This window comes from Callorhinus ursinus, unplaced genomic scaffold (assembly GCF_003265705.2).
Source record: "Callorhinus ursinus isolate GAN/ISIS: 27379988/994484 unplaced genomic scaffold, GSC_fseal_2.0 scaffold1, whole genome shotgun sequence".
NCBI classification, from domain to species: domain Eukaryota; kingdom Metazoa; phylum Chordata; class Mammalia; order Carnivora; family Otariidae; genus Callorhinus; species Callorhinus ursinus.
The window spans coordinates 49,638,734-49,710,822 of record NW_027397063.1 but is presented as its reverse complement, the minus strand read 5'-3'; the positions used below and the strand labels follow the sequence as shown (position 1 = coordinate 49,710,822).

Below are 72,089 nucleotides of genomic sequence, written 5' to 3'. Positions count from 1 at the left end.
ACAGAAGAACCAAACACTGAGAAAACAGAAAATTTTAGAAAAGATGTAAGATCTTAAAAATATATTCCGTACTCTTTAGGAATTTTGAGAGGCCATCACATCTGTGAAAGGAGCAAGGCTGCTATAAAGAAGAGAAAAATATTTGCATATAGCACCTAGGAGTCTTTTGCATTTTTCCCTCTGGGTAAACACCCCTACTTTTTCTACCTTGGGGTTTTTCAACCCTATCACTGACATTTTAGATCATATAATTCCATACATTGTAGGATTTTAGAAGTGTCCCTGACCTCTACTCACTAGATGCCAGTAGGAAGGCCCCATCCCAGCTGACAACTAGAAGTGTCTCTAGACATCCTCAAATACCATTTGCTTTGCCCCTGCATCATGACAACCGCCACTCTATTCCAAGAGAAAGGCAATGGCATTTAAAAAGAGAAAATCCCAAAGAGAAGAGCCAGTTGTTCATTTCACCAAGCAATCTTTTTTTGGATGAGCTTGCAAACCCGAATTTTGGAGAGGCTAGTTTTGTTTTAAGTTGTGTCCCTAGGTTATGTGGTTTCAATATAGACAATAAGACTCTTCCTAATAGTGATGACAAGAATGCACGTTTAGTGGCTGTCAGGGACTAAACTAGCATTTTGCTTGGATTGTCTTATTTTATGCTTAGAACACCAACCAGACAATAAACTGGATATTATTAATAGCTTTTCACATAGAGGGAAACAGGCACAGAACTGTTAAGAAACATGTCTAAGTTCAGGCAGATAGTAAGTGCTAGAACTCCATTGAAAGACCAGGTGATCTGACTCCAAGTATGTGCATACGTCCTGCATTACCTTCCTAAAAGAGTAATTTTAGTAGTAAGACTATGTGCCCCTGGAAAGCTGAAGGCTGAAGTGAGATTGAGATAGTTGGTTCTCTCTTTGCCCCTCCAACCACATCAGTACTCCATTGCCTAACCTACTCATGTCTTGGGCAGTCCTTTCTATGAATGGACAGAAACGCAGAGGGAAAGCCTAGAGCAGTGTCCATCCTTATTCCACCGCTGGACCATTTTCCCTCTAAGAAGAGTAGCCAGACTTAGATCATCAAAAGCCTATCCAGTGGCAGTGAAAGCCATGGGAAGAGGGCAGCTTATAGTCACACAAACATAGAACCAAAGTGTAGTGTGGCCAAGGAGCTTCCATTTCTGAGCTTTGGCTTCTTCACCTACACTTTAGAAATCATAAAGACTAAACCCTGCAGAGTTATGATGTGTAGAAAGCATCAAGCAGAGTGTCTGGCACATGGTAGGTGTTCAATTTAATGGTAGTTATTCTAGTGGCTGAAAGGACTTTCCTTGATTATTTACCTCTGAAATTGGACTCATGGTTCTCTGTACTCTTACTTTGAACCCCTGTCTTCAAGTTTGATTCTTTTTGTTGTTTGCTGCTGCCTTCCTCATCTGGCCTACATTCTACATGCCTGGCCTAGTCACTCACCTCTTATGCTCAACCTACCTCTGGGGCCTTTGTGTCTCAGGTCTTCCTGTTCCCATGTGAGCTCTGGATTCAGATTGCACTAAATTTTTAGTTTTGGTTAGGTGTCAGGCTCCCCAAACCTGTCTTAAGGCTGCATGTAAGCTGGAGCAAGTAGAATTCAAAGGAACAGGAAAGAGAAGGTATAAGGAATGCTTACTAAAAGAGATGAAGAAAAAATAGCTATAGAATTAGAGAGTCACAGAACGGAAGCAGAAAAACCACAATGCAGAAACAACAAAAGTTGAATAATTTGGTATGAAAAAAGCCAAAGGTCTTTTCCCTCTGACATCTATGTGGTTTCTGTTCTTAGTGCTCATGTCTTAGTGAGACCTACATAGGTCAGAGAACTTGCACTGAATAAGAACTCAGCTCAGAAGGAATCCTTTGAAGCCTGTTGAGTTGCTGCTGCCAAAGAACAAACTGCTTGCCTCCTGTGGGCAGGAACCTATAAAGCCTTGGAGACATGTGTTCGCAAAACAAATGCTGGCTTTTCGTGGGTTTGAAAGCTGCCAGCAACACATTCTTCCCTCTTTTGTACTAGGCTTCTTGCCAATACCAATAAGCAATTTGGGTTCTTAAAAACAAAAACAAAAAACCACTGGTTTCAGGTTGATCTTGCAATCTTCAACCACCACCTGCAGAACTGAAAACATACTTCCATAGGATACTTCCTCTCCCTCCTCATGAAGGCTTTGAAACCTAAAGCTAGAATGTCCTTTGTGATGGAAAATCCCTGGTAAGAAGAAGTTAGGACATGTGCATTAAAAAGGTTGACTAGGATAAAGGAAATTTTAGACCCAGGATTAACAGATGACTGGTGATCAACATACTGCCAGCCCCCCACGTGTCTGGATGCAGACCATTTATTGTATTTACCTGAAACAAAACCAAACCTGTTTAATTTGTGATAAATTTTCACAGAAACGAGAAGAAAAGACTCTGGGTTTTATTGGTGCTTATAAAGCAGGTTTCCCCCTCAAGTCCAAGAGTGTAAAGAAACAGGGCTTCTCAGTCCTTTCTGTTCCCATCATGCTTGTGAGCAAAGAAAACTCTGGAGGGAGAGGGAGAAGGGAATCAGGGGGAAAGAGTGAAGGCAATAAACACATAAGCCTAAGTGTCTGCTTGTTGAGCACGATCTTTTACATCCTACCTGGAATGAGTCACAAGAGAGTTCCAGGCAAAACTTGAGAGAAGCCTTTATGTTTCAACTTTGGTGAGTTCAGCTTACTGGAACTCCTAACACAGCTGGCCCTCAGAGAAAGAAGCACACAGAATTCGCACGCCCTGGACTTGGCCCTTCACCTGTCTCATGCCCATCCTGGTTCCTGGTTGTGACCTTCCTAAATGTCTGGCTACTCTTGGCTCCTATTTTCCAGTTGAGCTCTTACTTTCAGCGTTCATCTTGACCAGCCCTGTTACCACATCCTTCACCTACTCATAATACTCTTGCCTCTGGCTCTGGAAGTTCCCTTGTGTTGTGAGAGTCAGGGGTTGAGGATCAGGGATTGGTGAGTGGACAAAGCAGGGAAACACTCATAGCTTTATTCATTCAACAGATATATATTATCTACCCTGTGCCAAGAGCTAAGACTTCTGTGGTCCATGAGGTAGTCACCAGCTAAGCTTTAAGGATCTTGCTCTTTTATGTGCTTGGGTTCCATGTAATACCACATGCGGGTAACATCTACTGATATTAATGATCCATGCCAAGCACTGTGCAAAGACCTTCATCCTACAAAATACCAACAGAAGCACTATAAGGAGTAAACTTGTCAATTCTGTTTTGTAAGTTGAGCCACCAGAGGTTGATTAAATTGCCTAGGTTCATAAAGCTAGTAATGTGTGAAGCTAGGATTTTATCCAAGCTCTAACTCCTGCCCCACTACCCTTAATTTCTGTGCTGCACTCTGCTAGTTTGGAATCACAGATCCTTGCACATTGCCACACTTAAATGTTTGTGGAATTGGGCCGTTTGTTCAGGGAAGTGTTACAGGGTAACCTTGTGAGTGAGGAGAAGGTGGTGACATAGGTGATGATAATGTAATCGATTGTGCATAACTTGAAATCCTGGCTTTGGGATTTACTGTGAGAGGTGACTAATTACCTTCTTTTTTAGTTCTTTTCCAAAGACTGCATAGCTCTGGGATATGATGAAGTTTCACATTCAGGGCTGAACATCTTTTTTTTTTTTTTAATTTTATTTATTTATTTGAGAGAGAGAATGAGGTAGAGAGAGAGCATGAGAGGGGAAAGGGTCAGAGGGAGAAGCAGACTTCCTGCTGAGCAGGGAGCCCGATGTGGGACTCGATCCCGGGACTCCAGGATCATGACCTGAGCCGAAGGCAGTCGCTTAACCAACTGAGCCACCCAGGCGCCAAGGGCTGAACATCTTAATGAGAATTCTTTTATGTCTTTTTTCCCCCTCTGGAGCTAATAAGCATCCTAAGAGAAGGGGATTTTTAAGAGTGTTTAGAATGCTTTGACAGCCAGTGAGTCTTCCATCACCATTTGAACCCCAAGGCTGTCCCTAGGACTCTTAGATCAGTGTTTTACTTAAAACCAACCAGACTCTTGTGGGACCTTATATTTGGCAAGGGATCTATCTCAGATCATAACATATCCCCTGGCCATTACTCAGCATTTCTGGGAAACTCTTCACCCATCTGAGTTTGCAATAATCTCCTTGTTTGGTGTAATTGCCAATCAAAACAATATCGCCATCCCTGGTCCAGCATGTTTTCCCTAGCGTGGTGAAGTCAGCTCCCACTGATGTCACACAGGGCTTTTAGAGAACTGCAATCATAGTCATCCACACTATACTGGGAACTATAACAGGAAACCTACCTTCATCCATGTGGGGAATTCTCTACTGTCAAGGGAAAGATATATCACAGTAAAGTAAGGACCCAAGTGATTGGTTTCAAAGACACAGCTGTTTTATTGTCCAGGTCTGCAAAAATAAGCATGGTCTCTTCTGGGACAGTGCCCTTGTAATTCAGCTATTGTCTAAACTACAAAGCCCTAGACATTTTGTTTGGTTAGTGGCTCAGCAGTGACACAGTTGCTATCAACCCGTAGGCAGACACAGCTCTGTCTAGTTGGCAAGATAAAGCCCATCTTCACTGGGAAACATGGGATAGTTCTAACATTGTTTGAGCCAGGAAAACTCTGTAAGGGAAGGAAAATATTAATTTCAGACCTCTAAGGTACTTTCTTTCTTGAGCAGACCCAAGGGTAGACAAAGAGAGGCACCTTAGTGACAGCAACCATTTGTTCCAAGTCTGAGAACCATCTGCTTTTTCTCATCCATAAAGAATCAGGTGGCTGTATCCGATGAAGTCCAGGTGGTAAAAGGATTAAAAATTCTCCAAGGAAATAAATTCTAAGTCTAACAATCTTTTAAATAATCTATCCAAGGAATTTTATATCTTACTAATGAGTTCTCCCTTTTGAAAATTAGCATAATAATCACTGATATTTACATAGTGCTTATTTTGGGCCAGACCCTAGTAGAAGTGCTTTTGAAAAAAACTATATATTATATCTTTGAATTCTCACAGCAACTCTATAGAGTGTGTCCTATTTTTACTCTTATTTTTTTAAGATGAGGCAACTAAGGCATAGAGAGGATCAGTAACTTGCCCGAGTTCTCACAGCGAGTCAGGGCAAAGTCAGGAGTTGAATTCAGGCAGTTTAGCTCAGAGGCTTAAGATACTCCAAACGCTTTCATCAGAAAAAAAAAAAAGAGAGAGAGAGAGAGAATTTAAAGGCAGATAAAGTAGTATCTGTCATTTCTTCTCTTTGATTTAGGTGGCCAAGTTTCATGTCTCAGTGACTAAAACTAATCCACAGTGTTCCAACCAGCAATAATACTCCATAGCTCTGGAATCCACGTCTCTATCCCTTGATAGTTACTACTCCTTCCTTGACCTGATAGCCTTCTCCGTGTGCCAGCTGGTATCTGTGGGCTGGTTCTATTTGAAAGGATGCTGGGGAGTGTGACATATGTCCACTCATAAGAAAGCCACTCCGAGTGGAGCCCTCAGTCGGGGTTTCTCGATGGCTTGGAGCAAATCACTTTCCTTTTAGAGCTGTTACAGGAACCCACACATCTACTCTGGTTAGACGGTCTGTCATTTTCCACAACTCAGCACGAGACTGCCAAACTTCTACTCAAAGGTGACATTTTATGAAACACCAGATGTTCTTTGGTGTCTGACGAAAGCTAAGTGTAAAAAGAGCCATGGATCCATAAGAATAGAATAATAATCTCCCCAGGAAAATCTTCTATCTCTGAGATTGCTGACTAATAATGGAGTTGACCAGGGGCGCCTGGGTGGCTCAGTCAGTTAAGCATCTGTCTTCGGCTCAGGTCATGATCCCAGGGTCCTGGGATCAAGCCCCGCATTGGGCTCCCTGCTCAGTGCAGAGTCTGCTTCTCCCTCCCGCTCTCCTGCTCCCCCTGCTGTGCTCTCTCTCAAAAAAATAAATAAAATCTTAAAAAAAAAATAATGGGAGTTGACCAGTTCAACTAGATGATAGCGTTGCAGAGTGAAGAAAATAGGCTATAATGGGAAGAGATGCTAGCTAGCTGAGTTCATCCAGGTTACAAAACAAATCTTTGTCATTCATTTGTTTATTTTTTCTTCCATTTTATGACTCCTTTTCCTACTGTTCTAATAGTTTCTGTTTTATATTCATTATTTAATATTTTGCATCACAGATTCATGGTGATTGTCTCTAGTTCTAGGATCTTTGAGTCTAAGAGCTTGGACATTGACCCCCTGGGCCAATAATCTTGTTTAGTGAATGAAAGGGCTGAGACCAAATCACGTTAATGGACTTTTCAAGGGTAGTGAATGAGATGGTTGGAGATGATGCCTCACAGCCGTGGTGGTAGTGAGAGCTCAGCTTCCTCCAATCAAAATTGGTGGTGGGGCAGAGACAGAGGAGAATGGCAGCTATTTGACCCTGACTTTATCCCTTCTCCAATCCCTGTGGTAGATTACCCTGTTATGAACACCAGGAGCCATACCGATGACTTTAGAAGTACAAGGGTGAGACAGGGTGGTACATGGGTCTATTTGTTACAGAGCGACTACCTCCCAATGCCATCTGCCTCCCTATGGTGTTCAGTCCTTCACTTCAGGTCATTTTTCACCTAATGCTTTTGGCTGCTGGGATACCTACACTATGTTCTCTGCAGAGACAAGAGAAGATTTAGGGGCTTACAATTATAAAACCTTCATAGTCTTGATCACAGGCACAACAGATTATTACTCTTTTCCTTATCATTTTTGTGAAGAATGGCCTATTTTTTATTCAGAAGCAGTTAAGGGATCTAAATGACATCTATAATTGCATATATTCTGTAATTTTCTTGTTCTATGTACGATACAGCCACAATGTGTGCATGGGTATATTTGTTTATTTGTATTTATATAACTGAATCTAGGACAGTCGTTTCTGAATCTGGGAAGAAAGTCGGGTGAGCCTGATTTTTAGGTCTCAGAGTTTGAACTAATGTTAGACTGAATTGAAAGCTTATCCCAACAGTTGAATTTAGTGATAAGCAACAGTCTCTATGTAGTTGTAGAGATTTGTGTTTCTTTAAAGTCCTATTCCACCTAATCAACTCTCTCTGATGCATAGCTTGTACTTAGATATTAATTCCCCTAACCTGATATTTAATATGAAGTTCACTTTTAAGGAAACATTCAATTTTATGTTCTTTGTTCATGAACTCAGGGAAGTACAATGGGTCAGACATAATCATAACTGTGCTGGGTGGCAGCTGCTAAGGAAACACAGTGAAAGAAAAATGGGATCTTTTTATTTGTGACAAATATTGTAAGATCCCTAGAAGCTGGGTTTAATTTTCCTGTTTCCAAGTGGTGAAAACAGAACCTCTAAGAGTTTCTTTGAACTGTCTATGATCATGTGACATGCCAAAGGAGGAACCTGCAGACTATTCTAGATACCAATGTGTTCTCTTTACCTAGTTTACTCCCCTTCTATTTGTCAAACTCAATTTGGTCTCAACTTCACTGGCTTAGATTATTTCCTGAGATAAATAACCGGAATGTATTTGCCTCAGCATATTTGAGTGCACTATTCTACGAACTCCTGTGTCCAAGGCATAAGGAAAGTATAAGGAAAAAACAAAGTATAAGGAAAGTATAAGGAGAAAACACCCCCAAATGTCCTAAAGAGTTGGCAGAAGCCAGGAAGTATGGCCCTGTTATGAGGGAAAATCTCACTGAGACGTCTTAGGGAAGGGAATGTTTTATTGTTCTAATTTCACCACAGTCAGTGAAGGGGATGTTGGCTGGGGGCCAGATAAGGAAACGAAAACTGTAATGAAAAAAAAAAACCCACCATCAGAAATAGAACCACATCTATCCAAACACTCATTTGAATTTTGTAAAACAACTCTTATAAAGTAACCTGGTAACTTTAAATGTTACATTCATATCCACCTAGTGCTCAATATGTCTGGACTTGGGATGCCCTTCAACTCCACCAAACAGAGAAAAAACGGCATTCCTAACTGTATCTCCGTGAAATGATTTGTGGTCTGAGCCAGGAGTAAACCCAGATAGGAAAGCTGAGCCCAGCCCTCGTAGGCTACATGCTGCCTGCTGAAGCCTACTTTGCTTCAAAAGAAATTCCAAACAGCCAAGAGCAAAACTTGACAAAGTCCTGAGGGTTATTGCAATAATCTTAATTTAGACCTGGCTTAGTGGGTGTACCTAGATCAGTAAATTTAAAATGATTAAAATCGTATGAAATATAGTCTCTGACTACAATGGAATAAAATTAGAAATCAATAACTAAGAAATTTGGGAAATTCATAGATACATGAAGATTAAACAACACACTCCTAATTAACCAGTGGGTCAAAAACTACCAGAACTGACTCAAGAAGAAACATAAAATCGAATAAATCTATAACAAGTAAAGAGATTGAGTCCGTAATTTAAAAATTCCCAACAAAGAAAAGTTGAGGACTAGATGCCTTCACAGGTGAATTTTACCAAATATTTAAAGAAAAATTAATACCAAGACTTCTCAAACTCTTGCAAAATCTAGAAGAGGAAGGAATACTTCTTAACTCATTCTATGAGGCCAGCATTACCCTAATTCAAAAACCAGACAAAAACATTATAAAAAAAGAAAACCACAGAACAATATCCCACATGAATATATATGCAAAAATTCTAAACAAAATTTCAGCAATATGATTCCAACAGTATGTAAAAGAAATAATATATTATAACCAAATCGTGTTTATCCCATGAGTATAGTAGTAGCTTAATATTTAAAAATCAATCAATGTAACTAACTGTAGTAACAAAAAAGAAAAACGAACCATGCTGTAACAATTGGATACTTTTATGCAAAACAAAACAAAAAAGCAAACAGAAAATGAAGTTTGATCCATATCTTACACCATAAAAAGAAAGTTAACTGAACATGGATCATAGACCCAAATGTAAAACCAAGACTATAGAACTTCTAGATAAAACTTAGAAGAAAATCCTTGCTACCTTGGGTTAGACAAAAATTTCTTTTATCCAACACCAAAACCACTACCCATAAAAAAAAAATTGGAGTTAATGAAAATTAAAAATTTTTGTTCTTTGCAAAACACTGTTCTTTGCAAAATGTTTTCAGGTGAAGCCACAGGCTTGGATAAAATATTTGGAAAGCACATATCTGAAAAAAAGAAAAACTAAAACAAACTTGCATCTGGAGTATATAAAGAATTCTCAAGCCAATAATATAAAAGCCAACTATCCAATCAAAAAAAAAATGGGCAGAGTACTTGAATAGACACTTCAGCAAAGAATATAGACGACAAGTAACTAAATGGCAAGATTAGCTCAACATTTTTAGTTATTAGAAAAATGCAAATAAAATCATAATGAAATAATGCTACATACCTATTAGAATGGCTAAAATTGAAAAGGCTGACTATATCAAGTATTGATGAGGATGTAGAGGAACCACTGGTGGGAATGTAAAAATGACATAACTACTTTGGAAAAGAGTTTGGCAGTTTCTTAAAAAGTTAGAAATATATTCTATGATCTAGCCAGTTGTCACTTAGGTATTTACAAAAAAGGAACAAAAACCTATGTCCGCACAAAAATTTATACACACATACTCAGAGTAGGTAGATTTGTAGTAGTTCAAACCTAGACACAATCCAAATATCTACACACAGGGGAATAAACCATGGTACATCCATACAATAGAGTGCCACTTAGCAATACAAAGGAACGAAGTATTAATACATGCAGCAACATGGATAGACATCAAAACAATCATTCTGAGTGAAAGAAGAAAAGGTACACCAAAAATGTGTACCTATTGTATGATTCTACTTATATAAAATTCTAGAAAGTGCAAACAAGTCTGTAGTGATAGCAAATCAGTAGTTTGCTGGTAACAGGAAGTGGTGGGGAAGTGGAAGACTGGGAAGGAGAGGCTACCAAGGACCACAAGAAAACTTCTGGGGGTGATGCATATGTTCTGCTTCCTTGATTTTGATGGTGGTCTTATGGGTGTATATCATATATATTCTCAAAATTTACCAAATTGCCTACTTTAAATATCTCAGTTATACCTCAGAAATAGGTTTTTTTAAATAACAGAACTATGACTATAAATTGAAATTTTAAAAAAATTCAGTGATCAAAAACATGTAAGTTTTGGGGCCCCTGCGTAGCTTATTCGTTAAGCGTCTGCCTTCGGCTCAGCTCATGGTCCCAGGATCCTGGGATCGAGCCCTGAGTCAGGCTCCCTGCTCCGCAGGAAGCCTGCTTCTCCCTCTCCCACTCCCCCTGTTCGTGTTCCCTCTCTCACTGTGTCCCTCTCTGCCAAATAAATAAAATCTTTAAAAAAAGAAAAGAAAGTTTTGGTATTGTGGCTAAACGTTCTTAATCCTCCCAGTATTAAATAATAATAAACAGGTATACTTGGTGAAAGCGTCCTATGAAGTATGTATAATTTTAAGTACTTTACATGTATTCACTTGCTTAATACTCACAACATCCTTGTGAGCTAGATAACCCACTATAACATTTTATAGTTGGGGAAACCAAGGCATGGGTAGCCTTAATCAAGGGCTCACTGCTAAAACTAGCCAAGCCAGGATTTAAATCCACTGTTTGGCTCTTGTATGTTTACTCTTGACCACTGCACTGTATAACCGCTCAGACAAAACTCTCAAATGGTTGTGAACTGAGCTAACTGGCTGGAAATAGAAATACTAGAACAAGAAGGGAGACTTCCAGGGAGCCAAGGAGGAGGGCTGCATGAGGTCCAGACAGAGTGGCCCAAGTCATCCAGATCTGGCTGTGTGCCTGTCCTACAAGGGCCCACTGGCTCTGTGCATGCTACAGCACCACCTAGATCAAAGGGTTTAGCCTACACCTTGACTCCTTCCCTCATTTGTGCAGTTTGACTGTTTCTGCCCCAGGCCAACCTTGCTCAAGACCCTTCACCAGCTTTCACAAGAAATTCAACCATACTGAGAAAATCCAGAACTTTTTTAGTTTTCATAGAGATCTGGGGCTTTGGGGGAGAGAGCGACTTCTCCCAGTGCACAGCATTTATTCAACTCCTTCACATCATGCAAACCTCTCTTCTTCCTTCCCTGGCCGGTCTCCCATCCCCCCCTCATATCTGTCCTGCCATGCTTGGTCCCAGCTTGCCTTTTGATTTTCCTTCTCTACTTAAAACCTAGCCCATGGCTTCTACCCTCCTCCCAAGCCTATCAAAGGCATTCTCAAGTCAGTTGCTAAGACAATAAAGTTGTCTCCATATCCTGATCGGAACTCTTGGCCGACTTCCCAAGGCTGACCTGACTATGTGTTGCTGTTGCAAGCATATCTAAAAGAAATGCCTGGAGGACAGGCAAGGACTTTCCTCCTAGATAGAACCTCAGCCCTTGGGTATGGAAGCAAAGGCCCAAACTCAATACACCCCTCAGGAATCTCACTGAGATTTGCTCAGGCTGACACCAGAAATCTGCATGGGCGTCCGTTTGTATGGTTCTGTTAGGGAGGAGAGAAAAAGGCTTGGATAGTTCTCCCCTCTCCACGAGCTTTGTACAGCTGTCCCACTTGGGCTTGCAAAACAGTTTGCAGTGTGAAGGCAGCATTGACAGAAGGGGCATTTATAACTCAGGAGCTCAGGTCACTGAAGGTAGGAAAAACAGGAGGAGAATGATCTCAGCCAACTGCTGCCCCCAATCTGGATTACCCTGCCACCCCCTCTCTGTGACTGCATGTGGGGGAGTAAGGGGTGGAGAGGGAGGAAGAGAAAGCAGATGGGGCCTCTCTCCAACAGTGTGCGGAGACCGAGGTGTGGGAGCAGAATAAACTCTGAAAGGAAGTGAAATCCCCGATGGGACAGTCGTGCTACGCCTCTTCTTTGCTGTGTCGCCCCCTCACTCCAGCGATGACTGAGCTGATTCATTCAGGGCACATCCATTTTCAAGTGGAGAGGAACAGTTAGGGCTTGGGAGGGAAGGAGAGAGGCAGGGCTCGATGTCCTCTCCTGTAGAGCAAAGATGTGTGTGCAGGACAGAAAGATCCGTAGACCCGTTTTCTGATAAGCAATCACAGTGTTTTACACAAGCCTGAATTAGTAGCCAGTGTGTGAGAAAGGGAGTTGGGGGTTATTTTTACATAAAAAATCAGGATTCATGAGTATCAGCGCATCTGATAACCTCATCTTATCAGATTAACAGCTTCCTAGCAGGTCTCCCTGTTTACAGTCTGTTTTAAACCCAGCAGCCAGTGGGATCCTTCTACAGTGTAAATTACATCGTGTCACATCATTGACCGAATCTGCCCATCATGGCCTATCTGATTCAGAGCAAAAACCCTAGCCCCAGAAATGTTCTGCAAGACCCTGCAATGCAGGGCACCGGATTTCCTTAGCTCCCTCCTCTTCCTCTTCCTCCTTCTCCTCCTCTCCCCACAGACTACAGATTCAAGCCCTGACTCTGTTCTCTGTGTGTCTTTGGGTAAATAACTTAGCTGGTCTGTGTCTCACTTCCTCATCTGTAGAACGAAGCCAGTCATCTTATCTTGCTCACCAGGTTGTTATGAGGACAAAAGGAGTTAATATTTTAAAAGCCCTCAAACAATCCTGTTGCTCCTCGGCTCCAGCCAAGCAGCTTCCTTGCTTTTCTGAAGATAAGCCCCGTTTGTACCTGCCTCAGTGCCTTTGCAAATGCTGTTTTCTCTGCATGGCCCTGGCTTCCAGAGATACCCACGAGATTTGCCCCCCACACTCCCCCCACCACCTCCAAGCTTACTTACCAGTATTTGGGATGAATCAAAATTTTAAAAATTCAAAGCAAAAATGGACCAAAAAGAAGAAAAAAAAAGCCAGTGCAGAGGAAATGAAATGGGTATTGACTGAATTTAGGAAAGAAATAGAGGAAAAAGATAATTACCTCAAAATGAAGATTCAGTTACAAGGTGGCTAAAGGAGAAGAGATTCTGATAAGAATTTAACAAGGAGCATTGAAAAAAGACTGAAAAGTAACAAAGACAATTAAAATATGTGATAATTTTTTTCTAGAAAATCATGAGGACACCTAAAGTTATAAACTAGATAGGCATCAGTGCTGTCTCATTTAGGATTTACTAAACTGTTGTTCTAGATGGTCTGTCTGAACATCCAAGACCAGCTTGTCACCGTCCCTGGCTATTGAAAATGTTTACCATGACTTCCATTCTGCTTCTTCCCCCAGTCCAGGCTGAACCGTCCGGTCCGGCCCTGTGGCCACCCAGGGCGCAGAGGGCCCTCATTCCCTGTACCTGTGTCTAGCCCTGGCTGAGATGCACCATCACAAGGCTCCCCAGAGTTTCCAAGTGGCAAATTATGCCACATGCCCAGCTCCTCCATCCCCTCTCCATCCTTCTTCTTCCCCTCCAATCTCCAGGGTCAGGGTCAGGGTTAAGGTTAGATCCTGTGGACCCTTCGCTTCTCTGGAGGATCACAGTTTTTCCATTTCTATTGGGCATGCCCGCAATGATTACTTTCATTCATTCATCAACAATATTTATTTTAAGCAGTAAGTATCTAGTAGTTCCTTTATTTCTAGAGAAATCTGAACAAGTTAATGGTTTTTTTTTTATTTCCAAAGAACTTTGAACAATTATAAATGGATACTTCAGTGTGAGTGCCTTAAATTAATATCACCTATTCAGAGACAGTAGAAGATGCGAGAGGGGCATGCTCCAAATTCCTGCTTTGGTCCCAGGCCAGGGAGGGGAGGCTACAGAAAACGGTTTCTTCTAGGCAGTTTGGAAGATTGCTTGTAGCTCCTGACCCATGCTCCTCTTGGTGATGCCTCTTCTGGGCTCCTTGGCAGCACTGGGGCTATGTAAGGAAGCCTGGCCCAAACTGTTAAAAAGAGATGTTTTCTCGTGCTCCTGGCACAAGCCCCCTCCGCACATTGTCCGGAAGAAGGGAGGCTGAAGTCTGGGAGAACCAGGCAGACTAGAGTGCATTCAGATATATAGGAGCTGTCAAATGGATGCCAGTGAATGTCATATGATTGAAAGCTTTCCAAAATACTAAACAGCTCAGGGTGGGGAAGGGAAACAAAAATAGAGGAAAAAAACTGAATCCCCAAACGTGTAAAGATTTTGTTTGATGTTCTTTGAATGAGAACTGGAGTTAGAGTGGAGACAGTAGTCACTGGCCTTTCCCTGCCCCTTCTGCCGCCCGCCCCCCACCCCAACCCCGCTAGACTTGTTTTAGGGAAGGGAGGAGCCGTAGGGATCTCAGATGTTGACTAATTTTTTTTTTTTTTTTCATTTCAGGAAGCTTGTCTGCTGGAGCCCTCATCTAATGCTCTCTGCCCCTTCAAGGGAGATCATTGTTTTGTTAACAAGTTTTGGGGTGGAAAAAAGTCTTGTGGATTTGTTCCAGAATATTGTCACTTTAACTGAAGCTCACTCATTGATTAGTGTTTTCCCTCAACCTGAAACAAAACCAACTTCCCCATTCTGCCACACCCCTCTTTTCTCCTCTCCTTTTTACCAGAAGTAGGGTTCTGTCACCACACTGGGGAGGAAGTAAGCTGGTCCAGCATTCCCACCTCAGCAGAACCCTAATGAGCATGAAATGACCCCGTTCAGGATGCTCGTTGGCATCACCCACTGTCTCTGACCTGTGGCAGAGGGAAGAAGGCACAAGAAACATGGTGCCAGGGAGAGGGATTAATTAAGAGGCCAAACATTAAGAACACTCATGAATGTTTTATAATTAAAATTTGGGTTTATATATATGTCAATTCTATAAATACAAATTTTAGGAAAATTCTAGATTTGTACATTTTCCCAACCGAAGACCATATTAATATTCATTTCTGTAGTCACATAATATGCTGCTTTGCCTAGTTGTCCATTCAACCCCAATACTACTGCACTCTGAGATTATTTAAGATTTTACCATTTGAGTTTTGACTTTTGAAATTAGATATGTTTGCAAATATAAAATAAACTGTCTTTTAAAATCCAAAAGTGAGGGGTGCCTGGGTGGTTCAGTAGGTTGAATGGCTGACTCTTAATTTCAGCTCAGGTCATGATGTCAGGGTCATGAGATAGAGCCCCCATCAGGCTCTGCATTCAGCAGGGAGTCTGCTTGGGATTCTCTCCCCTCCCCACCAAAAAAGAAATCAAATATCAAATCCAGAAGTGAATGGCTTTCAGTCTGACACCCACATTGGAGCATGTCAAGGTTTCTGGGGACACTTCTGTATATGCCCCCACTCTCATCAGATTTCACCCCCTGTCACATGGATATACTTGCCGACCTCTGTTCTTACCTGCTGCCCCTGGATGAAGGCTGACTGCTGTTTACACATTCCAGGCTGTGCAAGTGGTAAGACCACATTCTGAAGGCTGACTGCCTGAGATCATGTCATGGCTTTGCCACTTCTTGGCTGTGTGACTTTAGGCAAGTCACTTAGTTTCTCTGTGCATAGTGCCTCATCTTTAATATAGGGGATAATTTAGTTCTTATGTCATAAGGATATTGTAAAGAATAAAATCAATTTATATGTATGAAGTGCCTAGAACAATGCCTGGCAATGTTATGTGAATGTTACCCATAGTTACTCTTCAGTCCTAGAGTTCATATTGTCTCTCTGTGAGCCTCTCCTGGGTCATTCCTCTCTGTGATAATCTGAACCCTTCCTGTTCCTTTCAATCTCAGATAAATCTCATCTTTCCTATGAAACCGTTATGAGTACCATGTACTTAATCCATAGCATGTCTTACTTTATTGTATAATGAATTTTTCCCTATTACCTTTTATCTGCCTCAATTAGACCAAAGTCCTTAAGGACAATAATGCTCTTATATGAGTTTTTTTAATCTCCTGTGTCCTGTACAGTGTTTTGCCCACATAGATCCTCAAATAATTTTTGTTACTGGGACTAGTAAAAATAATAACAAAGAAAATTTGGAAAAAGCATGGCATTAAAAATAAAGAAACTCTATTTTGGGTGTGTTGGCTCCTATTCTGATACTGAAGAAGGGAGAATTTTCATCCTTTCTGAGTTGTAGAGCTGGCATGATCACAGTCCTCTTTGTTGATACCATGTGGGTTTTCTTTGAAACGTTACCTCTGCAAACCACATAGGAATTTTCATTTGTCTTCAAATTTATCCAATAAAGAAAAGATGCTGACATGCATTATCCAATGCAATTCCAGTTTTGTTTTTCTCTCAAAATAGTCTACACATCCCTCTACAGAAAGTTCTGCAGGGCTTTGGCATGAGTGTTGCCCAGCACCTTGTCACCACACATGGTTATGTAGAAGGCAGGCTTTCTACCAGGGCCAGTGTTCCTGCAGCTGGTGTTCCTACTGAGATTCTGGTAGTGAGATGGATGCATGCAGGTAAGTGCAGAGGGAGGGTGGAGAGAGAGATGCATGAAGGCATCCTCATATTCTCTCAGGCTCAGGTGGAAGAGCCTGTCTAGTCTGGCTTAGCTTAAAAGATGTGGGTTTGTCTTGGGGTAAGCTTGATGGGAAAAGTTTGCTCTCGTTCTGAACTCAGTTCTTGGAAACTCCTGCCAAGGTAATGTCTGTTGAATGAAGAAATGAGTCAGTGAATGAGGGAGTGGACTTAAGAAACGGAGTTTGGTAGAAGCCCTCAAACTGAAAATGTGGAAAAGACTACATTGGTCTGTGGGGCTATCCTAGTGGCTCAGGTCATACCTTTGATGTCTCCTGAGTTTTAGAATAAAATGGCATCAAAAATACAATCTTTCCACCTGGGTCTCTAAGCCTTATACCATCCTCTAATCCATTTCTAGAGTTATCTAAGATGCAAATGTGATCATGTGATAATCATTCCTTCAGTGGCCTTTTTGCCACACTCAGAAAATGTCCAAAGCCCTTGGCATATCATGCAAAGTGCACCATGTTTTCCCCCCTGATTTTTTTTGTCATCTTGCCTCTTGGTCTTCGATTTAATATTTAAAGTTCCATTTCTTGTCCTTTGACTATGGGAAACTATTTGCTGTCCTCCAATGTGTAGGACACTCTCAAGCCTCCTCACCTTTGCATAAATGGTTCCTCTGCCAGGCATGCCCACCAGCCTTTTCTCCCTGGCTACCATCTACTCATTCCCCAAGGATTAACTCAAGAGCTTCCTCCTGTTTGAATCTTTCTCGGATCCCCTTCTAAGTAGTTAGGGGCTCTCTTCTCCATGTTCTCTCAGCAACCTTTGCTGATTTCTTTTGTAACACACTTTCTGTCTCCCCAAACACACTGTGACCTACTCAAGGAAAAATATTTCATCGTACACATGAGCATAATTCTGGTAGAGAGCTAATGTTGTCCCTAAGTTTAATGATGGAATTGTAATATAGTATAATGATGATATTATGGTTATTGAAGCTAGTATTGCCTGAGTTTCCATTATAGACACCCCCATTTTCTGAATTGTTCTGGTTTTGTAACCTCTTTAAGCCTCAATGTCTCCATCTATGAAACAGGGATAATAATCAGGCTCCTGTGAGTATTAAAAGGAAATGTTGACTGTCAACGTCTTAGCACAGTGCCTTGAACACAGTGTGTATTCAGTATTGTAGTGCAGACGCAGATGAAGATAAAAGTTTTGTTTTCTCTGCTTCAGCAAAGAAGAAGCCAGAAAAGCACTTTGAATTCACTGAGGCCAACCTTATTTAGAAGGAGGTTGGAATGAGGGATGTTCTTTAGAATCACTGTGGATGGCTACCCTTAGAAGGGTAAAGGGATGGAGAAAAGGGACAGACTAAGACTGTGTTTCAACCGTCTTAGTGGGCTAGAAGGGAGGAGGGTAGGGTTCTGGGTACTGGCAGACTGCTCAGCCAGACCTCACTCTGTGCTCCAGGTCTGACATGTAGCTAGAGTGGGGTGAGTCTGTACAAAGGAGAAACACTGATGTAAAAATGCTGGAATTGAGAATTAGCCCTGCAACAGAGTGCTGGGCTCAGGTCTCACAGCCAGCTTCTCCTTAGCTCTCAGTGTCTCAGCACCCAGAGGTAGTGCAGCAAAGTCAGATGGTGCTAGGCTGGAATGCCACTCCCAGCCCAAGATACTCTTTTTTTTCTAGCCCTAGATACTCTTTTTTTTTCTTCCTTGAATGAAAGAGAGTGCAAGCCGGGGTGGGGGGGGGGGGGTGGGGGATCAAAGGGAGAGGGAGAGAGAGACTCTTAAGAAGTCTGATGCCTAGTGTGGAGCCCAAAATGGGCTTGATCTCACAACCCTGAGATCATGACCTGAGCCAAAATCAAGAGTCAGGCACTTAACCAACTGAGCCGCCCAGGTGCCCCTCAGCCCAAGATACTGTTATACTGGAACAAAATAGAGTCCAGGGTCTTGGATTGGCTCCATTACTGGTAGGTAGAAGGATGGTCTTCTTCATTAGGTCTCTGGATTGAAACTGGAACATAATAGTTGTGTAAGGATACTTAGGAAGGGGTTGGGGACACTCCCATTATGGTGTTGCCATCAACTGTTAAATGAATTGACTCTATAAGGTGGGGTTGATTTTGAGTTTCCTAAGAGTATCCAAAATGGATGTATATGACACAGGCTATGCAAGACAGTCCACTGAAGTGTGGGAAGAAAATATTAGAACTTCTATTTGTAATTTTTAATATATGTATAAAAATACATAGTGTTTGGTTTAACCTAGACAAACCTCACAAAATGAATAAGTAGCATAAAAAAGATTTCTGCAAAAAACTCCAACACCAAAATCTCCACAATACTCCACATCTTAAAGATAATACTAACAGTATAAAAACAAGAAAATAATAAAACGTGTCAAAACTGACACTTTTCTTACTTTTAGTTGTTAAAAGATAAACTGAGGCATATTAAAATTTTTTAGTTTATTTGAACAAAACTTGATTTGAATCAGGCAGCATCCAATCTAGTAGATAGGAGCTCTGAGGAGTGGTACAAAGTGAAAGACTTTTATAGGGAAAAGAATACAGGAACTATGAAGTTGCACTAGGCAAAAAAAGACAGTTGGCTATTGCAGTTACTTTCCCTTAGGGGATGGCGGGGTCTATCTGGCAGATGACCTAACTACTGCTAATCAAGAGATTCCTAATCCATTTGGTTTAGATTCCATTCTGGAAGACCTGAAACAGCACATCAGTGTGCTGATGTGGGGATAAGGGTAAGCAACTCCTTTTTGGGCCTATTGTCTTGTTTTCAACATAGTATAAACTTGTCAACCATGAAATTATATTAATATAATGATGACTTAAGCAGTTCACGTAAGTATTTTGCACCACAAGTAGCCATGAGAACAGTAATTTTTACAAAAGATTCTGTGTGATGTCAGCTTTGGATCACTTTGAGAGTAATGGTTCCATCTAGGGATTTTTAGATGTTGCTAATCTGCTATGTTTTTAAAAGCTTTCTTTAAATCCATATCACAGTGATAGGAACCTGCTGTGGGTAACAAGCAGGGCTCATGGGAATGGTATTAGAGCACAAAACTTTGGCCTAAAGGTCTTTTGTTTTGATCCAATACACTTTGTGAATGACTAACTGCATACCAGTAGTTTGGTAGTTGAGGTCTGCACAGAAACAGAGAAAAGCACATTGTCACTAAAGGCACCATAAATATTAAAGATGCAAATTAGATGATGAGTTGTAAAGATAGATTAACACTGATTTATAAAATATGAATAAATGGACTCCCTCTTAGAAATCATGTTGAAACAGCTTACCTTTCAAATGAAGGAGTTTTAGACTTGGCTTCCCAAATGTATGTTGGGAAAGAGAAGTCAAAGAAATATATTGATCATGTTATAAAAGAAAACAAACATTTAAAATAATAATAATAATAATCATGGGCATTATTTAACTCTCATTTTTGCACACACATGTTAACCAAACACACCATTTCAAGCCCAATGACTCGACCACCAGCCACAGTATGAAAACACTATGAAAAAGGACTCAGAAAATTACGAAGTTAAAGACTCCCTTTTGACTTTAGGCATGAGGAATGTTGTTAAGTCAGAAGAAAATCTTTCCCCAAATTTCAAATAAAGAAAAAGGAGATTTGGACAATTCAATCATTCTTTTCTTTTGAAATTCAAAAGATATAAAAATGAACCATTCTTAAAATGAAAGCAATAACATTTCCCTTTGTAAACTAGAGGTGATAATAATGCCCACCTCATCAGGTTATTCACCTCAGAAGTCCTGGCATGGGGCGATTGTTCAATATATGTTTGTTTTCTCTCTTCAAAGACAGCAATCAGTATGTAACTATAGGGGAGCCTGGGTGGCTCAGTCGTTAAGCGTCTGCCTTCGGCTCAGGTCATGATCCCAGAGTCCTGGGATCCAGCCCCGCATCGGGCTCCCTGCTCCATTGGACTCCCTGCTCTGTGGGAAGCCTGCTTCTCCCTCTCCCACTCCCCCTGCTTGTGTTCCCTCTCTTGCTGTGTCTCTCTCTCTCAAATAAATAAATAAAATCTTTAAAAAAAAATGTAACTATGAATATTCATCTGGAACATTTAGGATAAAGCAAATTGTGATGGGAACTTAATTTTACTCTTAGATCAAAATAATTCTTTCATTTCAAAGAAAGCAGAGACCTCCAGTAGAGGTAGAGAAATCCTTAGAAAATCATTTCCTCCCTTCCAAGAGTACACCCCCATCTACCTTCACACAGTGATACCACTGGACTCTGTAATTGTGACTAATAACCTATCCACTATTTCATAAATACAATGTCTATAATTAACAGATAAATATTTAAGAGTTAAGGTAACCCTTGAAAATGTCTTTCTTCTTATAGAATTACAAAGCAATTAAAAGTAAAAAAATAACAAAAGAAAGACTACTTAAAGGCACTTCATAGAAGGCTAATGGTATGAAGGAAAAGACATCATATCTATAATCACAAGAAATGGGTTTCCATTTCAGCTACACGTACAAGCACTGTGTGCCCCAGAGACTAGATTTCCTTGCCTGTGAAATGGAGGTGATACCTGCTGTGAGAATAACATAGTGTACATAGAATTTTCAGCCCACTGCTTATCTCATGGTATTCACTCCTTCCTCCATTCAGCAATGTTTAATAAATTTTTATGTCTGGCAATGTGCAAGGCATTGGAAATACAGACATGGTTCCTGCTCTCATGGAGCTTACAATATGGTGGAAGAGGCAGATATTAAGAATGACACAAATCATAGTTTGATAAATAAGTAAAAGTTAATTCTGACTAAAAATTAGTTCTGTTTCCCTTCTCCTCATTTATAATAAAGAGAACACCTGTTCTTTGTACTTTCACTTATGAGAATTAACTGAATTGATGAATGTGAATCTATTTTGGAAATTCTACAGCTTTCTACAAATGTCCATTACTATATTTGTAACAAAAATTGATCATGCACCCACTATCTGCAAGGCCCTAGGGCAAGTACAGAGGTTACCTGGACACAGATTCTGCCTGCCCCTTCTTGGTGAAGGTAGGACAACTGGGCACTGTGAGCTATAATTCCAGGCAGAAAGTCCTAAAAAGTGCTTTGAGAGAACTTGGGGAAAGCAATTAGATATCTGGAGGCAGCAGAGATGGGCTTTATTGAGAAGGCTTAGGGAGACTTTAGAGCAGGTATATTTGAAATGCCTTGACAGGAAGCATTTGGATTTGAGGAGATCAGGAAACAGAATAAGCAAAAGCACAGAAGTGGGAGAACAAGGGGCAACAAAGAAACAGTACATGGTGCATTTTGGCTAGATTGAAGGAAGTGTTAATGACAGTACTTGGCAATTAAGAGTTTTGACAAGTAGTTTGAGATCAGATCATAAAGGACCTCGAATGCCAAGCTATGGAGTATGACCTGTATTTTTTAACAGCTTCAAGGCATGGAAGGAATTTGAGTGAGACAGTAACATGATTAGAGCTGTGAGTCAGGAAGAGTAATCATCCTATAACAGCGTGTCAAAAGGAGTGTTATGACTATTGATATAATTTTGCTGAAGGGCCTGGAGAGGAAGCTTTTGAAGTCTTATATTTTGCCTTCTTGAAATCCAGGGTCTTGAAGCTATCAGAGTTAGAGTGGTCTAGGTAACTTGAAGTATTCTTGTAGATGGTGGTACTGACACAGGTAGAAAATAAACTTCCTTTTCCAAATAATACAGAACTTATAACATAGATCCAAAGAGCATTTTTCTTTGGTGAAAATAAAGCACTCTTTGCAACCACATCTCTCATTTGCCTTAGCATGGGTCACATTATCTATAATCTCATCTCATAGAAATAGATAAGAGAGACACCAGGAGGTAAAAACAATTGCTCTAAAAACTAAGCTGCTATGACTCACCATTCTAAAAGGTACACACCAGACCCTGTTTCACACCCACTCAGGGCTGTGACTTTAGCATTCAGTAATGGCTGATCAGAGCAGCTTAATGAAATATCCCTGCTTCTGGAACTCCCATGGGCTGCAGCACAGAACAAGCTGACCCTGACCCTCTCCCTCCACACCCAAGAGCCTCTCAAAGCCAAAATAGCTGTGGGAGATGAGTGGCAGCTGGTCAGCCAATCAACAAACAGCTGGTGGATGACAGGCTCCATTTGTGACTCTACAGAGGCGGTGGAGGAAGCCAAGTTGCCCTATCCAGCTGGGTTCAGAACCTCTTGACTGAAAGAGAATAACAGATGTTCATTTAAAAAGTCCAACTACAAACCCCAAACATAATTTTACTGCACAAATACATGCCAGTGAATATTTGGGGAATAAGAACATTTTTTTTTTTTTTTGCCAGCCCTCACAGGGCGTTTGGAAGATAGACACAGAGAAAGGTCTACATATTTCTAATCTTTATCACATTTCCATGATGAACTCCAGAGAGTGTGAGACACTGTCTTGGTATGTCCTACAGAGCTCTCAGGGCTTGCCCTGGGTTTGTTTAGAGCTGGGGCAAACATGGGACTGGGCTTCCTATTCCCAAGGCAAGAAGAATTTATTTAGTAGGAACAAGATAGGTAGCTGAAGGCTTTGTACTATTACTTCATATATAAGTTTTCACATTAAATAGACACATTTGGCATGAATTGACCAACATAGAAGAAAATGACACTAAGCCATCTACCTAAGCTTTTAAAGAATTCAAAGTCCAAGATTTAAAATTCTCTTCATCCAAATAAGCAACGAGCAACTAGGGTTGGGCCTCGTGATGAAGGGATTATGTAATAAAGGGAGGCAGCCAGAGGTTAAGCTCTTTCTCCCGATGATGAGCAAGGAAATGGAAATCTCCTATGTGGAGAAGATCATCTGAAGGCCTGTTCTTCAAAAGCTTCACCTTGTTGCCTTGGCCCAAATACCAATGTGTTTATGGCCAACATGTGAAGTTATTGAGTTCTGTAAAGGTCAAGGAAGATGCCAGAAAGGTCTTGAAAAGTTGTTTAGGCTGGTCTTTGGGCTCTAGTCTATTTGTGGCTCTGTCTTGTCTGAAACTGCCTCCAAAGTCTTTCTAGCTCAATTATGAGAAGGCTGAACCTCCACGTCTGTATCAGGATTATCTGATCTTTCCTGGAGGGCATTACTCGGTAATGAGGGAAGAAGAAAATTGGCTTCAAGTAAACTAGAGGTTTTGGGTATCCAGTTCCCTGGTAATTCACTTGGGGGTAGAGTTAAATTTACTTTAAGAAACCAGGTGATACCTGTGAGGATTGTGAGAGTAGAAATGGACTCCAATAGGCACTCAAACTGATGTGCTGGCTCCCAAAACGCTAGAGGTAGGTCAAGAGACCAAGGTAGGGTTCATAGAGTAGAGATCACAGGCAGAGTTCGGATAGACCTGGTTCAGGAGTAAACACCCGAGTCTCAGTATGCTGAATCACCTAAAAATATCACCCATTGTCACCCATAATTGCATTCAGTGACTGAGATCCCAGGGCATGCTTCCTGCCTTGTGTAAACTGTTTTGGGTATAATTGATTAGTGGAATTATCTTAGATTTCTAAAGAAGCTTCTGACACAACAGCATAGACTTTTTCCTTTTAAGCTGACATAATGTCTGCTATTTCTACTGTGGACTTGTTTAGAGTGGGAAAGTTTAAATAATTTCTTAAAAATGATTAATACAATGCCTCTCATTATATATGCTTGTTTTCAGATTGCTTTAAGGCGCTCCGTTGGAAAATACACGAAGTCTTTACTGCTCAACAAAAATGTAATCCTGAGAGAAGACCACCAAAACTAATCCATCTCAACAAGTACTAAATGTCATAGAAAATAGTTCAAAGTTTCTTTGCAACCTTATTTTGAAATCTGAGAGAAAAATATAAAGTTTACTTTATTTTAGGTATAACATATTGAGTTGCAATTGCAAATGTGGGCTATGTTCTTAGGATGATTAAAGAATGACTCAGCCCTTGATCTGGGGCAGAGTACAATTTTTCCAGCCAAATCGTGTAACATGACCCAGTATCCATCACTTCACAGTGGACTTCTATAGCACAGTCCCAATGAGGATCTCATTTTTAAGCTTATTCAATGGCCTTTCAGTGGCTTAATTGATTTTATGAAAGACCTATTTCCAAATAATTTTCAAGTACAGTACCAATCATTTCTTCACCCTTGTTGATTTTGTCTTCTGCCACATCTGTTTGCGTATATCTTTAGCAGTTCTTCACTATTTCTTGTTAGATAAAGATGCTAATTGATGGGCACAGTTGTTACCTGGAGAAGAACTTTTGGAAACTAACTTTGTAAGTTAGTTATGACACTTTGTAAGCAAGTGTCATAATACTGCAAAAGTAGTGGACCGTCTACTTACGTACAACTTACTACTTACTTTTGCATTATTATGACACTTGCTTCTTTTCTACTTTGTGTCTTTAGATAACAATTCTGATGATAGGTATTTCATTAATTTTTTTTTCTCAGAAGCAAGCCAGGGAAATTACTTCAATTCATACACAGTAATTATAGTAACCATAGACTCCCAGACTCAAGGCAAAATATTTACCTGGGGTAGCGACTCTCCAAATGTTTGAATTCTCTGCGAAGGAACCCCTATTTTAACACTTTCTCCAACAGGATGTTTACTGCCTCCCCAGGCATCTCTTTTCATGTTTGAACAGCTCTGGTATTTATAACACTTTCCCTATAGTAAGCTGAAATTTTATCGAGTATTTGGGCATATGAAAGTACAGCTGTCAGGATGCTGGAAAAACACAGTGGGGAAAAGGGAGGAAAAAATCAACTGGGTTATTTTTGCCATGGAGGCAAATTGAGTTTGAATAATGAGGCGAACATTTAACTGGTTCTACTGCAGTTGAAAACACAGAAAAGAAATTGTTCTTTTAAGCATCTGTCAGATTGTCATGCTCTGAATATCTACAGAACAAATAGTTTGAAATCTCTCTTTAAGTACTCGTGTCATTTCAGTAAACTGGGTGAATATTAAACATTTAAAACATAATAAAATATTTGTTTTTCAAAAAAACTCTTAAAAATAACCTGTGGATTTAAAATCATTTTTTTTTTTTTGCTCTATGTCTATCTATAATTGCTTACTGAATCAGGAATCTTGATAATTTACACATACTAGCTCACCATGAACAGGTGTACACGTGTCATGTTTTAATGCCACCTATTTGAGACAACACTAAATTAAAAATAATTTAAAGCTACCATATTTTAGAAATCAAAAAAAATATTTTATTTACAAAAGTAAAATTAAAGGCATAATTTTCTTTCCTTCCTTTTTTCTTTTCTTAAGTTGTATGTTATAGCCAGGTTAATTTAGGGGCAACATGGTAAAAACAAATTATTTCCTTCTTATTCCAAGTTTACACTCAGGAAAACTTTTTTATAATTAAGTTGTGAAAACCCTTAATTACACAAACAATGAATCATGGAACACTACATCCAAAACTAATGATGTAATGTATGGTGATTAACATAACAATAACTTAAAAAAAAAAAACCTTAATTAATGGAATCACTGCTCAATTTCTAATGCAATTGCACTGCTCTTTAATTGAAGACAAAGTCTCTGGGGCTCTGCTTTCCCTTCTTACATGGGGATGTTCACCATTTTCAGTGGACCCTGTAAAATGTGTCTGGGGAGGGGCGACTGGGTGGTTCAGTCGTTAAGCGTCTGCCTTGGGCTCAGGTCATGATCCCAGGGTCCTGCTCTGCGGGAAGCCTGCTTCTCCCTCTCCCACTCCCCCTGCTTGTGTTCCCTCTCTCGCTGTGTCTCTCTCTGTCAAAAAATAAATAAAATCTTTAAAAAAAAAAAATGTGTCTGGGGAGTTTCATAGTTCCCTGCATTTTGAGCCACTCACATTCAAACCATGTTCCTCTGAAGACCATGGCCCTGAAGTCATGCATTTCTCTTGCTCCTCTAGGGCACCTTCACACTCATCTCTTGGTTAAAGTTCAAAACCTTCTTTGCAGGAGGAAATCCCAGGGTCCCAAGCTCCGCTCAGGTATTTTACTGAAGGCCTACAATCTCATGACCACTTCCAGCTTGATGTGACTTCACACCCTGAGCAGGTTTCCACAGTCACTGCTAAAATCAGTGCCTATTTTCCAGCTCACTTCTAGACCAGGGGAGCCGTGAGTTTTCTCTCTAAAGTTCTCTGCTCACTGTTGAGGACTTTGCAGCAGGAATGAAACATTAATGTTTGAGGAAAATTACAGTGACAACCATTTTGGGGACAGATGAGAAAGATGAGTCTGGTGGCCAGAAGACCAGTTGGAACTTTTGCAGCTATAGAGGTGAAAGCTAACAGGAGACACAAAATGTAAACACTAGTCTGGCTTCTGATTTCACGACAGAGTGGTACAAAATAATTTTTTTTTAAAGATTTTATTTATTTATTTGAGAGAGAGAAAGCACGAGAGGGAAGAGGGTCAGAGGGAGAAGCAGACTCCTTGCTGAGCAGGGAGCCCGATGTGGGACTCGATCCCAGGACTCCAGGATCATGACCTGAGCCGAAGGCAGTCGCTTAACCAACTGAGCCACCCAGGCACCCGGTATAAAATACTTATTAGGTGAGTCCTCTTCCAGTGTCTAACCATTTCTCTTTGTTTTTGGTGCTTAACACTTCTGTCTGATCCTTTAGTTCCTTCCCACATTGTTCCAGTAGCCTTTCACCTTGGGCTGGAAGCCTGAGTTTATGGCTGTTCTTGTGCAGGCACCGTTCCCCTCTCCCCCAGTCAGCTGAGTGTTAGCATTGTGGTAGGCACATTGCATACATTAAAAATAGCCATTCACAGTCCAATCCATAGCGACAGAAGGTAAAATAGTGGTTTCCAGGGACTGAGGAAGGGCAGGCAACAGAGAACAATTGTTTAATAGGTAGAGTTTCAGTTGGGGAAGATGAAAAAGTTCTGGAGATGGATGATGGTGATGGTTGCATGACAAAGGGAATGCACTCAATGCTGCTGAACTGGACACTTAGAAATCGTTAAAATGAGAAAAAAATCATTAAAAAGGTTAATGTTATGTTTTCTATATTTTATCACAATGAACAAACAAACAAAAAAAGAATGAGAACTCCTGGGGCAAATCAACCCAAAAGCTTGCCCTACTTCAAGATACTTTATTTGTGTGAGCTAATAAATTCCCTATTGTTTTCAGCAGTTAGCTATGGATTTCTTATAATCTGAACCATGAAGCACTCTGATAAAATCATTGTTAGAGAAAAATTAACCCTAATATTTACATAAAAAACAACCATTCACATTTTTATAGATGAAGAAACTGAGAGGTTCAGGGAGGTTGACAGCTTGCCCAAGTCACACAGTTAGTGAGCAGAGAACCTCACATTCCAATCTAAGGCTTGTTCAGCTGCAAATTTTGTACTACCTTCTCTTAAGCAAAACAAATCTTATCCGATGAATATATGAAATCTCAAACTATGGGAACTGGGAACTGTTCTCCAACCAGGAACAGGAATTTTTTTTTTTTAATCTAAGTTGTTTCTCTTGTTTTTGATGCACTTACCAACATTTATTTGTACTGATTGAATTTCCTGATAGTTAATGCCAAGACTCCTGCCAAAATCCATCAAACCAAATTATTTGTAAAGGGACCATATGCTTTTATTTTCCATGCTTAACTTTTAAATAAAAATAACATTTAAAGCTTTGGAATGTTACCTGTTAACATATTCAAAATGAATTTTGCTTTGAACTTTTTAAACTCACTTTGAAGACCACTTTGTATTTGATGTTGATTCTGGAATTTTGCAACAGATTTTGGCTAAAAATATTTAAGTTATAACAATATAGTTTTTAAGCAGAGATTTCTGAGATGTGATTACAAACTAATGTGACTTTTTAGAAAACAGTGGAGTCCAAATTCATACCATTGACTTCAAAACAAACATCTTGGGAGACCGTACATAGTGATATTTCAATTATCCATTCACTGAAACATATAAGAAGTACTTATTCTATGTCAGACACTCAGAGAATTTTTGAAATTCCTTTTTGATATTTCTTCCAAAGCCAGTTAATGAACCATGCAGAAAGCTTATTTATTTATTTATTTTTAATTTTATTTATTTACTTGAGAGAGAATGAGACAGAGAACACAGAGGAAGAGGGAGAAGCAGACTCTCCACTGAACAGAGAGTCTGACATGGGGCTCAATCCCAGGACCTAGAGATCATGACCTGAGCTGAAAGCAGATGCTTAACCGACTCAGCCACACAGGTGCCCCAGAAAACTTATCTCTTTATAGTCATCTATTATTTTGACCCCCAACCAAAAATATACAATTTGGTCATCTACTTTATTCAATAGACTTGGCTTCTAGAGACTTCAGGTTATGACTAAAACTCAACTCCAACTTCAGGTGTTGAAGAATTGACAAAGTGGAAGATATCCTAAAGATTCCTTTACATGAAGCATAGAACTACTCTCGTAAGGCTTGCACTTGGTAATACCTGATCACCCCATCTTAAATAGTATCTTTCTTCCTTCATTCAGTATTACTTTCCCCATGTTGTTTTTCTCTATGGTGTTTATCTCTCACTAATAGAATGTGAGTGTCCTGAGAGCAGAGACTTTTGTCTGTTGCTGTCTTTCTGACACTGGCATAATGCCCAACACATAAAAGGTGCTCCATCAACAGTTGAATGAATGAATGAATGAATGAATGAATAAAATGAAGATTTATATTACTTTACATAAATGTTTTGCTTCAATTTCACAATTCCATAATTCAATGCAAGCATAAGGTTTCATTGTGATGACTTACAGTGCCATGTGCTCTGTTACTACTATTATTATTCAATAAATAGAAATAAAGTGATTCTTTGGTTCATTAACAGTGTAGATTCTTTTCTTCTGTTCTCTCCTACTTTTAGGTGATAAGTCATAGTTGGATTGTCTTCTGGAACTTTGCTGTCTCTCCTTTTAATTGTATTAGATTGGTACAGACTTCCCATTTTTGTACCATAACTACATGCAGGGTGCTAAGAAAAATGCAAAATAAGAGTAAGGTTACTCCATGTTCTCAGAAGCTTAAAGATGTGTTTGGAAGAGCAAGAACCTGTATTTGAAGTACAAAACAATTAGAAGAGTGATGTTCTGCAGAATACCTTCTCAGAGAAAGCAGAATGGCTTGTGTTGGGGCTTCTCAGAAAACACTGTGGAAGAGATAGTACAAGGCCTGGACATTGAGAAATGAGCTGAATGTGGACGCATGCACTAAGGACCTGTTGAGAAAGGGTCAGAGGCAACATGTGATTCAAGCAGTGGAAAACAGCACGTGCTCTTGCCTTCCTCCCACCCCATCAGCTGCTCCTCCTCCACATTCTTGACTCCTCTTCTCATCTTTTAAACATTGTGCTTCAGGCCCCAGGACTCTTCTTCTCTACGTGTACTCACTCCTTAAGTGATTTCTTCCAGCCTCATGCTTCAAACAACCTCCCAAGTGTATAATTCCAGCCTCAGTCCTCCCTGACGTCCAGGCTCATGTACCAACTGCCAACTCAACATCTGTACCACAGCGTCTTAACAGAATTTTCAAACAAAACATTTGATTGTCTCCTCCCCAAACTATTCATATAAGCTCTGTCTTTAAAGTATATACCAAGAAGGACGGCTTTTCTGCACCACCCTCCTGCTAACAGCCTAATTTAAGCTACCATACCGTTCACTTGTTCTAGGACAGTGTCTTCCTAACTGGTCTCCCTGCTGTCATTCTCTACCCACCATGTAATACCCATAGTGATCTCTTAAAATTATGTATCAGTTCTGGCCACATCCTTGCTTAAAATCCTTCAAACGTTGCTCTTCTGTGACATGCTTGTCACAGAATCTGCTTCAGTGCCTGTGTACCTGCTATTCCCTCCACTTAGAATGTTCTTCCACTCCCCCAGTACTTGGGTGTCTTGCTCCCCTAGCTTCACTTAGGACCATTATGCTTGACCCCTATCTAAAATGGCCATCTTACTCTGAAAAACAAACTGAGGGTTCTAGAGGGGAGGGGGGTGGGAGGATGGGTTAACCTGGTGATGGGTATTAAAGAGGGCACGTTCTGCATGGAGCACTGGGTGTTATGCACAAACAATGAATCATGGAATACTACATCAAAAACTAATGATGTAATGTATGGTGATTAACATAACATAATAAAAAAAACAAAATAAAATGGTCATCCTCCCTCCATCACTTTTTACTCCCTTCTCTTTTAAAAAAAAAACAAAAACAAAACTCTTCCAAGCACTTATGATATATTTTTTTTTTATATTCTTTAGCCTGTTTCCTACCACTGGAATATAGGTTCCATGAGGTCAGAGAGTTTGTTTATTGCTATAACCCTTGTGACTAAAGTGATACCTGGCACTGAATAAATATCTGCTGAATGAATGAATTGCCATCCTGTTGGTTAACCCCTCCTGATGTAAGGTGGTATCCTAGAGATGTGATCAGAACCCAGAGGGCATCCTCAACACGGAGAAACAAGTGAAAGATGGGGCAATCCTAGCAGAGCAAGTGCAACAGACAGAATCAAGATGGGGACTGGGAAAATGAGGCTGGAAGGACTGTCGGGTAACCCAGCACCTCCTGCAGCCCAGATTATCTTGGACCCTTATAGACTCTAGTGGACTCTGGAGCCAATGAAACATACCAAACAAGATTTTCCATTGCCACACAGTAGCTGCCATGGGAAGCCTCTTTCTGGGGAAAAGCCTGCTCCAGGAATCAAAGGAGCAAAGTCTCCAACAGGACTGGTCTCCATGCATATTGGCGGCAGCCATAGTCAGTACTGAATTTTTACATGAGAAAGTTGGCTGTACTGCTGTGGAAATATAACTGATAATTGTTTATCTTCTCCAATGGGCTGTGAACTTCTAAGGGGAAGAGACTTCCTGGTTCTGTATTGTTCTTGATGCAAAGTCTGCACTCCTGGCAAACATTTGAGAGAATGGCTGAAAGAAGGGAGAAAAAAAATGGATCATTAATCTCTTCTTGGCAATACCCACAGGTATGCAGAGAAGCATAATCTCAGTTTGCCTCTTTAAACCTGATTGATAGAAATCTTTTGCATGTATTGAATGGTCAACGGTTAAGACTTTGAACACAGTGCGGTCTATCCCTTCCCAACCCTGAACTGACCCCCCAAGCAACAAACTGATACGTCCACCAATTTACACCTCTTGCACAGATAGAATGGCAACCAATACAGATCTAAATTTCAAATCATTGACATTAAAGATTTAAAATGAGCCATTAGGTTATTCACATAATTCCTTAATCTCTGCTGGGGCAAGATCTTTCAATTTGTTCTAATTAAGAGTTCAACATTCTCTTAACTAAATAACCTTCCACCTGGGGAAAAAAGTGCCTTTACGCCGGCCCCCCACCCCAGCAAGTTCTAAAGTAATTAAAAATAAATGAATAAAAAATATACTTATAACTGTTTCTCAATAGTTTTGGCCATTATCCTGTCAACTATTTCTTATTTTTATTTATTTTTTTAAATACACATATTTGTCAATTTTGGATTAAACATGTGACCCCGTTGACATTCCAGGAACAATCTCAGAGTGTTTCTTTTTGGGAATTAGCCTTTCTCAGAGCCTCTTTGGGCTGGCAGCATCCTGAATTAACACATTGCTGGCTTTCCCCTGGACCCTGTTGTTTATTTCTTCCATTGCCCTACCCTGTGAATACTGAGAAAGAGGAGAATTCTTTTTATTCCGAAGGACATAAATGTGGTCTTCACCCTTAAGACTGAACCTTTGATTAAGGTCTGCAAGTGAAAAGGAAAAGCACATAGCAATCTTCAATGTATAATTCCACATCTCTGCCACAAAGGTGTGATAAAATGGCTCTGCTATTTCCCGGAGTCTTCGTCCCAGGTTGCTGAAGCCTTAGGTCACTGTGGGTCTGACCAGTGAGCACACCACCTTCTGGATGCCTCCTTACATTTATTCCAACTTCCATCAAATAACTACTCCCATCCTCGTGTCTCTAATCCCTGTGCCATTCTGTTTTGCACATTCATTTCCTTTCCTTCCTCCAAATCACTGTGCAACCAGTGTCAGGCTGTGTTGAAACACTGTGTTGAAACACAGTGAATTCCCAAGCTAGCATTTCTAAAATCTACTTTCAAGTGTTATTCCTTTTACCTTTCTCTGACTCAACATCCATTTCTTTCAAATCTCTCTTCTCAGCTAATGGGTTAATGTCTCTTTTTTAGGTTACACGGGGAAAAAATGGGAAGATCTAAGTGGGAGACTTTTTAATACAGAGCTCTTAAATCTTTGACTAGAAATTGAGAATCTTTGCAAACCATATATCATTATAGGGTTCTCTGGAAAGGTGTGGATGCTAACCTGCTTACCTGATTGCTCTTATTAAGTATGTACTCCCTGGACTTCTGAGGTCTCAGGGAAGGCTTTAGGTATAGAGATTGAAAAGTTCTGAACAGGCAGAGAAACCCCACTTTGCCAGCATGTCTGTGCAGATAGGGAGTGCTGGGGAGACGTGGAGGTGGTGTAGTCGGTCCGCTCCTGCCTATGTGTTTAGTGCGCCATCTAGTGAAGCTCGCAGAAGGCAAGAAAGTCTGAAGGCCCCAGGAAGACACACACAGCTCAAAGTTGGGCTGGCTTCCCCTCTGGTTCAAATTTCCATGGCAAAACTGACTGTATTTCAACTCTACCAGTGCACAGGTGACGAATGCTGTACACATCATTAGCAGGTTGGTGGAAGTCAGGGGATATTTAAGGAAAAGGATAAAAGACCTTAAGGACCTCCTAAGAAAGGCAAACAGTATTGTTATACAGTTATTCCAGAGAGTAGGACTCTAAAACTGTAAGTGCTCTGGTTGAGCAAACAGATAATATTTCTCTATGAATACTAGAAACACAAAAAAGGAGTTGAGGGAAGAGAAAAAAGAGAAGACATGGAGAGAAGATTAAAGACGGGGATAGGACAACATGCTTTCTAGGTAGTTCTAAACCTGGGCTCAAATTTCGGAGCTACCACTTACGATTTGTGTGATGGTAGGCAATTTATTTACACTTAGTAAGCTTCAATACGTTCATCTGTAAAATGGGCATCATTCCACCCATCTCCTAGAGATGCTGTGAAGGATAGATAAAGGACTATATGAAAGCACCCATCCCAGAGATGCACGTGAAAATGCTCAATAAATGGTAGTGTTATTAGTAGGGAAAAGACAAAAGGAAAAGAGAAGGAAAGAAGAAGCCTCAGTAAAGGATAACATAGAACACATTATGATGTGAGAAAGGAAATAACATCTAGGACTGTCCAACTTAGCAGAAGGCATTTATTTGATCAACTGAACAGGTGAACCCATGAAAGGGGATGTCTTCTCCGACTCCAGCAGACCGAGGGTCTCTGTCTGAGGTCCACCTTTGTTACTGTACTCACAAGTGTCGGAAAGGGCTCCACAGGAGAGCCCTTCCTCTTGGCACTCCTTGGTCTTCAAGAGGTGGGCTGAGAAGTCTACACTAACCCCTCTACAGGTCTTTCATTCAGTGCTGGGATCTTATGTGAAGGAGAGATAAATGTGACCAGTCAGAGATGGGGCTGGTCAAGGGGTAGCAATTAGGAACTAGGTTTTAGCCAATGACAGTAGCCACTAACATGGACTAGCTTGAAGGAGCCTTCTGAGAATCCTGGTTCACCACTGTCTGTGGCAATTAATACCAACTGAATGATGCTCTTTCAGAGACCAGAAGAAATATCTGTATACCCTGAGACACCTACTCTCACCACCAAAAGCTGAATGCCCATGGCAGATCCAGGAGGTGGATACACACAGCTGCCTCAGTCTCTCCTTTGGAACCTGATCTGGTGACTTCTCAGGATTGCCTAACACCCTCCAGACTCCTGAAGCCTCCGGAGAGCACAGTCCTGCACTACCCGCCCCCATACCCTCTCACACACTCATCTCCTCCGAGGAAGCCCTTAGCCTACCATCTCTAGCCAGAGCCCAGGGCTGGAGATCATAATGCCCTTCCCCTGATGTAATGACCAGCCACAGTCTCAGGGGGACAGCAACCATCGCCTGCCATTTCTAACCTTTTCCCAACTTCCTTCCAGGCCAAAGAGAAAACGAGGAACAAGAACTCAGTAATATGATCCCCAATTAGCATAAAATAAAAACAACCCAGTCATGTTTTCCATGGGCTTTTCCAACCTCAAACTAAACACATAAAACAGGGAGAAAGAGATAAAAATATACACACGGAACTAGAAATATATAAATACTGTCCATGGATGTACAGCCAAGCACCCTGACCCAAATGAGTATCTGTCCCTAGGAAAACCAAGCAGCCAGACGCAGAAATCTGAGAATTTTCCCTTCCCGACGTGCAGTGTGAGTCCAGACAGGAAGGGAAAGTATCCTGATTCCTTGGTATGCAAGGGGTTAAGTCCTCAGCCATCCTATTCTAAAGTGATTTATGATGATGTGTAGTGTTTCAAAACTTTTCCCCCACCCCAAAGAACAGCCCTCTCCTTCCCCACCGAGTCCACTCTCAACGTGCTGAAGTGGGAAGGAGGTGGTGTTTTGCTGATCTGTTAAATTCTTAGTGAAGTTTCCTTGATTTCCAGCGCTGCTGTTGTTTGAGTTTGGTTTGGATCAAAACTGAGGTTGTCCTGGCATTTCTGGGACCAGGTCCAGGCAAGAGGAAGAAGAAAAAGAAGGAGAAGGAAAAGAGGAGGAAAAAAAAAAAAAAGGTGGGGAGAAATAAAGGAGGAGAGAAGCGCAGGAAAAGAAAAAAGTTCTTTTTCAACATCACATTCCTGTGTTTTCCCTCGGCCTGGAAAACATATTAATCCCAGTGCTTTCAGGCTTGGAAACAAAGGGACTCAGCCAGACTGTGGGGGAAAGGGTGATAAGAAGGATCCTGGAACTCTAAAGAGAGAAAGAACAAGATTCAGGGAGAGCTGGGACTTCACTTTCAGGGGCGTCCTGTGTTGTCGGCACAGGGGACTGGCACACACAGACACGCGAGCAGAAACTACAGACAAATGGAGATGCAAAGACTCACAAGGACAGCTCCTTTCCCCTCATCCTACTTGTCAAGAAGGTGAGAAGACAGCCAGAGGAAAGAAGAAAGCAGCTCAGCCCTCAGGTCAGGACAGGCTGTGGGTCCGTGGCGCCTTTGGGAGCCGGAGCTGCAGCACACCCCCCTTTGTACTGCTCAGCCGGGCGAAGGAGAACGAGGCTTGGGAGGAAAAGTATTTCATCGAGGAAACTGTCCTGGGACCACACTTCAGATTGCCTTTTAAACCCTCTGCATTCCATCTCCATGAGCCACAATGTAAGTGTGTAATCCTTGCTGTCTTTGGTGTGTTTGTTTGTTTCTTGGTTGCTCATTTGAAGAAATGAAACAGGAATGTTGTCATAATTAATATGCTCAGTGTGCCTTTTCTCTGGAGCATCAGAGAACCGGGTGGAAACAGGGCAAGCACGCTGAATGGGGAACGGAGCTGGGTTTCCTGCTTAATGTAACTGTCTCTGTTAAGCACTAACAAATTACAGGGGTTTAAAAGCAACAGGATCTCATCCTTTTTTTGCATTCCCTGACCTCCTTGCTTCTTCTCTCACCACCCCTTCCCCCACCCCCTTGGCCAAGACAGAGAAAGAGAAAATGCCCAGTTCTGTTTGCAATTAAATGATTTTCTTCTTCTTTTTCTTTCTTTTTTTTCCCACTCCCCCTCTCCCTTTCTGTCTTTTGACCCCGCTGCCTTTCAAAGTGGATTGCACAATGACATGGAGAATGGGACTCAGTTTTACCATGCTGTTGGCAATGTGGCTGGTGTGTGGATCAGAACCCCACCTCCATGCCATGAATAGGGGGAGCCACGGAGGGCGGAAAGCACCTCTGGTTTCCCCAGCCAGCAGAAGGCCAGCTCGGCTTCTGAGGCACACAGGGAGGTCTCAGGGAATTGAGAGAAGCACTCCGGAAGAACCAAACATTCCGCCTCTCCAGAGAAGGAGGAGTGTGCCGGTGTTGAGAGTAGCTCCCGCGACGACCATGCCGCCAGCCCCGGAGCGCATCAGTGGGGCGCCAGTGCGACCCAGGCAGAGATCAGTAGCCCCGAGCTCTCCCCGTGACATGATCCGAGATGAGGGGTCCTCAGCTCGCTCAAGAATGTTGCGTTTCCCCTCTGGGTCCAGCTCTCCCAACATCCTTGCCAGCTTTGCAGGGAAGAATAGGGTCTGGGTCATCTCGGCCCCTCACGCCTCGGAGGGCTACTACCGGCTCATGATGAGCCTCCTGAAGGACGATGTGTACTGCGAACTGGCTGAAAGGCACATCCAGCAGATTGTGCTGTTCCACCAGGCAGGCGAGGAAGGAGGCAAGGTGCGGAGGATCACGAGTGAGGGCCGGGTCCTGGAGCAGCCCCTGGACCCCAACCTCATCCCAAAGCTGATGAGCTTCTTGAAGCTGGAGAAGGGGAAGTTTGGCATGGTGCTGCTGAAGAAGACGCTGCAGGTGGAGGAGCGCTACCCTTATCCCGTCAGGCTGGAGGCCCTGTATGAGATCATCGACCAAGGCCCCATCCGCAGGATAGAGAAAATCAGGCAGAAGGGTTTTGTCCAAAAATGTAAGGCCTCTGGAGTCGAGGGCCAGGTGGTGGAGGAGGGGAACAATGGCGGAGGGGCAGGAAAGCCGGTCGTGAGCAGTGAGAAGAGAAAGGACGACCAGAGGAGAGCCCAAGTCCCACCGACCAGAGAGAGTCGGGTGAAGGTGCTGAGAAAGCCGGCCGCCACCACGGCCGCCCCTCCCCCGCCTCCTCCAACCCCAAGGGCCACCACCCTGCCTCCTGCTGCAGTCCCAACCGTGACCCGGGCCACCTCTCGGGTGGTAACTGCTGCTGCAAGACTGACGTCCACCACGGCCTTTCCTACCACCCAGAAGCCCTGGACCCCCAGGGTGCACCCCTCCTCAGATGCGCACAGGCCCCCCGCAACGGCGGAGGGGGCCCCTGCCAGGGAGCCGGGGGCCTCAGAGAATCTCTACCCTCAGCCCAGGAAGGAGCAGCAGAGGGAGAGGCTGCAGACCACGAGGAGGCCCGGCAAGGCCACCGGCTTGGAGAGCTTCACGGCTGCCCCTCCCACCACCATCTCAGAGCACAGCACTAGGGCGGGCGCGGGACGTTTCCGGGACAACCGCACAGACAGGCGGGAGCACGGCCACCGGGACCCAAATGTGGTGCCAGGTCCTCACAAGCCAGCCAAGGGGAAACCTCCCAAAAAGAAAGCCCAGGACAAAATTCTTAGCAATGAGTATGAGAGTAAGTATGACCTCAGCAGGCCTACTGCCTCTCAGCTGGAGGAGGAGTTGCAGGTGGGGAATATTCCCCCCCAAAAAGCAAAGGAATCGAAAAAGCATGAAAAGCTTGAGAAACCTGAGAAGGAGAAGAAAAAAAAGGTGAAAAATGAGAAAGCAGACAAGTTACTCAAGAGTGAAAGGCAGGTGAAGAAGGAGAAGGCTGAGAAAAAGAGCCGGCAGGAGAAAGAGAAGAGCAAGAAGAAAAAAGCAGGGAAAACAGAGCCGGAGGGCTACCTGAAACCCACCACCAAACACTTCGCTCAGAGTCCCAGGAAGTCGGTGACCGATCTGCTGGGGTCCTTTGAAGGCAAACGAAGGCTTCTTGTAAGTAATCTCCCCAGCATTGTTCTGTGGGCTGAGGCAGGGCATGTTACTGTTTGCTTTGTTATTTTTCTACAATCATGTTGCTGGATGGCAGACTGTGGCTGAATCCGTGCCATGTCAAGAAGATCAGGAGGTTCATCCAGAAAGGGCAGCTAGGCCAGTAGCTCCTTTTGGTTTAGTGCTCTATGAACCTCTGTCCACACAGGTTCGTGGCCCTGAGGTCCAGACTCAATGGCCGGGAGCCCTTAGACATAAGTCCAGGGAAGCCTCTATGCGAAGCTTTTTCCAAACCTGTCAGTACCCATCCCCCATCCTTAGCTCTCTTCCAAGGGATAGTTCTGGGCAAGAGCATCCTTTTACCAAGTTCAAAGAATAAAAGAACAAAGGAGTTCCAAAAACGGCATGCATTGACTCTGGTCACAACTTAGGAAGGAGATGTATCTCTTCATGAGCTTAGGAACTAGAAGCATGTGTATGGGAAAAGGGTACATTTTCTCCTTTTTCTCCTAATTAGGTCTCTATCAGAGTGGAAACCTCAAAGAGGAAAGGAAGGCAGCCTGGGTGGGGAGTGGGTATGACTGGGAGTGGGGAAGGGTCCTTGTTGGCGTGACCCTCACGAATACTTTAAAACCAGCTGGTTGAAGTCTTCTCCCCTTAAAGACTGCCTCCCCCATCACTGCCCAACTCCCAGTAAGAGACCAAAAAGACAGCGTGGGGAACCGGGTTAATTGTTCCAATTTCCAAAATGCTAAAGACAGATGTCAGTTTCTCCTGAGCCTCTGTCAAATGAGTGCCTGTGTGTGTGTGTGTGTGTGTGTGTGTGTGTGTGAGAGAGAGAGAGAGAGAGAGAGAGAGAGAGAGAGAAAGGAGACAAGCAAGTCTTTCTCCCACTTTGCCTGTGTTTCTGAAGCCACTGATACAGAGCAAGTCAAGGTCCATCTCAGGAGCTCTCTCTTTTGGCCATTACTAGCCTCCATCCCAAGAATAATTAAAGAATCTAGTCAAGCCGAAGGAAGCCTTTGGGCAGAAAGAAACCCCATCTTAAATGTAAGGGCAGTTCTCATCAGCCGTGTGAGAATGGTTCCTTCCCCTCTTCTTGTCTCCTTGCCCCTCTTTTAGGGCCGTTCCAAGATTTCTACCCCTTCTTAATGCTGTCATTTTACTCCAGGCTGTCAAGGAGGAGAGGTACAGTACAATCACTTCAGAGAAAAGGATCAGTAAATTAATGTCAGGCAGTGTGGGTGAGGAAGGATTTTTTTCAGATACATGGGTGGGAAGGAGACACCTCATGCCACTGAGGACAGTTTTGTCCTACTAAAGGCATGAGATGACTGCACCCTGCATTATCCCCACCCAAAGAGATAGGCACTCTTCTCTCAAGGCGTCTCTCAAAGGGGCTTTTAGTTTTTCCAATCTGGTCTAAATTTGGATTAATGATCTGAGCGGAGAGGCTCTGGTGTCCATTTATCTTTAGCGGTTTCAAAAAGTTTAAGTAGGCATTTGAAATGTTACTCAGAGCAGAGTCCCTGGTGGTGTTTATTATGGGTGGGGCATGTCCCAAAATTCTCTCAGGTGTTCCACAGTGGTGCACCTATGCATTTGAACAAAACGTTAAGTTTTCATTGATTCTACAGGTTTGTGTGTGTGTGTGTTGTTATGCATTTTTTGTATATTTTACTCATTTTTAACCAGAGCCTTAAAGTATATAACTTAGTTAGCAGAGGATAGGCTGTCTGCTAGAGCAGTTTAACAGCTACTTGGTTATTTTCAGAGTACATAAATTTAAATGAGAATATTTTAGTCAGAGCCAAAAGAACCATTCATTTCAGAGGAGAATTAATTCTACCTGGTACTTAAATGTTTGTTACAGAACCTAAGGGAGCCAGCTGCTCTCTGAGGTGTGGGCAAGCCTTTGCAGTGTGCTCCTCCCGAGGAGCCAGGACTTTGTCCAGCCTGTAAAGTACATCACCCAACCCTGGCCAGTTAGCCAACAGGGCGGGTGAAGTGTTCCTCATGGGCAGGTTTTAAGCAGGGGGGAAATAATCATGGGTAAAATGTCAGGATTGTAATTGTGCACCCGTCTGGCAAATACTTCCATTACCCCTGGTTTGTGAGTGCAAAGAAAGAGGTTTTCATACTCTATCCCTGATATTAGTCATGCCTTTCATTTCTCCCCTTTCACTCTACTCCCTTAGTCAGGGATTTGAAAGCCCAGCTGGCTATTTTCTGCTTTAAACAGTATCCCTGATCATAAATTTCTAGCAAATGAAATTCAAACGACAGCCTCTGCTGATGTCATGTGAGGCAAGCCAGAAACCAGCTGGGATGGCTCATGGCAGCATTGCTCTCTGGGGCTGGCGAGAGAACCAGGTTTGTTATTAGGAAGAAAGTACCAACAGGCGGCAGTTCAGTCTCACCATCCCACGTGTGCCCAGCTGATGATCATATCAGAAATGTGTTTCCTGAAGAGATGATATCTAAAATAGGAATGGATTAGAAAAGACAAGATGAAGTAAACATGATATAATATCAAAAGATGGAGAGAAAAGAAATCTGTTTCACCAGGCAGAGAGGAGACCTGGATTTCTGGGTGAAAGAGCTGGTTGGTGCCTTTTGTCTTTTTTCCACTCATTTTTTTCCTAGTACACATGCTGATGTTATTCAGAAAGTGCCGTGATTCAATTAATATTCATTAAGACTTAACACTCTCCGAGCTGTAAAAGGGGGGCTGACGACACATACCTCCAACTGGCCTCCACCGAACCCAGTGTGTTCAAACTGAAACGAGGTTACATTCCAAGAAGTCATGCAGGACTTTTAGCTCCTCTTTCCAGTTTTTCAGTAACCAGCTACGATGTATCATAAACCCCCAGGGCTTCACAGTTATCTATATCATTCTTTAGATGTGAAAACATCATGTAACTGCTCCTTAACCCATCTTTTAGAGAAACAATGGCCACCATGGTGAACAGCATCTGAGGGGCCTTCCAAGGACCTACAGGGAGAACCAGGTGTCCTATTCTGAGGCCAGAGGTCAGTCCTTCAAACCCCCTTCCTCTCAGCCTATAAACAGAAAAGGGCACATTCTGCAAGGTGCTTTGCCAAAGCTGTGTGGTTTAACTGTCATAACAACCCCATGAGGAGGGACTCATTAACTCCACTATACAGTCAAGGAAAGAAGCTTAGAGAAATTGAGAAGTTTCCCAAGCTGTGCAGCTAATACATGGCCAAGTCAGAATTAGAACTCAGGTCCGTTTGATTTTAAAATTCATACTCCAGCCACTCCCCCATCCTGCATCCTATGGGTGTGAGCCTTCAATGGGCATATGCCAAAAAGTGAAGGAGAAACTGAGAAATCATCCTGTTAATCAATACAGATGTTTTAAAATTCACTTTTAACCTTAAATTACTCAGATAAATGGTAAGGTCTATCAATTGTCAACATTTTGTGCTAAGCAACAGTGTAGAGTTTCTGACCTTGATGACCAGCTGGTTCTCTGCACCTGAGCCCTCCGGCTTGCCTGGGGGTCAGTCGAGAACAATAGATTGAATCCCAGTTGACTTAACCCCTCAGACTGGTTGGTGTCAGTTTGGGGTTGACAACAGTAAGAATAGAGAAAAGCCGTTTATCACTAAAACGATGGACTATATGGCGTAGAGCTAAAAGGCCATCATTTTGTGCCCTGAGATGTACCTACTTGTCAGCTAGCAAGAGTCCTCATAATGTGGAATTACACAGACTCAAGATCAAGTTTAAGCACCCTGGAGACTGAATTTCCTATAATTCAACCAGGTTCTTACTTTTAACCCTACCTAAGAAATTTGGATATTGGGACAACAATCTACTTATTTGGTTTAATTTTAGAAAGGGCTATAAAGCTCTGCTTTACTGAGGCGTACTAGTAGCTCAAATGTTATTTTTCAGAATCCTGTAAAAATCTAGTGTTTTGAGCTTAACACAGTGCTTAGACTAAGCTGAGACTTAAAATATCTTCCCCTTAGCATCTTCCCATTCTTGTTTGCTCCCTTCACTTATGCAAACAGGCTTCATTATATTCTGAGGCTCCTTGTGCCAACACACCAGTTGGAATAGAAACATAAAAAAAGAACCACAACACAATTCCGAATCCATGATACATACCCTGATTTATCACCACCAAACTGGAAGGAGGCCAAGTGTCAGACAATAATGTTTACTGAGAAGTTCTAGGATGCTCTTTTTAGGAAGAGAGGATTGGACACGGTTACCATTTTAAACACCATTGAAAATACTGCCAAACTCGACAACAAATGGGACGGAGGTGTCAGCACACAGGGAAAGTGCCTGAAATATGTTCACGTGATCAACCTCCTCTACTGTCCCTGATGCAAGCTCGAGCAACAGATTAAATGCAAGGGGAGAGGGGTCTTTAGCAGCTGGTTCGCAGACGGCATCTAGACATTCCTAAGCAGGGGACCACTCCTCCTCTCCTCTGGCTGGAGTGATCTATGGAAACTGAGAAACATCGGCCAGCATTTGAACAGCAATGAAAAGGAGAAAGTGACCATCGTAGGCTAGGAAAGATAATAAGGACGATGCTGCGTTTGAAGACTGCTTGCATGCAGTTAAGGTGGAGGGGAGGGGAGAGCTTTCTGGGTGGAAGGGGTGATAGGGGCCAAGGCAAAAGAAGGAATGAGAGTCAACTCTTCAGAGGCAACATACACATACGGTGCTTGTGTGCACACAGCCGGTACATATCCTTTTTTTTTTTCTCCGATTCTCACTACTTCCCCGATTGTCAGGGAAGTTGTTTCATTTTAAAGATGCAAAAGCCAAGGTTCAGAAAGTTAAGTAGCCTTGTTGAGGCTACAAGGTAGCCAGCGTTGAATTAGAAGCAAATGCAGTCCCTCCCACTTTGACTACACTCACCCTTTCTCTGTGCCACTCTGCCCAGATTCCTTTCATTTCATAACGGAGACCAGTCTGGCTACGGAGTGAAGAGGTCACGTAAGGGAGGAATAGGAGGAAAGGTTAGCAAGAGAGAGGCTGGGGCCAGGTTGTGGAGGGAGGAAGTGAGTCATGCAAAATAAATGTCACCTCACGGGTAGGTTAAAGCATCCCAGGGCACAGGTCCTGAGGTGAAAATAAACATCAGGGCTCTTTATTTATTTATGTTGATTCCCACTGGGTGCCCAATAGTCTAAGTAGTCTAAGGCTACTGCGTTCAGAGGTACTGAGAGAAGCTGCCAGGCAGGGGAGGATGAGGTTCTGTATGATTCTATGTTGTCCGAAGTTCCCAGTTATTCACAAGAGGGAGAAACAGACCAGAGGGAGCTGTGAGGACTCTTGAAATCCTGTCCTTTCATGGTCTGTCCATGGGCTGTAAAGGTCCATGGCAAAGTATAATAAGAATGAAATAGAATCTATGTACGGATTTGAAGTTCCAATGACAGGTAATTATCAGTCATCTAGCACGGGGGCAGCTGTGCCCTAGAGACTCCTCTAAATATATTCTAAATTTGGGTATATCCTTCATTTAGAAAAGGGAATCCAAAATCATTACCAGTAGATCTTCCCTTTGTTCCTGGCTACTTTGTGTTTTCACTTAAACATTCATTTATTTCAAAACAGTGTGTTTGTGAGCAAAGAATGGTCAGAAAGAAAAACCTAAAACATACCAACTGAAAATAAAGTTCCAAGATATGGGCCACCATCAAAACCTGAAGAAATATGTTCAAATGTCATAAAACCAATTAAAAACTAACAAACAAAGCAAAAATACCATTCTTGTATCTTTTTATAGCCACTTAAAATCTTCTTTTAAGGCTAAGTATGAATCAATGAATAAATTTGGAAAAATATTATTTTTTCTCTTGGGAAATTACATTTCTAAAATAAGCATGTTCTACCCACCCTGTCCATCTGAACAGGCATATAAACACAAAATCAAAAATAAACAAAATCGTGACCACTTAAATAAATAACAACCTGAGAAAAAATATAGCTTCATCCCAGAAAAAATCTTTGTTAATGTTCCACTCAAAAGTTATTGAACACATTTTGATTTCCATGAGGGATAGTATTTGTATAGCACAGGGAATTTTTAAAAGGGAAAGCCTGCAGGCAACAATAAACACATCTCTGACAGAGAAGGATAAATAGCAGTATCAAGCTGGGAGCAGGTTTATTAACCATTTCGATAAAGTGTTTGGAAGAGATTAACAATAACAACATGGCAACTTGCCCTCTGAAAAATGTCAAGCTAATAGCCACAAACTTCAGAAATATTTTATAAGGTTAGATGGTAAGTAGAAAAGTGGCTGGTAAATTTGAATGTGGTCAGGTTTGGCAAAGTGTATAGAGGCCGGTCTCTAAGCCAAGTGATGAGTTAACAAAGGGTGAATAGACAGTGTTCATACAGACAACAGCCTAGTGAGCTATTTAAGGTCAGAGAGCTTAACAAAGACCTGCTCATCATCAGAATGAAATTCCACGTTCTTCCACCTCCAGGGTGAACAGCACCATGCCCACCCACTTGTGGGGGTGTGGTACCTAGCTCTGGTCTCTGCTCATGAAAAACCTGGTAAAATTGGAGAAGGCTCAGGAAAAGCCTACAAAAATAATCAAGGAAGTAGAAAAGCTTTTATATCCAGTTAGATGGAAATATTGAGACATTCTTAGAGCATTCAACAGGAGCCCTAAAAATGAAGGGTATCCTCCTTTTATCCAAAATTATAAAATATGCTTTTCCAAATGACTCTCGTGACTATAGCATCTCTTTCTTTTGCTCTGTCTGGGGTTCACAGTGAGCTTAAAAGACACACAGGAGCTCGTTGAAAAATGCCAGGCCTAAATTACAGGAGGCTGAACTGAAAGAGCAAAATCCATCTTGCTGGGGCGGACTCCAGTGTCAAAGAAGTCCGCCACGAGCTCTGTACAGGCCCCGTGTGACAATGAATATATTCTGTGTGACAAAACATAGGCCAAGGTGCCATCCTAAAAACTTTCTGCAAGGTTGCCTAGTGAAGTATGATAAGAATGAAGTAGAATCTATGCATGGATTTGAAGTTACAATGGCTATGAAGCTCTCTCAACCCTGTGGGACATAAAACAAAAGAGTAGTAACCACTCAATTCACAAGAGCAGCCCATTAGGATAATAAAGACCAAAAGGAAGGAAGGGCGATAGCACTTATTGCACTATTATTACATGTCCAGTATTCATGTAATGTCCACAACAGCCTTGTAAAATAAGTGTTCCTGTGCAGAGTTCACTGAGAAAGCTAGGACCCATGAAGACTAGTACTAAAGATAACTAGAGGGAATAGAAAACTCTAAGGTATTTGGAGCCATTACAAAACAGGGGCACTTTCCAAATGGACTGTTTTGGCCCTAGTTATGCTAACTGTTCAATAGAACACTTTAGTTTAGCATCTGTCTTTAGCATCAGTCACTACCAGCCCTCTATTCTGAATTATCCTTTTGGATTTTGCCTCTGTGTACAACTATCACTGTGAATTAATATTTGCTTGTCTCCTCCCACCTCTAGCTGATCACGGCTCCAAAGGCTGAGAACAACATGTATGTGCAGCAGCGAGATGAGTATCTGGAAAGTTTCTGCAAGATGGCCACCCGGAAAATCTCCGTGATCACCATCTTTGGCCCTGTCAACAACAGCACCATGAAAATTGACCACTTCCAGCTAGGTTCTCTTAAACATTTTAATTACATTATTGTTTTTCTCATACCTAAGGTGAAACAAACTTTATGGGAGAGGTCAGCAGGGAATTAAGAGGAAAATTCAGATATTCAGAGGGCTCTTTCCTTGTGGTAACAAAGGTCAGTTTACCTACCTCTTTATGTAACTATTCTGGATGGTTCTGGTGTAAGTTTTTGGCACTTTACAATGAAAAAAATATGCAAGCATCCTATGGTTTGAAAGTCAATGAGGTGGAGAAAAACAGGAGAAGTAATACAGTGGTGGGAGAGCCAGAAAGGTATGTAGACAGTTTCTTCTGGATCCAGAGTCTTCTTGCCTGTGAATAATACCGTTTGATCTTCCTGCCACCTTCATGCTGCAGGTGACTCACTCACAGATGGGGACCTGCCAGGCCCTTGGAAGCACTTGTCTCTGGCAAGACTGGGGAGGGCTGAGAAAGGCTGTTCAGCTAAATGAAAAGTTAGTGAAAATATGGACTGAACTGCACCCAAGTCCTTTTGGAGAGCTGAAGAATTTGGCTGAATGTAGAGTTTTCATAATTTTTCATATTAATGGTGTGTGGCTCATGAGGTGTACAGCTCAGCACTGGGCAGCTAACTCCTTGCAGTTCTCATGGGAATGTTGCAAGACTTACTGTGAGTAGTTTGGTCACAGTCAGAAGCCCAGGATCTGACCCACCCAGTTTCTTTTATAATTATTACATCTCTGGGGCTTTATGTTTAAAAAAAAAAAACTTTTCCCTTCATGGATTCTCTACTTTTAAAAATTTTTTAACTACAACGAAAGTTCTTCATATTTCACCATTTGCAGATCCTGCATATTTTTCATAAAATACATTTCCTCGGAAAGAATATAAAACATATTTTCCCCATTAGTTAACATTTAACTTCAATATATATAACACATTATCTCACAGATTTTTCTGTTGTGTGATCTTGATGCAATAGAACACATAGCAGTCATAATTACATCATGATAATGCCAATTTAGTTTGGATATTGTCTAGCTTCTAAATCATATTTTAAAAATTGTGGTTAAGGGGCGCTTGGATGGCTCAGATGGTTAAGCATCTGACTCTTGGTCCCAGATCAGGTCTTGATCTCAGGGTCATGAGTTCAGGCCTTGTGTTGGGCTCTACACTAGGCGTGGAGCCTACTTTAAAAAAAAAATGTGGTTAAAACATGTGATCCCAACCTTTTTTTGTTTTTTTTTAAAGCATGAGACAGAGAGTTGGGGAGGGGCAGAGGCAGAGGGAGAGAGAGAACTCTAAGCAAGCTCCATGCCCAGAACAAAGCCTGACACGGGTTTCGATCCCAAAACTCTGAGATCATGACCTGAGCTGAAATCAAGAGTAGGATGCCTAGCCAACTGAGCCACCCAGGTGCCCTGAGTCCGATCTTCTTAACTAATTTTTAAGTGCACAAATACAGTATTGGTAACTATAGACACAATATTATATAGCAGGTCTCTAGAATTTATTCAGATATGAAGTTTCAGTTATGCATTCTCTGTTTTTATTAGCTCACCTTCCCCTGAGTTAGCTCCAAAGGAAAATAAATACCAACCTTTCCAATGTCCCATCATAAAACATTAGGGGTCGGTGACTGGTTTGTGGACATTCATCCCTATGCTGAGTGTATGTTTGGGAGGGAGAACAACCACAACAGAGCCCTTAACCACCACAACAATAATCGTACAAACAGAAGACACAAAACGAGGTCTAGAGTCAAACGGACCAGTTCCCAACTTCTTTGTTGCGTGACTTTGGGCAAATTGTTTCCTAAGCTTCAGCCTAGAAAGTAATGATAGCTATTTCAAGGGCTATGGGGAGGATTTAGTAAGATAAGGCCTATAAGTATCTGCCATATCATGAATGCTATTATGTGGTCACAATCATCACCATTTTTTCTGGCAGGCATCTGGAGCTCCGTGAGAGGTCACAGGGACTAGAGCACCTATAATTAAAAAGCACTTGTAATTGCTCTCAGCTAATTACAGCACGTTGACAGGGAACCCTCACAAGTGCCCTCCCAGGTCACAAGGTGCATTACTGCTCTTGGTAATAAAACCAAAGCCCACAACACTAAGACTGCAAAGACACCTATTTAGTGTCTAATCGAGATTCAACCATTTGTTTCTGGATTTCCAAATAGTAGCAAGAGCCAGGGAGCTTAATTACAATCCAGATGTCTAGAGAGGAAGTAGATATTCAATCCAGTGCAGAAACTGGTGCTGGCTGGCGATGAAAGGGCTCCCCTGCCAGGTGTTTCCAGTGTCAAATGTGTTGCCCAAAGAATCCTCATTCCTTATTTCGGAGAAGTTTGGAAAAATCATTATCTGTTCTGCTTTAGCCTCTATGTGGTCCCAACTGTTATAAGCATCTGGTGTTGCCTTGGCAAATTTTTAGCATTAATCCTGCTGGTTTTTTAGACATCTGGATTGAATATGAGCAGTAGAGGCACTGAGGGGTTTTTCCTGCCCTATTGGAAGTCAGGTATTGTGCGTTGGGTGTTTGCCTCTCACTGAATGGCAGCTTGGATATGATCTGGGGGGGGCCTTCTCTTTTGTTCCTCATTTAATTCCTGGAAGGCCTTTCTCTCCTTGTGTTATGTCCCAGCTTAACCTCCTTATGGGAAAGGCCATAGAATTTTCAGCCAAGACTGGGAGCCAGCCATGGGAAAACAGGAATTGGCATGCACCATGGACTCAGTGAACCAAACTCTAGCTTTGACCGATTTTCAGCTGGAAATCTATCAGATGGCCTTACTTTCCTTAAAAATAAATCAAGCACTCTCTACTCTTCCAGACTTTTACTGGGCCTTAAAAAGAGAAACCCACAACCAACTACACTGTGGGCTGTTCTCACCAGCTGGTCCATTTTGCTAAATGTATATGGACTACAGATGATGGCCCTACAAATATCAGGAAATTTACCTTAAGATTTCAGTCCTTAGCCTAATGAAAGTCACTCTGCCTGAGCAAATTGTAATGCAGAATAAGCCCATCTCGTTTTGCCATCCAAGCTAATATTATACATGAGAGTTTAGAAAAACATAGCACATAAAAGCATTTTCAGTTAGTGGTATTTAAAAGATCAATCGGGTAGAAAAATTGGTGTATATATGAAGAGGATGGATTATAGACAAAGTGTGCCAGATAGGAAGAAGTAGCTGGCTAAAGGCACTTTACTCGGACGCGTAAGTGGCTCAGTCAGTTAAGCGTCTGCCTTCGGCTCAGGTCATGATCCCAGGATCCTCGGAGCAGAGCCCTGCATCAGCGGGGGAGTCTGCTTCTCCTTCTCCCTCCCCCTCTGCCTCTCTGCTCTGCTCATGCTCTCACTCTCTCTCTCAAATAAATTAAAAAAAAAAAAAATAAAGGCGCTTTACTGCAGAATGGAAAGAGAAATAAGGGGAAAACACGGCAGGCATGTTTCGCTCTTAGCAAGATACAGGGATGAATAATATTTGACAGTGATATTCAATCACCAGCTTTTAAGGGCTAGAACATACAAGACATTTTATGGGCAAAGGAAGTTCTTTGAAAACTTCCTTTGAAGGAAGACAAGTTTGAGGGTATTCGATGAAAAAGGAGGTCGAAAGTTGATGGGGACGCAGCTGGAATGTGACAACAGGAGAAAAAGTGATTCCATAGTCATATGAGTAAGCAACTCATGGGTGAATTTCTAAAATACCTTTTATAGGTGAGAGCGATAGACTCCATTTCAGCCTAATATTCTCTTTCTGTCTCTGATCCTGTGGAAGAGAATTGTTCTTTATGGACAAGCCTCGCCGGCTCCATAACAATGCAGAAATGTCACTTCCCCTCAGAACACCTGAAAATTTGATGCTTTGCCCCAGCTCCTCCTTTCATCATGGTGACAAAGTCTGGCAGCTGCCCCCTTGTGCTGGGAGGCCAGGCTGGGTGAGGGATCCGATTTCCAGACAATGGCTGGGTGTCCCTCTCTGTTTATTCAGTCTCTTATTATCAATCATTGTGTGCCCTGGAGGCTGGGGAGCCTGCCCCCAGCTTGTTCAGTCATCCCATTTCACTGCCCTCCTGCTTCTCAAGCGCATCAGTGTCAAGATCAACCCCTGATGAGCAAGGGGCGAAAAGCACCTGATAAGTCAACCATACAAAACAGTGCTTGAAGAATGTGGTGGAAGGTTAAGCTCTTCCAATTGCAGTCATTAGAGAAGCTGTAAACATCAGAGAATTTTGAAAAGTGTGTTGATTTTTTGGAGAGGCCTTGAATATGGAGATTTTTTGATAGGTGATGACTCCATCAAAGTACTTTTTGTTTTTATTTAATTTCTTAAAGAGATGATGCATTTTTTTGGATTCCAAAGTCAAAGCTACATAGAAAAATATACACAGACAAGCATTACACCCATTCTTGACCCCTATACCTTATTAATCTCTGCCCCATAGGTATTTTTATGATTTCTTATTTATCTTTTTTTAAGATTTTATTTATTTATTTGACAGAGAGAGAGACAGTGAGAGAGGGAACACAAGCAGGGAGAGTGGGAGAGGGAGAAGCAGGCTCCCCGCAGAGCAGGGAGCCTGATGTGGGGCTCGATCCCAGAACCCTGGGATCATGACCTGAGCCGAAGGCAGACGCTTAATGACTGAGCCACCCAGGTGCCCCTATGATTTCTTATTTATAAATTTAGTGCTTCTTTATGCAAATACAAATAAATATAAACACCTATATCCCCCCTTTAGTACAAAATATAGTATTTATACAACTCTGAACTTTGCTTTTTTCACCTAAAAAATATTTCCTGAAGACCTTCCCTTATGAGTATATAGAAATTGTCCACATTCTTGATTAAGCCATTGTAAAATTCTACCACAGTTTATTTAACCAGTCTCCTTGTTAATGGACACTTAGATTATTTTCAGTATTTTGTTATTATAAGTAATTTCACAGTAAATAACCTTATCCTATGTCACTCTATGTGGGTATATCTTTACAATAAATTCTGAGAAACAGGATTATTGGGCCAAATGGAAAATGTATTTAGTTTTGTTAGATATCACCAGATTTCTCTCCACACAAAGTGTACCATACTGCCGTCCCACCAGCATGTATAAGAGTGTCCATTTCCCTAAACCTCTCCAACAGAGTGTATAACCAAACTTGTGAGTGTTTTTAGCCAATGTGATGTGTGAAAAATGATATCTTAGTGCAGAGTGTTGTTGGTTTGCGTTTTTCTTCTTATGAGTATGATTGAACATCTTTTCATATGTTTAGGAAGCATTTATATTTAGTTTTTAGTGTCCTTTACCTATTTTTCTATTGGATTGTTCTTTAAAAAAAAAGATTTATTTATTTGAGAGAGAGAGCATGTGCAGAAGGGGCAGAAGGAGAGAGAAAAATCTCAAGCAGACTCTATGCTGAGCGTGGAGCTTGATGCGGAGCTCAGTCTCATGACCCTGAGATCATGACCTGTGCTGAAACCGAGAATCCAGACGCTTAACCAACTGTGCTACCCAGGTGCCCCAGGATTGTTCTTTTTAATCTCAATTTATAGGTACTCTTTATAAATGAGGATGAAAATTCAGATTCTGGCTCCCTTCCCCCTTCCAAGATACTGAGCCAGTTTGGGGATAAGGTTCGGGAATTTATATTTTTAAAACGTTGCTTGAGTGGTTCTGATTTGCAGCTAGGTTTGCTTGAGAGCAGAAGGTTAAGTGTAGAACAGAGGGGAAAAGAGGCTGGCACCAGATTTTAGAGGATTCCAAATACCAGGCCAGAGAATCCAAACTTTATTTGGTAAACCATGTGGAGGCCCTAAAGATTTCTAAGTATATTTTTCAAATAAATTTTAAATAACTTCCAAGTTTTGGTAGAGTCAGTCTGTGGGACAGAAAAGAACCTGGCAGGACACTTCCTTCATTTATGGGACAAGTTGCTCTTTCTAGAGATCAAGTGAAAGCAGCAGCTTTGTGATCAAGAATGGCCAGGCTAGTCCCACCTATAGGTTTAATCCAGACACTCATCTCACAGTGGGTGGTAGGCAGGCAATCCACCACTCAAATAGTAAAATAGGAGGAGGGGAATCAACTACAAAGTCATTTAAATTGATCTGTTTCCTATCAAAAGAAAGTAAATGCCATCGCTGGAGCCCAGGGTTATCCTAACTGAGATTCATCTACTACAGACTGCTCAGCAATCCCAGAAATATTCTTGAGATCAAAGCAATTTAGCTTCTGCTGGAGTCTTTACTTTCAGATTTATCCACAGCTTCGGCCTGTGCTGACTTCTTGTATAGGATAGTTATATTTTAAATGCCATATAAACACACTTTATCTTTGCTGCCTGTTTACCCCCCCACCCCCGACAGGGTTTATTAAGGTATGGTGGTGAATGGGGCAGCACAGTGAATGACACTCAAAAGATCAGAATGCCAAAGGAAAATAGACTTTATTGCTCATGGGTCCCAGAGAGGAAAGAGCAGTATGCCTCCCAGGGCCACAGGAGGAGCCTGGGTTGGGTCTGAAAGCAGAACAAGGAGGGGAGAGCCTTGGTCACTGCCTTTATCCCTAGGGTTCCCAAGAGAAAGGCAGGGCAAGACATTGTGAATAGTTTCTGATTGGCTAGTTTGAATGATTTCAGCAGGCTTTGGGCTATAGGGGCGGTCCCTAGTTGCCTGGTACCTGACCCTGGAATGATTAAAGCAAAGGAATACTGTTTCCTGGGGTGCATGTGCCAGATCCAGGAGGTAGGGTATTGGCTTGGATGGCTTGAATTTAAGAGAGCTGCTGCGGGCTGGACCTTTTGCTGTCTCTAAGAATTGGCTAGCCTTGGGAGGGGCAGTCTCTCCCCAGTCAGAAAGAGTTTTTAAGATGTCAAAAGATCATAATATACAGAAAATAAAAAATATGATTAATACAATTATAAGACCTCATACATGAAAACCCAGATTTAGAAAATAAATCTATATGATGAGTTTTCTCAACTTACACTTAGAATGGCTGTTTTATAGGCTCACAAGATAAAGGAAGCGCAAGGGTTTAATGATGGGTTCTCTGTATAGACTCAGAATTGCTCACCTTCTTTACTCTATCCCTCACTACCCTCTTTTTTTTTTTTTTTCTTTTTACGTGACGTCTTTCTTAGGGAAGAGATTTCATGACTACCAGATCGGTACCTAGTGTTTATGTGTGCTAGGCTGCAGGGATTTAGAAGGTAATCAAAGGTCAGTCCCTATTGGTGAATTGCTCATATCTGGTGGAAAGAGAGATGCATAAACAACTTGCGGTGCAAGGTGATAGGCATGTTTGCAGAAGCATGTAAAAGGGTTGTGAGTGCACAGATGAGGTAGAGACAGGTTGACGGGTAATTAGTTCCCATTTTCTGGTAGGGGTAGCATTCCAGAAAGAGAAGGCATATTTCTGGAAACCAAAAATAGAAGCTGGAGCATAAAATGTGGAAGAGTTAAAGGATCAGCTAGCTAAGATCAGCTGACTTCAGGACAGAAATGGCCTTGGTTGCTAAGCCTAAGATTTGGATTTTATTCTGTCCTTGTCCTCTGTCCTTAGACTGCATAACAGTCATGCAGAAAACTGGTTAAAAGGCAGATTCCCGGGACACCTGGGTGGCACAGTCGGTTAAGCATCCCGACTCTCGTTTTCAGCTAGGGTCGTGATCTCAGGTTCATGAGATCGAGCCTCAAGTCAGGCTCCATGCTCAGCGTGTAGTCTGCTTGAGATTCTCTCTCCTTTTCCCGCTGCCTCTCCTGCTCATGCTCTCTCTCTCAAATAAATATGTACATACATACATAAATCTTCAAAAGAAATGCAGATTCCTGGGCCTCGTGACTAGCAACTCTGATCCAATGGTTCTGGATCCAAGGATTGTAATGTTAACAAGTGCCCCAGGTGATTGTGATGCAGGTAGACAGTGGATCATGCTTTGAAAAACTGCTAGAGGAGATAAGAAACTTCTGAAGCAGTGGGAGAGGCTGATGCGGTCCAGGGACATTGGCAGAATGCCTAAACTCGGGTAGGACGGGGTAGGTGGAGGAGATATACCATGAATACCACAGAGAAGAAGCCATCTCGGATGGAAGCTTCGAACGTAATGCCTGGCACCAGTTGGTGGTTAATTAGTTGTGACTGGAGCGGAATTTTTCGGCAATGTCATTGCTGTCTGTAGTCAGACTTGGAAGAACAAATACATGAAGGAATCTACTGCAACGTGAAATTGGTCACTGACTTTTGGAATTGAGGTCCTTCAAGGATGGAAACCCAAGCCAATGCTGCACTCACAGCGCAGGTCCCCACCAGCGTGTGACAGAGTTCACGCTCCCTTCTGTGCCTCCTCAGTCACCTTAGGTCAGCGACAAGCTGTGTGGGATAGCCAAATCCCACCAAATGGGTCTGGATCTGGGGATCCATTTAGCTGTATCAAGATCATGTGGACGTATATAGGATGTGTCCCAAAGAATGTTTGCTTCTAAGCCCTGTGAATGAGGGCTAGAGACCTTTGGCAAAACTTGGATAAATATAACAAGCTGTCAGATGTATGCTGCATTTCCAGACTGAGGAGAGCCTCATGTTCACCCAGTCCTGTCTCAGCTCCAACTGAGACAGAATGCAGAACGTTAACAGAGACCTGGAGCAGGGCAGGCAGCTGAGCTGGGAATTGGCTTCGCACATACCTTGCTCGGAATTGGGCCAGAGGGGAACTCTGTCTTGTGGTAGAGCTGTGCCCATCTTTGCAGCCACTGTTGATCAGTGTTTTCATTGTTTTTTGGGGCGGGGGGGCAGATGCTCCTCCTTGACACAAACGTTCATTTGGGATTTAGATATTCTGTAGTCTGGAAGTGTAAAATGTTTTATGTTTAATGTTGAGTCAAAATGTTTCAGAAAATATTCAGTTGAAAGGAGAAATCAGACCATGAAATTGGTTTCTCGCTATATCCCAGTTAGAAAAAAATTTCGCTTCAATCTTGGTCATAGGTCCTCCCTACCCTTGAGTGGGGCGTATTTTGGTAAACTAGAGAGAACACTGGAGAAGAGTGAAGTCTTTTTACCTGAGGCTTTACCCTCATTCTGTTATTAACTACTAATGTGACCTTGAGCAAGTTGCTCTCCTCGTGGGCTCTGTGATAGGTTCATCCTCTGGGAAAAAGACTCTGAGACTCTGAGATTTGCATGCATGGGGTGAATGGGGAGTATTCTCAGGAATAATGCTTATGAGAGGTGAGGGATAGGAGAAAACAGGGAGAGAATTTTAATTGTAATGCAGTCAAACCTTCAGAGTGGTCCACTTCTAGCCAAGGGGGACACCTTTTAGATCTACCCCCTCCCCACCTCATCAACCATTGAATGTGGGCTCTCCCCTAGTAAGAGTGTGACTTGGGGGAAAGGCAGCTCTTTTCCAAGGAGAGTGATTTTTGGAGAGGGAGTCAGCTGCTCAGCTTCACAGCTGCCTTGCTTCTGAAGGTGGGATCTGGACAACACACCACAGTGTCTTCTACAGTTCCTGTTTCGTATAATGTTTCCTATATTACTGTTTCTTGATAACGTGACTGGGTTGTGCCAGATAATGTCTGTATCACTTCTCTATTGCCACAATAAGGCTTTGTAAAGAAGACCTGCACACTTCAGTGGCATATAATTATTAAACATTCAGTCACATGTCTGTAGGGTTCTGCTCATCTGGGCAGGGCTTGGTGAGCCTCAGTGAGGCTGATCCATGTATTTGCAGTCCTGGTGATCTTAGTTGGGCTTGAACACTTTAGTGGTCAACGGGTGTTAGCTGATCTGGATTGGCCCTGTCTGGGCTGGGGCCAGGGTAACTTGGTGTACCTTATCTTTCAGAAGTCTAGTGTGGATGTTGTTCTCATGGCCGTGGTAGAGGCAAGAGCAATCCCAAACGTATAGGCCCAATTCTAACCTCTATCTGTGTCACTCGTGCTGACATCAGCTAGCATTGGCCAAAGCAAGTTGTATAGATGAGCTCAGAATCAAGAGGCAGGATAGTTGAACTCACTCACCTTAATGAGAGCTGCAGTTACTGAGCAAAGAGTCTAGGTATAGAGAAGGGTGCTGAATCGGGGCCATCTTTGAAATCTACTACAATCTCCTTCCATCTCAGCCATTCAGTGGTTTTTGTAACTTTCTCTGTTAGGTAGATTTAATGGTTTTATTTTGATTCTAATTAGGAACTTGAACTCCATCCAAGTTACTTATCTCTGAATCCTGGGCCCAGCACAGACTTAGCTCAGGACACTGGCAACAAATATTTTGTTGAATGAACAAAAGCAAAAATGACTGTATGTTGGGAATTAAAAATGGTAATCCTTAGGTTCCAGATAAAATCTTGTTTGTAAAATTTTAGAAACATCAGTTGTTAAAAACATTTTAAAAATCAGTTTTTAATGATTTACCTTAGTATTATTATTATTAATTGTAAAGTATGCTTCTTGTTAAATTTTAAATACTATAGACCTGTGTGAAATAAACAGTGAAAGTTTCCACCTCACCTTTTCCATTCCCTAGAGGCAGCCATTGTTACCAGCTAGATGTCCTTCTGGACATTCTCTGGTGTCTATTCTTGTGCAGATATGTTTTCTTTTGCTTTATTTCCTTTTAACCAAGAGTAACGTTTACTATACATTTTCTTCAGCAACTTGTTTTTTGTGCTCGATGAGACATATTAAACAAAAATCAACATGGATCTGGCAATTCTTTTCCATTACTTTGTAATTAATTAATGGCAACGAAAAATGTACACTTAAAAAATAGTTCATATGCATGAAGCATGTCATTTTTCATTTTGTAGACAGTACTTGGTCTTCATATAAGTTATCAGCTCCCATGCCTTTGAACCCCCTCCATGAAGAACTGTCACAATTTGGGGGAGGAAAATAGATTCTTTCTCCTCATGTTTTGATCTGCTTTGGGGGAAATCAAGTTCCTTGTTTGTATACTTTCAGTGATCCTAATCAAATAAACCAAAGTAATAGTTAAATTGTAATCATCCCCTTTTTATCCATAAAAGAGCAATGGTCTATGGTACTCAAACTCTATAACCTCTGTATCTGCAAAACTGTGGTTGTTCCTACTATAATATTATTCATGGGTAACAATGTGGTTAGTAACTGATAGACTCTTTTCACTAATATATCTATTATCACATATTTGCTAACTTTAATTTTTTCACATTTTTTTAAGTACAGGGGATTATTTTGCAGAGAAAAATTTTAGTAAGGTTGAGGGAAACACGGTGACATGTAAGGGAGGGAAGTAGCATTATCATCTCAGAAATGTTAAAATGATTTCCAGAGACATAGGAGTTGCCATGTTCATACTTCCCATCAACCTAGTGACCTTCAAGAACCATTTCAAATTATAGTAATTAATTTTTAGGGCTTGATGTTTAAAAAAATACATCATGGTTAAAAACTTCCGTACATTTAGTAACACTTGGCTTGAAATTGTCTTCACTCACCACATTTGTGTTATGAAAAGCCCTACATTTCTGGAGCTAAAATGAACCTGTGGCCAGGCTTGAACCTAAGCTTATTTTTCTCTATAGCAATGACATATTTCATTGAGTCCCAAAGTGATTCTCTAATAAAAGTGAGGACAAGACACAGATTTTAGACTCAACTAAATAAATAACTAAAACTAAAATAAATTTAAAAACTCCTTGGTGAGGTGGGGTGATGACTCATACCCAGGGTAGAATTGGCGGTCTTCTTTCAGGGATGACTCAGCTGCCTTCACCCTCACTTTGCTCCTTCTGATTCTCTATGACCAAGGTAGGCAGAGGTGGGGCTTGATCAAGTCAGTCAGAATACTGACTTTCAAAATTAGTTTATTCATTTATTTCTCTATTTACTTATTCACTTGGGAAACTTCTGTTCAAACAAAATGTTAGTTGAATGTGTGTAATTAATGAAAGCTGTTCTAATTAACTCAGGATGGAGACCCAGAGCCTTCACCCATTCGCTTCCCACGTATTTCTGTCTTGTCGCACCTATATTTATTCACATTTCATTTGCCTTAAGATAATGAAAAACCCATGCGAGTGGTGGATGATGAGGACTTGGTAGACCAGCATCTCATTGGTGACCTGAGGAAAGAGTATGGAATGACCTATAATGACTTCTTCATGGTGCTCACAGATGTGGACCTTAGAGTCAAGGTATGGGTTTCTGTTTTAGATGATACAGTTCTATTCCTCTGAATACAACTCGGAATTTTTTGCCAATGAATCAATTAGACATATGAATAGGCACAGATTATTTTATAAGGGGAAAGATTTTGGAATGGTTCAGATATTCCACATTGTCCTATAGAATTTGTGCCTAGAACTGAAGTATATGGAAAGAGCTGGGTTGGATGGCCTCCTGTGGCCCAGCTGTTTGAGTCAGACAAAATTCAGTGTTATGCATTCATCAGACACTGGCTGAATAGCTATGATGTGCCAGGCCCAAGGGATAAAAGGTGAAGAGTATTTGGCTTCTTCCTTCAGGAAAGCCAGATTTAACATGGAAGGGCCTGGAAGTTTACCTCCTGATCCAATATGGACAAGACAGCAGGGTTTTATACCTACTTTTTTCCTATGCTTAGGGACAGAAGTTCTGAGCCATGAAAAACTGTGCCATGTAGTAACACTAATAATAATTATAATAATACTATCAAAAATATCTAACTTTATTAAGTGTTTTCCGCATGCCAGGCACTCACCTCAACTGTTTACAATCCCTATCTCAAACCTCTGAGATAAATAACAAGTATTACCTTTATTTCACAGAACAAAGAGATACCCAGAATGGTTAAGTAACTTGCCCAAGTTCACCCAGTTGGCTTTGGGCTTCATACCCACGCAGGCGGGCTCCAGCTTGCACGTCTTAACTATTCGGTACACCAATAGCATACCATGCTTATGTGAAAATCATCAGGAAAAAGGTCACCTAGACTAACGGAATAGGAATAGCTGATCCAACCTGCAGTATTCTTCTGGATCCTGAAAGAGGACCTTTCATTAATCCATTCCTCACTTGTGTTGCCCCACCTCTAATGTGAGGGGCTGGACTAGATGGGCCCAAAGGTCTCTGCCAGCTTTCACATTTCACATTCCCACTGGGGGCATAGCTCCAAGCTATGTCCAGACTTCTCTCTAGTTTACGCCACCTATGCTCATCCAGCCCTCAAATCCACCTTAGGTTGCTGTTGTAAGTCCAGACAGCTGTGATCCAGGAAACTGAATTGCACCATCTTGAAGCTGGATTCCAACTTTTTTCTGAGAATACGTATAGAAACATGACCTAATTTTAAGTGACACTTGCTCAATAAAACAGTCTCTGGGAATCACAAAGGGTTTATGTGGATTCCTGATGACCGCAGAACAGTCCTCCCTCTGGTGGAAAATTACTCTTATAGTTCAGGTCAGATACTCTTAACAGGTTATTCCATTCCTGTGTTGGTTATAGCATTTCTCACCTTCTCTTCAGTGGTGTAGTGAACAGGAACCAGTTTAGTCCTAGAAATAGGGAAGCAAACCTAAAATATGTGTGATGTGGAAGGCGCGGACCCTTTCCACTAAAAGGTATGCATTAAAAAATTCTCATAAAAGGTAAGGGAGAGTTGTTTCATGGATTCTGAACCTCAAAACATCAACAGAGGTACTTTTGCAAAAGAGAGTTTAGTTTATAAATCAATGAACCCTCCAGGCTCTGATTTCTCCAGTGCTCTCGTGAATTCTCCCAGGCTTTCTATCCTCCAAACAGAGGGAAGAAACACCCTTATACACCATATGCTTTCTTTTCTTTCTTAAACAGCAATACTATGAGGTGCCTATATCAATGAAGTCTGTGTTCGATTTGATCGATACATTCCAGTCCCGAATCAAAGACATGGAAAAGCAGAAGAAGGAGGGCATTGTTTGCAAGGAAGACAAGAAGCAGTCATTGGAGAACTTCCTATCCAGGTACCCCACCTTTGGAGTCCCTGAGGAGGCAGGTGGGAAGGTGTTCTGGGTGAGCTAATGCAAAGGCTAAGGAAACACAAAGTAGACCTGTGTGCAGACCTTCCCTGGTGGAAGGTCTGTCTGCTTCATAGCCCTCTGGCCACTGGGCTTAGTCTTTTGAAAGGGCTCCGGTTGCAAGGTTGACTGGGGTCAGCTCCAAGCTTGAATATTGATTTGGTGGCTTTGGATAGGTCTTTTCTCTCTTTACTGGTCCTTTTTTGGCACAGAATAGAGAATTCTGACCTGGGAGGGTTCATTTATTCCATCAATGAATTTAGAGGGCTTTGTATACAGCATTTTTATTTTACATATTTATTTATTAGGCCCCTCTGGTTCCAAACAGGATTTAGAACACTCTGCTTGATTTTCCACTTCCTTCTAACTGTGCAGAAAACAACAAAAGCCCCCTCTAGGACCTCAAAAGAAGAAATCCTCTTGACCCAGCTCCCTGATTCCCTGGGGAGTAGGGTTTATTGAAAACCATTGTAGGAAAATTTCAATAAATACACAGAGAAGATTGATTTAAACAATTGCTCCACTTTCTCCCTTCTCCATCCCTTCCCCGATGTTGGATAAAAATTCTACAGGGCCTTTGGAGCCCTAGGAGGTACAAAGCTGCTGAAATTCCACTGACAACAAATAAACGCACAGAGATCTCAGCGTAACATCTCCCCTTCTCACCCCCACACCTAGCTGGACTGTGTGGCTGAGGGGCTCCAGAAATGGAGCAGCATTTACTTGGAGACTCATTAACTTGGAAGTTGTTAACTTCTTACTTATGTTTATAGAGTGTATTCTCCATATGTGAGTTGGAGGATCAAGGATTCTATGATTAGTAAATGAATAGATCATCTGAATTCCTCTAGATTAGGGAGGCTAGGGTCTCTTAAAAGAAAACCTCACAATGTGAAAAGAGCATAGGACTTATTGTTGATCCAAATTTGGGGTCTGCAATTTACTAGCTATGTTGATTTCTCTATGCTTCTCAGTTAACCTGCCTTAAAAATCTCACCCATAATGGAGAATATTAACAAGTAGCCCTGACTACATCCCAGTGTTGCTGGGATCACTTTTTTTTTTTTTTTTTTTGAGAGAGTTCATGCACAGTAGCAGGGGAAGGGGCAGAGGGAGAGGGAGGGAGAAAATCTTAAGCAGGCTCTATGCCCAGCACAGAGTCCAATAGGGGACTCCATCTCACGACCCTGAGATCATGACCTGAACCAAAATAAAGAGTCGGACACCTAACTGAGCCAACCAGGTGTCCCAAGAGATCATTTTTTGTATGCTTGCCTCTGTGCCAAACACTTCATCCTCCCTCCTGCGTTTAATCTTTACAACAATCCTAGGATCTGAATACTGTAAGTATTGTTGTGTTGCAGATGGGACAACTGAGGCTAATGGAGATTAAAAAACTAAATTTCTGTCAACACTGAGCTAGTGTCAGCTCTAGGACTCGGTGGCCCCAGGGGAATTGAGCTCCCAAAGTCCACATTCTTACCTAATACTCCTTTTGAAAATATAATGTGAATTAATTTTAGTCTTGGAGCCAGAAGCCCTGGGTTTGAAGCAAAGAGAGGTATCCCTAGAACCACAGGATTTCAGAGCTGAAAGGAACCTGAGGTTCTTCCTTCATTCAAATTTTCAGTGCAGTGCAAGCATCTGGAATGGAGATGGAAGGGGCATGTCTTTAGAAGGATGTGAGGCTCGACTCAGTCTTCAGGCCACTCTCTTGGCTGAGAAAAGTCTCTACCACTCCACTGGACAGATGGCCCTTTGTCTAGTCTTGGGTGCACTGAAACATCAACTTCTTGTCCAAGGTCATCCCTCTCGATGGCACTGACTTAGAAGATTGATGATAAAAGCTTTCTGGTGCCCTTGAGGTGTTCTTCTTCCTTTTCCTTCCTTCCCCTGCCCTCTCCTCCCCTCCCTCTGACTGCCTACTTGCCTTCCTTCCTTCCTTCCTTCCTTCCTTCTTTCCTTCCCTCCCTCCCTCCTTCCTTCCGTCCTTCCTTCTACCTTTCTTTTGGCAGATAAGATTCTTTAGAAGTTTACTTTTGATTTTCACAATTATTGTTAAATATATCCAAGTTATAAATTTAAGACTGTAGCTCTCTCTTAAACTTTTAAGTTTGGCTTTTAAATTGTATTATTCTATTTATAACCTAGCAAATTTTAGCTATCACTTTTAAGGGGCTTTGAATAGCGTTTGATCTTGCTTGCAAACTCAATAATTAAACAATTTTACTATTTCAAACAGTCATTTTACATTTAAAAATGTATTTTTGAATTGTTTGAAATAAATGAACAAAACCTTGCTGAGTACTTAAATGATCCAGTAATCTTATAAATACAGTGAATCTAAAGTTTTCTCAGGGGGCACCTGGGTGGCTCAGTCGTTAAAGTGTCTGTCTTCAGCTCAGGTCATGATCCCGGGGTCCTGGCATCAAGCCTCGCATCGGGCTCCCTGCTCTGTGGGAAGCCTGCTTCTCCCTCTCCCATTCCCCCTTCTTGTGTTCCCTCTCTTGCTGTGTCTCTCTCTGTCATAAATAAATAAAATCTTTAAAAGAATAAAAAATAAAAAAATAAAGTTTTCTCAGATGTTCCAGTACCTGCACACGATGTAAAACCACATATCTAAGCCAATTACTCAATTACACTTTCTAATTTAAAGTTTCAAGGTTGTCATTTTATTAAGCCAAATTCTCTTGTTTCATGAGAACATAAATTATATATATAAAGAAGACCAGGATCCTTCTTAGAAATATATATTATCACTATGATTCTTTGAAAACTTTCTCTTCTTAGTTCTAAGTCTTCCAGGACTAAAAGATGCATACCTGCTGAACCAACCCTGTAAACTCAGATTGCCCATGCTCTACAGCAGACAGTTACTACCCAGTTCATTGTTGTTATTTATAGCCAAGGATTTGGGCCAGCTCTGGGACCTGCAGCTACAGACATTCTGAGAGATTTTTCTTACCATCCCCAGGCAGGCTTTTTTATAATTACTGTGTCATGGGTTTCAAACCTTGACAGGGAAGGCTTGACATTATCTCAATTTTGATCACATACAAAGCTTGCAGTGCTCATTCCGGTTGATCACTGATCTGAATTTGGCCTATCTTTGATTTTTAAGACTTGTATGCACATTTTTCATCTAAAGCCTTTTGTACTGGATAGGGCACTATGATATGTAAATGTATTTTCATTCGAATGTCAGAGGCTTATGGACTTTAATATTCAGTACTATGTCAAGGACATGCATCTGCTGTAGATACTCAGAATGGATATGATTATAATTTGGATGTCCTATAGCTGTGCATGATTTGTGGTCACAACTCATGAAATCACTGTGCTGATAATTATCACTGACCTTAAAAGTTAAAGTAGAATGCCTAAAGGCATGAGTAAGACAGCCCTGAGTTTGATTCCTGGTTTCTCCATGTATTAGCTGTGTGACCTTGGGCTGATTACTTAATTTCTCCAAGTTTTGGTTTTCTCACTTGCAAAATGAGGATAATGAGTGTATCTATTCTTAAGATTGTTGTGAAAGGGGTGCCTGGGTGGCTCAGTTGGTTAAGCCACTGCCTTCGGCTCAGGTCATGATCCCGGAGTCCTGGGATCGAGTCCCACATCGGGCTCCCCCTTCTCTGTGGGGAGCCTGCTTCTCCCTCTGTCTCTGCCTGCCACTCCCCCTGCTTGTGCTCACTCTGTCTATGTCAAATAAATAATTAAATATTAAAAAAAAATAAATGCAGTATCCTGCATTTAAAAAAAAAAAAAAAGATTGTTGTGAAAGGTAAATTCAATACTAGAGGTAATGATGGGTGGTGGGGCTCCTGGGTGGTTCAGTCCATTAAGCGCCTGCCTTCAGCTCGCATCATGATCCTAGGGTCCTGGGATGGAGGACCTGGATCCTAGGGTCCATTGTGAGGTTCTCTTTTAAGAGACCCAAGCTCCCTTCTGCGGGGAGCTTGCTTCTCCCTCTCCCTCTGCCATTCCCCCTACTTGTGCTCTCTGGCTCTATCTCTCTGTCAAATGAATAAATAAAATCTTTTTATAAAATAAAATAAAAATAAAATAAGATAAAAATAAAGGTAATGATGGCCAACAGCCCAGTACAAAGTAAGTCATCAACAAATGCTGGCTATTAGTAGTATTAGGACCAGTTATTCAGCTCCTAGTTAGAGAACTTTGTCGTGAAAGGAGAGGTAGGGGGATATTTAGTAAACACCTCAGGATTGAAACCCAGGCAAAAAGAGCTGAAAAAAAAATTTTTTTTTTTTTAAATAGCAGTTCTATAAATAAATGAGTATCCAATCGGAATTTTCCTTCAAATTTGCTGAGTTGTTGGTGAGTCTATACAGCCTGGTTTCAGCTGACCAGACTCTGAAGCCAGTCTGGTCTTTAGTGACACTCATCTGGTTCAGGCTATAATTACGTTCCTGAGACAGAAGCCCTAAAGAGTGGGCAAATGCACACTAAATTGGGAATTCCATTTAAGAGAAGCAAACACACACACACATGCAGCTCACAGAATTTTTATTTACTGATAAGTTAAAATGACAGGAGAACAATTTATCCGAAATAAGGATGTGGGCCACGTTGACACCTCTTGTTACCCCTAGGCAAGTTATTTCCTTCAGTGTCGCGAGTTGGAGCCTTGTATCTTAATGTGAAGGTCCGTGGGAGAAAGAATCATTACTTAGGGGAAATAACCTTTGCCTAGTTGTGTCTGTGACAGGGAGTCTCAGATCCTCCCTGTCCAATCAGGACGGCATTCAGTGGTGCACACAGGTAAACAAGCCAAAATATACCTCACCCAAAATAGCTCCTTCGAGGATACCCTGCAGCTCTGTGTGAGGCCAGGAGGCTGGCCTGGTTTGGATGCTGGCTGGGGGGCCAGTGCTGGGCTGGCACGCGTCCTAAGGAAGCAGGGAGGGTGCAGGAGACCATGTTTGTGATCCGACAGCAATCACTGTTCCCCTTCCCAGGAGATCTCGGACAGTTTCAGACGCTCCTCTCCCCTCCTCCGTGCCAAATACATTCATCTCCCTATCCTCAGTGGAGGTTTTCATTTTTCTTTCCCTTTGAAGAGAAACAAGCAGAGGAAGCAAATGTAATTACGGCACAGCAAGCAGCCCTTGCAAGCCCTGCTATAGGAGTCCATTCAGAGGTTGTATTTCATCAGACTGTCATTTTCTCTCATTCACCCGAACCACTATTCCCCCAAGAGGCCATTTTCTGTGGGATTGAAAACTCTCATGTTCACTGTGAGGCTAGAACGGGCACAGGGAGAGAAGTCATGAATAAAACCAACTGGCTTCCAGCTCAGCGAGTGCACTAACACCCCATAGTAGTCTGCACAGAAGGCAGAAAGCGCAAGCCCTCCGCCAGTGAAAGTGGGATTGGAGACAACTCCATACTGTTAGCCCTTGGATGCGTACCCTCTTTCCTTCCTTTCTCCTGAGGGACCCCGGCTGTGTCAGCCACGCCTCAGGATCTCTAAGGGCGATAGACTAGGGAAACCACCGGTACCACCTCTTCAATTTACTAGTTAGGCAAATTACTTCTCTCCTCCAGGCCCCACTTCGTCATCTGTAAAATGAAGACAATAGGCTGTGCCTTCACTGATCTCTAATGTTGTCAATGTAGGTGGATGTGTGCTATGAAATGATACACAAACATAAGGACTGAATCACTTATCATTTGGCATTATGACTGACAAATGTCCGGGGTCTATTAATAGACAAAGTTCTATATCTAGAAGCCCACAAATCAAGCCACCATCTGTCTATATCCATGCCATCACATGGACAACTTACATTGATGGGTTTTGGTTTAATTCTTTAGTTTTCACCTCTTTTAAGTAGAAGCTATTTTTGGTTCTAGAGATAAGGAAAATCTGAGACTTTGATGAACTCAATGACATGCTCAAGGAACTCAAAAAGTTAGCAGTGACGAAACATGAACTCAGGTTATAAGACAAAAGCTCTTTCTACTACCCTACGGTGTTGGAGCAGAAACAGGTTTACCATATATGCTAAAATCCTAGGCTCTAGGTGTAGCCCCATCCCACTCCACAGGACAACTCTATAATGTTGGTTCTTACTAATGATAGTAGGCTACATCTTAGAACTTGCATTTGCTTCTGGAAGAACCACCGGCTACCAAGAAAGATACCTAGGGCTTTGTTTTTCCAGGAACCCTCCTTGACCTCTTTGAGCCACTTCCCCATTTTCCTTCTTCCTGTCACTGTCACCTACTTTAAATTTAGTTCTCTTTTTCTACTGTTTCCTATCCATACCTTCCATTCTTAACTCCCTCCAAGCCCTAGTGAACTCTATTAGAACTTGAGTTTTCTTCAGTTCCCTTCTGATTCCCTATTTCTGTGGCTACAATGCAACATACCATTTTGGCCAGTCTTCATGGCATCTGAGAGCTTCGTGTCTCCCCAAGTGACCCCACCCGCATGGTGGCCAGGCTCATGCCTGATGCTTCATGCAAATGTCACAGTAGGCAGACCGTGAAGTTATAACAGAAAAAGTGCAAGAAATGTGGAAATGCAGTTTAATGGCTTTGAGGAACTATGAGATATTTCTAAGGGCCAGTGTTTTTTATTCTGGGCACAGGCAAACCCGCCAGCCAAAATGACTCCGCTTTCTTACACTAGCCTCTATTGTTTGAAGCAGTAATCACGCCTCCTGCCTGTTTCAGGTTCCGATGGAGGAGGCGGTTGCTGGTGATCTCTGCCCCTAATGATGAAGACTGGGCCTATTCACAGCAGCTCTCTGCTCTCAGTGGCCAGGCCTGCAATTTTGGTGAGTGGGAAGCCTCGTCATCACTGTTTTCCCATACTACTCTCTTCCTGGTCAATTCCAAAATGGAACATAGAAGCTTAGATCATCCAAATATTCCTCAGTCCAGACTGGAGATTCCCAGACACTTACTCAGTTGTATTGAGTATAAAGTTGCTTTCAGACTGGAGCCTTTGTCAACCGGAGTTTTTTTGTTTTTTTATTTTTTTATTTTTTTTTCTCAATATTCTCCCCTCTGGGTTTCTTCACTGAAGTGTTTGAAAATACCTACTGTTATACTTTGAGTGATCTGTATTATGTGTATTATGTGCCTTTTTTTTTTTTTAACTTGTCTCAACATCATAAAACTCAGGTATTATCATTTACTTAGGTAATACTTAGCTACAAACGCTGGATCCCTCTCCATAGATTAAATGTATTTTGTAAAACAGGAATGGCTTTGAGAATTAATATATTAATGGAAGTATCCTGTACTATATTGCCATTCCCTTAAAAAGGATTTTGATCTATATAATTGGGCACCAAAGACAGCAAGATTTATTAAACAGAATCTTATTTTTAGGACAAGTAGGTCAAAGAGAAACATAGTTTATTATTTATTTTTTATAGTGAATTGCTCAGTATTTTGAAGACTAACACTTGCTTTCTTTACCAAAATTATTATCCTAGTGGCCTATAGTATCATTTTGAATATGGACACATAGAACAGAAAATGCATAGTACATAGAACTTATTAAGTTCTATGGTGAATGAAGGAGCTAAGGGCAGTTTCAAAAGTGGAATTCACAATTGAAATCTCATTTAAAATGCACTTCTACAGAGGAAGAATTTTGACAGTCTTGGGGCGGGGGGAGTAGTTAGAAGCCACAGATTTTAAAAATTGCATTCCTAACTGGAACACAGATGAATCAGCATTATTTTGATAAAAAGATGGGGGTATAAGTTTTGTAAAGCATTAACAGAGCCTGGGGCCTTACTACAACCCACTATCTTAAATTACAAATACATTTCAGTTTTAAGATGTAAAATAATAACTCAAAAGCAGACAGAAAACAAGCTCATAACAGTAAGAACAACTAGAAAATTCATGAGTTTTTATGTATAGTCCTTATTATCAAAGTTAATAAGACTTCATATCAATATAAAGGTTTTTTTTGTATTTTTAAGCATATTTTAAATTATTTGTAGCCACCCATGTTGCTAGGTAAGGAAGAAGTTCTTAGAGAAGTTAATGGCCCTTCACGATAAGAATATCATTAAAATTTGTTAATTTTCTAAAGACAGCTTTGGAACAGTTATTAGGTGATGTTTCATTTAATCTCTGCACACAGAACCTAAATCACATTAGTGCAAGCAAACCCTTTTGTAATATACGGGAAATGTAAACAAGTCCTATTTTCTGGGAATAATTAAATTCACGATCTTCCCTTTTGAAAACATGACTCAACAATGTGGAGAACAGAATGCTTCACTTCTCTGGGAGAAGAGCAAGACCACAAACTTTTTTTTTTTTTTTTTTTTTGGAATAGCCTTTTGCTTGGATTTTAGCTCCTCCTTAAAACAGCCCCTGCCATGACAACTGTCAGTTTTCTCCTCTGAACAAAAAACTCCATCGATATTCATATTATTAGTCCCAAGTTATGGCCCTGCCTAGGTTGGCATTTTGTCTAACACCATGAAATCTTGGTATGATGAACTGACAGCCCTCTTGTCCCACAGTGTTTTTTCTCCCGAATCCCTTCCTGTGCACTTCATCCTCAAAAGAATTCCAACAAGCTACCAAGGCATGACCTTCTCTCCTTTCCTGAAACTTTAGCTGAATGTGGGAAGCACACTGTGCTTGCTTAAGTGCTTCTCCTTTGAACCCTCTAAATAAGTGATAAGAACCTGCCCTTTACACTGACAAACCTTTGTGCAAGAAAGCCAGAACTATTCCTTTAACAATCAAAACAGATGGGTTCTGCTGTCTTTTCTCCTAGAGACAGTTGAATTATCCCTGTAAGCTGTTATAACCTCAGGCATGACTTTTTTTAGCACACAAATCAGCTCAGATCATCCCAGATATTTGAATGTTCTGATGGCTTCATTTCTGTTTTGTTATTTAATAGAACCACAGTTTAAGAGCAAATTCTTCTATTTCCATCTACAAACAAAACAAAACAAAACACCACATCTGACCCTGTTGTTAATCCTAAATCTACAATTGGTCTTTTTTGAGGTTTTAAAAGTATTTGATTACTATTTTCATAGAAAAAATGGATTATTTTGCCTAATCAGGTTATGTTCTATGTTCTTTTTAATGTAGAGATTTCTAATTGTCAGATATCGGCCTTTGGAGGTAAAATATGATTTACCAATTTTATGGTTTTCTTTTTTCTTTCAGGTCTGCGCCACATAACCATTCTGAAACTTTTAGGGGTTGGAGAGGAAGTTGGGGGAGTTTTAGAACTGTTCCCAATTAATGGTAAAGTGCTGTTATTTTAGAACATTATGAACTACTGTTAAGTTCAATTAAATTATATTAAACTGTATGCAAGCAGTAGGTGTACCTCTAAGGTGAACACAGTTCACTGAATTCACCCCACCTTGTGTGTGTGCACATGCGTGCATGTGCGTGCAAACGGGAAATAGAGTGCAATCACTATTATTGTTTTTAATATAAAATCATTCATAAGTGACAGTAAAAGTATCCGTTTTTTTAAACTAGAATAATGCTTTTTGTCTGCATAGGACTTTATGATTTACAAAACATTTTTATCTATGCCATCTCATTTAATTCCCACAATAATTTTAGGAAGCACCTGGGTCATATCTTACTGATTCCCTTTTAATACATGAGGATCAATACTGAAAGGCTCAGAGAAGCTGAAAGTAAATGACTAATGACTCAAGTTTTCAGAAAGCAAATCAGTTCTTCCTTGCAAGATCAAGTTCTTCACAAGAGATAAAAGTGCATAAACTCCCTGGCACACAAAGCATCAGCACCCTCCCCCTTCCCCTTCTCCTTTTCACTGACCATAATAGTTTAAATACATATAATCTACATCTTGCATAATTGGTATTTTTCCCCTTTGAAAATGAAATAAGCTTTCTGTTATACAAAGAAGTATCAAAAGGAAAGCCATATTTGCAAAGAAGTAACTAAGCTAATTGGAAATAAACTTAGAAATATAAACAATATAATCTTTGTTCATGACAAACTTGAAAGAAGTTGATCTTGCCAGAATTAAATTAAAGGACTGGTTTCATATTTTGTAAGATTCCTATAAAAGAGACATCACATGTCTTAAAGTTTGACACTCATAGTGGTGCGGAACATCAGGGACATTTAATTTCTAGTAGAAAAACCCAGCAACCTTCTTTAATTGGATTTTGAACCAAAGGACTCATGGGTACTTTCTCTATTCTCATAGTGATTTCTTCTCATTTTGATGTTTGCTCGAGGGCTGACTTCAATCCCCTAACAACAACTTTTCTAACCCTGTTCTAGGGAGTTCTGTTGTGGAGCGAGAAGACATACCAGCCCATTTGGTGAAAGACATCCGGAACTATTTTCAAGTGAGCCCAGAGTACTTCTCCATGCTTCTAGTTGGAAAAGATGGAAATGTCAAATCCTGGTATCCTTCCCCAATGTGGTCCATGGTGATTGTGTATGATTTAATTGATTCGATGCAACTAAGGAGACAGGAAATGGCCATTCAGCAGTCACTGGGGATGCGCTGCCCAGAAGATGAGTACGCAGGCTATGGTTACCATGGCTACCACCAAGGATACCAGGATGGTTACCAGGATGACTACCGTCATCATGAGAGTTACCACCATGGATACCCTTACTGAACAGAAACACGTAAACTTAGCCCCAGCCAGTTTCCCCTGCAGCTGTTAAAACCACAAGTGGCCAGCTATGTAAAGGAGTTTTTCCACACTGCCTACATTCCCTGCCTTTTTCTTTCTGTGTTCTTTCAAAATTAAATAAATAGCAAACTTTTGCCTACTCGTGAGTTGTTACTGAAACCTTAAATCATAAAGATGTTTAAAAGAATTGTTTCTTTCTCTAACTGGAGGGGATCTGGTGCTAAATGGATAGTTCCTTCTTCTTATATAATAGCCATTATTTAGAATACAAAATTCTATATAAAAGTATTTATACCTCTCATTTATTTTTTAAAAAGTATTCATTGGTAAGTAAAACTATGATTGTTAAAGAAAATTAAAGATCACAGCACAGATGTTTTCAGGAAACATCTGAACACATGTAACGGAGGAAACACCTTCTTAACACTTTTGGAAATGTCAGTCTAAAAATGGTTGAGATGGCTCTGCTTTATATTGTGAGATTCTTTCATAAAGCTTGATACCATAGGAGTCCAATGATATTGGCCACCAAAGCCAGGAAAAGCACCAAACCCAGCTTTGCTATCATAGCTATTTTCTGCCCTGTTTCTCTTATCTTATTGTCTTTTCAGAGATAGATCAGAGGGCCAGGAAAAGTAATCCCTAAATCATCACCAGAATCTGGCATTGCAACCAGAGGTGATACTTCCAGAATTTTAGCAGGTGCCATGGAATTCCTGGCACGGAAAACCTTGAACCGTCACAATTGACAGCCCTGTATTTACTAGTTAATGGACCTATTACCATACTGGCATCTTATATAAGAAAATTACCAAAAAAGGAGAATATATCCAAGGGTTCTTTTTGTTTTCAGAGGTAAATGTTACTAAGTTACAATGGATAGAAGTGTAGCTGGAGTGCAAAATACAATCTTTATCTTTGAAAAAGAGCATTTATTTTTTAGATATGGCAATTCAAACTAAATATGCTCCCTCCCTCCCTCTTTCCCTTCCTTCTTTTTTTCAACAAACAAACACCAAGTAATATTACCAACTACTATCTGTGAACTTGCCCTGGGCTGTCAGTCCAATTCCCAGGCATTTAGCATCTTAACCATGCCAGCCTCTATCAATAATTCTTATTTTTTGTCCCTCTTATTAATAATTAATGCTCTTGGTATTATTAACTCTAATGAGCATAGATATTAATAACTGCATTCAGGCCACATGTGAATATTAGCTATTAACTTATCTATGCCTATTTGCACAAATTTGTCTTCACATTTTCTGGACTTGGTTATGCATAATTATATTGTAAAAGTGGAATTAAGCTCAAAAAACTTGAGAAATCCCTTATTTTGCCCTTCATTCTCCATGAAGACCATTCTTACCTGTTTTATAGACAAATGAGGTCCAGACAATTCAAGTGACTTTAGAACACAGTTCTCTTATTGTGTAAACTATGCTTCCACCCCTAACCCCTCCCACGGTGAAGAGCTTTCTTCCTCTCTCCTTTTAGAACAGTCTATACCAGCTGCTCAAAGTG

At 41.4% G+C, this 72,089-nt stretch overlaps 1 protein-coding gene across 1 annotated transcript; it reads left to right on the top strand.

Annotated features, from left to right (window-relative positions):
• Nucleotides 1-34,879: 34,879 nt before the first annotated feature.
• CCDC80 (coiled-coil domain containing 80) lies at nucleotides 34,880-70,704 on the top strand. The gene is made up of 8 exons (XM_025874183.2): nucleotides 34,880-35,857; nucleotides 36,294-38,200; nucleotides 45,729-45,885; nucleotides 57,929-58,065; nucleotides 59,705-59,853; nucleotides 66,610-66,713; nucleotides 69,094-69,174; nucleotides 70,201-70,704. The coding sequence occupies exons 2-8, from the start codon at nucleotides 36,305-36,307 to the stop codon at nucleotides 70,545-70,547; spliced, it is 2,871 nt and encodes a 956-aa protein (XP_025729968.1). The 5' UTR covers nucleotides 34,880-35,857; nucleotides 36,294-36,304; the 3' UTR covers nucleotides 70,548-70,704.
• Nucleotides 70,705-72,089: the final 1,385 nt, after the last annotated feature.

Bases quoted from the DNA above. Each gene is read 5' to 3' on its own strand.
- CCDC80 (XM_025874183.2), top strand. From the start codon at position 36,305: ATGACATGGAGAATGGGACTCAGTTTTACCATGCTGTTGGCAATGTGG. The intron at 38,201-45,728 runs GTAAGTAATCTC...TCCCACCTCTAG, and splicing joins AAGGCAAACGAAGGCTTCTT to CTGATCACGGCTCCAAAGGC. The intron at 45,886-57,928 runs GTTCTCTTAAAC...ATTTGCCTTAAG, and splicing joins AATTGACCACTTCCAGCTAG to ATAATGAAAAACCCATGCGA.